The sequence below is a fragment of the Synchiropus splendidus genome, chromosome 14, assembly GCF_027744825.2.
Source record: "Synchiropus splendidus isolate RoL2022-P1 chromosome 14, RoL_Sspl_1.0, whole genome shotgun sequence".
In the NCBI taxonomy this organism is placed as follows: Eukaryota; Metazoa; Chordata; class Actinopteri; order Syngnathiformes; family Callionymidae; genus Synchiropus; species Synchiropus splendidus.
Window position 1 is genome coordinate 16,285,498 of NC_071347.1, and position 67,003 is coordinate 16,352,500.

Here is a 67,003-nt window from a genome sequence, read left to right on the forward strand (position 1 = left end):
CCCAGTCAGTTTTAGTCTTCGCTAGGTCACTGCTAGTTTCACTGTCAAAAGACACAGAACGCCTGTAACAACTCACTTGCTCTTTATTTAATGCGATTAGACTCAAGTGGGAGGTTCAGAATAGCCAAATAAGGCCAATACATGTCATTTAAAGGCAACGACGAGGCCTCAAGCATAGTAGCTTGACATGCACTTACATCTGTAAACATGACGAACACACACACACACACACACACACACACACACACACACACACACACACACACACACACACACACACACACACACACACACACACACTTGCTCACGCACTTGCTCACTCTGAATTTTTCAATTTACAAATGGACCGTGGGGTAAAATGGAGTGCCTTGGTGACACCCGCTGAAAGACAGTGGGTCACTCCAAATCCTCAGACTGGATTCGAACCCGGTGAACCACCGTCCTGCCTGTATCGGCAAAAGCTATGGCAGAGTGTAAACAATTAAATGTGTTTTGCTAAACATAAATAAGGTTTATTGAAGCCTTGCGTTTTCCACCTAAATGTTCCGTATGTGCTGCAATAAATGACCTCAGAAATGTGTCAGAATTTACACCACCAACTAGGTAACGGACCTCCAAGACTTCTTTATATATGTGGCAAGTTGTGCCTGTGGAGTCTGACCCAGTCACTGCTTCACTGGCAGGTGCTCATCTAGACTGTTCGTCACTAAAGCCGAACTTTATCTATTGCTCAATTGTCCTAATATGATGCTCAGATTCTGTTTGTTTTGATTGTCCATCGCACTGTCAATCAACATTATGTGCGTTGTTTTTCTTCCATTTATATCAGCATCAGGATGAAATTGTCCAAGTGTATATTCTTTAACCTGCATTTGTTATTTACTCAACTCATCAATGTGTACTACAATTCCTGAGTGAAGTCAATAAGTGTCTTATTTTATTCTGATTTAACATATACTCTATGTGTTGAGAAGTCGTGACGTCGTCCCTTCTGTCATCGTCTAATGTGCAGTGCAGTAAGGAGGCTGACGCTCAGAAGAAACTATCCCATCCAAAATGTCGGCAGTATGGAAACACTTCACAAATAAAACTAAATGACTAAGGAGAGATCCAACATTATTGTTAATATTATTATTATTTTTACAACTTATTTTCTTAACTTCAGAATTCCATAAATACAAGTGTGCACAACATTGTACGCATTTTTTTTCTCTTTTAATGACTATTAACAACACATCAATCGGACATGTCTGTGGGTTCGTCAACTTGCACGTCATATGCCGACTAGATGGCTATTACAATGTATTTACATGTTAATTATCACATGCGTCTTCCACTAGCACGCTGTATTTAATGGTATAGATTCATGCTTAATAGCTGTTGTGCATGCATCGTTGCCTAATAACCAGCAGATGGCGATGACACACTACAGAATCAAAGTCTCTTTTCATAAGACTGACCCAACGGCTTAACGTGTAAAATATCCTGCATAGATTCTGCGTAAATGAAACACATTCTTGAATAGACTCTCTTTAAATTTAAATTGATCAGTTATCTTCCACATCCTTTTTTTTTTCTTCTTTATTCCAAACTCGAAATGAAGATATCTCACAAAAGGTGTTAATTTACGTGCATGACATATAGTTGTTCAATTTCAGAAATAAACCATGTGCATCATCTCGTATGGCATCCTGCCTCCACATCAGGTTTTTGATCTCTGTTTGGCGAATTGTTTGGTGGCTAACTGAGTGCCAGGAGCCAGGTGAGCTCTGATCTTTTGGGTGACTGCAGCTAGACATCGACTGGCCTTTGATTTGGGCCATACAACCGTAAAGAGTGTCTTTGCAGCCTGTGTGTAGTGTAGTGTCAACCAGGATCAACAATTGTGCAGTCGACCGGACTGTGGCTCTCTGTATCTTATGATGCTCCGTGACTCTGGGGTGGCGCTCAATGGTTTCATGCTGAGAAACTACCTTCAGTCAATGTATTTTTAATACTTTCTCCCTAGATGGACTGAGTTGAAGCATACTACTTTCTATTATGCAGAGAGCTATTATAGGCTTGTGTTCGTGGCATTTTAATCTCATAACTTTTATTTCAGGATCTTGCACCTTTACACTGGTGTCTTTTAAATTATATAGTATTTCAATAAACAGAATATCGATTTAACAAAATAAAAGACATATTTCCTGACTTGTGTTTTTTGTCCTCTAGGGGTCGCCCCAGTCAAAGTACAAATGCCAGCCCTCTCCCCAACCATGGAGGAAGGAAACATAGTCAAATGGCTAAAGAAGGAAGGTAAAAAGACCTGCTTATGTTGTGTGATGTCATTTTTTCAGTACTATAATATCACCTTTGTATTTAACATTTTGCTGTCAAGAAACACACTCTGTTTGACATGGCTTTGCTCTGTGAGGGGTCCCGACCGTTGTTGCGCCCAAGGGTCTCTGGTGGCCAATTTGCTCAAAGAAACGCCAGAGTCACTATTCATTACTCCTTAGCAACTCTGCCCAGCCAAGCACCACAGCCCTACTCTCATTTATCATTAGGCAGCATGCGGAACTCCGATTGGCTGGGCTTCAGTGTTGCCATGTGCTTATGTGATCAAGAAAAGGATGCGTGTGTTTGCTAGAAAGTTAGCTAGATCTGACTGTTTTTTTTTTTTTTTTTATGTATCGAAGAAACTAATAATATTGCAACTATATCAGCAGTGTCCTCGAGCAATTATGTTCTATGTGACTAGATATTTATCAATATTTTTAATACTGGTTTAAAAAAAGTCTTGATCCTGCATAGCCCAAAAATCTGCAACGCTGTGTGAAGTACTTTAGTGCTATATCAGACACATTCTGTTCTAACAGAGGTGAAAGGCTCCGGGGTTGCCTGTTTAATCTTTAATGTTGCACATCACACCTAACCCCTGGGGTCATACGGTGTTAAAGCCTCATACAAATCCAATCTCAGCTCTAGTATGCCTTGCTCTCAGGGGCTCTCGACGTCAATACTCCCAGTGCTCTTTCAACCTTCCCTCACCCATCCTCCATGGCGTCTTCCCTTGACCTATGCTGTTTTGCTCCCACCTTGTTATATTACCGGTTTGCGACTATTGTGACTTTTCTCACTGTGCATTTTATCAACCGGATATATGAAGAAGTTGACGCACTCTCCATTAGCGTCTTCATTTCCCTGTTGATGTGGTCAGATGTCAAACATGGGCAACCTTTTGACCTTTATCACATATACCTTACCGCCCTCTTACATCCTTAGACATGCACATATGTCACTAAGAGGTTTCAATCACAGCCAGTGCTCTATGTCTATGAAACTGATTGACTGCAGAGGTCAAAGATTGAAAAAACATGGGGTTGGGTGAAACCAAAATTGGATTTTCCGTTAAGTTATTGCTGTGATTGTAAGGGAATTCAGTTTCATCTCAGCAGCCTGGTTTCTAAACTCCAGTTCTGTCATGTTTTATTATTTATTTATTTATTTTTGTAGTGAAGGCGTGTGTGAGTACAAGTATATAGTGATGTGCTAGCTCTACCTTTAATAGATTTGCTTAGCTAACATAAAATATTTTGGTGAGTCTTATGGTTTCCTGTTGCTATGATTCATTTATGTATTATAATCAATTAAATAGGACCCATCTTTAGACTACGGCTTAATACTACACTACTATGTGTTTGACTTTGTATTAAAAACATCATTTTACTTGCGTTTACATGCTTATATGAATCATTTTTTTGTGAACAATGCAAAATACAACATTTGAAATAGCCAGTGTAACTTTAGGAATAATGTACTAATCTCAAAATGTAGTCATTTCTCCAATAGTTTTATTTTCTAAATTTGAAGCAGCTGGTGAGATTCTAGTAGTATTCAAACTAGAGTCACCGCACATCTTGTGAGGAAGCTGTGTTTGCCCATAACTCAAGTTTATGCACTCAGTCTTTGTAAGTTCTCTGGTTGTCTTTGAGCAAACATGGTGGTGACTACTAATGTGTCAACCAGTCGTATGTGTCTCCGCATAATTTAAAGAAATGGGTAAGATACTCACCCAGGAATTTTACTCACTGTTTTGAAACATAAGGTTGCAATTGAATTAATGAAGCGATGCTCCTTATTGGTGTATTACGTGATAAACAGATGCTAATATATTCCCGCCCTTTCATGGTAGACTGTTGGGAATTTCCTGGGATTCTAAGGATAGGCAAAGATCTTGTCTTGTATCCGACACACTGCACTGCTATCTCGCATTCTTTCCCATGAAACATTGATTACGCTTCCCGTTGGAGATGTAGGCCAACCCTTGTGCAGCTATTTCCCACATAATGTTGTTTTGATGGAAGTAATGCACATGTCATGTAACTTGTCATTGTATACAGACCATAATGAATATGCAAATATGAGTATTTCCGTATTTCCTGTCACCCTGATGTTCCAGTTAAAGATTAAAATGTGACAAAATACAACACAAACAATTGAGATTGTGTGCTTTTGCTTATGCAGGTGAGGAAGTGGCAGCAGGGGATGCGCTCTGTGAAATTGAGACTGATAAGGCCGTTGTTACCATGGAGTCCAACGATGATGGTATTTTGGCCAAGATTTTGGTAAGTAGATGTTTTTCTTATCAGGTCATTTTTTTGTAGTGCTGTTCATGTGTTTGTTTGGTACGTGAGCTGTGCTTTAGCCACGGATGCGTTTTAGGGCTGAGTATCGATTCTAATTTCAAGAATCGATTCGATTCCGATTCTCATGACTTAGAATCGATTATCACGATTCAATTCGATTCGATTCGATTCGATCCGATCTGATCTCGATTCAGGTTAGTATTTAAACAATTTTCTGAGCTGCTGGCATGATCACATGACAAGTTACACAACGTATTAATACTAGTATCATATTGACATTCAACAGGAAATTAATGAAGGATTGATAGTAAATGATAATAAAGATCCAGACACAGAACGCCAGATGTGACTGCTCATGGGACTGGTGCATTATTAGAAATATGACATTAAAAATTCACCCAAAAGATGCTGCTGTTTAATACTAATGCGTTTTTATTTTATTACCAAAATGAAAAAATGATATCCTCAGCCATTGAAAATGTAAACAGAGTGCTGGTGACTGACTTCACAGCAACCTGACGGTCATTGGTCAGTATGTAAACAGTTCTATGTGGTCTGTAGTACGTACGACAAGAGGTCGCACTCCTCATCAATATAGTGAGTTGTCAGATTCGTGTAAGATTGCGCAGATGTCCACGCATCACTTGTAATGCCCACCCTAACTGCCGACTGAAGCTTACTTTTCACGTTTTCTTTGACTGACTGGTGCATGTTTGGGATAACAGACGTTACAGGCTCTGTTACTTTCATTAGCCGCCTGAAGCCCTCGTTTTCAAGGACGGAAGACGGGCGCATATCTTTGCAAATGAAGCCCGCAATCGCTTCAGTTACTTTGACAGAGCGTGCAGAATTACCCGCTAGTGGTAAAGTTCGCTCGAGTTTCATTTGTTGTGGCCCGGTGGATGGCTTGGACAGGAGCGCTGGGTGATGTCGCGTCACGTGACTCGTGAGGTGGGTCATATTTCCGCAATACTGCAACACTTCCAGTACCTCCATTAGGCATACGTGCTAATTGCTATGCTTTTGTCGAGCGTGTTTTTGGTTTGGTCGCGTCTGAACGTTGCTAGTGTTGCCACTGTGAGGAGGCATGTTGTTTTGACTTTGGCGTCCCAGGTGCGCGCATGCGCACTACACCCAGAGAATATGCGTTAAAACGTAAATTAATTAATCCGATCTTTGGACCTACGAATCGATTTTATGGAATTGATGTACGAATCGATTCAGAATCGGAAAATCGATTTTTTTAAACACAGCACTGATGCGTTTCTGTCATTTAGTTACGATGGCGTTTCCTTTGAGATGTTTCTGTTACAAACACACCAAAAACCACCATAATCATGTCCGCTTCCACGACGTGTTATGTGTTATCCGCTTGTTTCAGTGGTTCCACTTTGTTTTAATGCATTTGAGCACGTCAGATTTAATCTTTAACAAAGAGAATTATTCTGAAGGCATGGAACACTCATTTAAGATGAGACAGTGAACCACAATCGTGTATGGGGCAGCAATCCTGAGTGATTTGTCTTTGTGGTGTTCTGTAGGTTTGGATTTGCAAATCTACAGCTCTAAAATGTCCCTTCTGTATTTTCATCGGAAGCGCTGCTCCGGTGGTCAACTGACATGTATCTATGTTGACAAAATGTGTGAGTGATATAAAGACTTGATTAAGCATTAAGGGGTTCATTTATGTAATCCCCCAAAGTGGCATGGCAACTACCGCACAGCCCTTCTCTACTGTTGTATAACTCTGATCATGACTTGTATGTATGTTGCGTTTGTATAAACATGGTGTGGCGCGGGTATGCACCTCCTCAGCGCCTTTTTCGAATTAAGACTTGTTCCCTAAACGTACAGTCTCTATGTGGGTTTGTTCGTTGCTACTTATCCTTGTTCTGTTTGCTAATTGGCTGCCCACAGAACATATTCTTTCCTTGTTCAGTGACAGAGTAGCTGGAGCAATAGGTCTTGAGTGACAAAGATGTATTCCCTTCCCTGCCGATGGGCTGTTTGCTGTCTGAAATATTTAATAGGTTGCCGAACACTGAGCCGTCAGCTGCCTTTCATCGTCTCCCCAACACGTTTGGGGGGAAATAAAGATGACATCCGGTTTAAAAAGGTCAAAACTGTGTTTTGCTAATAGGTACCAAGGTTCAAAATTGAGTAATAACTTAATAATCTTGCATTAAACAGCATTCTTCTTCATCATATGGCTTACTAACCATCATGTATTTTAACTTCCCTCTGCTCATTTGTGGCTTAGTTGATTGTTTGTGCAAGCATGTCAACATAGCAAAACCTTTCCAACATCACTAAGTCAATGAATCTGTTTGCAGATCAGAAAATGATTAAATTGTTTGAATTTTGATGGCGTTGTAATCTTTTTTTTAATCTGTGTTCTTCCTTTTTTCCCACATTCCCTCACTCCATCTTTGTCTAAGCTACAGTGGGGATAAGGTAGTTTCCATAGCAACCCATCTAGAATTGGGGGTAGGGGCTAGAAGAGCAGACGCAGGCAAAGAACGATGGTCTGTATGAGACAAAACCCCCTTAGTAGCTCTCAAACAGACAATAAATAGCAGCTAGAAGCAATATGTTAGATTGTATCTCACCCCCTACACGTCTTCAACAGCATGACAAAGGCTTGCCTATTTTAAATCCACACTTTTCATTTTAAATATTCAGTGGTTTCTAATTCTAATTCTTCACCTCCCTGAGGCCAAATGCCTGGACAGTCCGCCATTGATGTGATGCTAGCTCAGCTTTAAGGGGTTATTTATGAGGTCAGCCACCCGTATGGCCCCCAACCAATTTCCAACTGGGAGCCTTAGTGGTGTATAAACAGGGGCTCTTATGTTGGGGAGGTTAGAATCACCAGCAGGGAGAACCCAGTGTCTTATTGCAATGTGCCAGCATGACCCATGAGTTTTAATCTTGTCGTCCATGGGGGTGGAGGGGATTGTTATAATCAATCATACAGAATCAAACGGCACACTTGTGCACCACACCCCTCTGCGCTAAGATCAATGTTGTGTGATTACTGCATGAATAACACCACCTTGCTTAAAAATCTCAGTGCTTTTTTTTTCAATAATCAGCCTGTTTTCTGTCTTCTTTTATGATGCTATCTTTGCGGTGTAGCATTATTTTTGCATTATTTTATTGATGAGTAAATGCAATATATCCCTCACATCTGTGGAAAATTCATGGTGGGCTGATGCTCATGCTGCATACTTTATAGTCCACAGTAAGAAAATATAATTTCAATGATCATGTATGACCACCATCTTCTTCAAGAGGTCTGACAGAAAATGTTTTTGATCTGATGGGAATAGTTCAGTAAGAGAGAGCATCAACACCTATTAGGTGATTAACCTTGAGACGGCATGCACTGAGAGGCTGTAAATACCTGCCTCCTCTTGTTGTTTATTATGTCTATATCCACTATGTTTGGACGCAATGCCCTTCATTTGGGAATATATGAGTCAATGAGGGATTTCCTGTGTTGCACTTTAGTCTATTCACATTCAATTAGCCCAACCTTTAAAACGCACACACACACAGGAGAAAATACAAAACATTGAAAGGCCTGAATGTGGTCGAGCTCAGGTGTCACACATTCAGCTCTTCTTTCCAGTTTGCTGGTTATGATTACAGGATCTGTTTTTTAAATGAGTCCATCTCAAAGGGATTGAGGCAGAGCTGTGAGCCCTAAATTGAGGCGACTTATGCCATGAAACATTTCAACTCTCTGTGTTAAGTAAGTGATGCATACAGTAGGTGCCAGTTTCATTTGAGAAAGGACTTCATCTGCATGGGAATAAGAACGAGTCACTGCACAATAGGACCATTAAATATGAAGAAAAACGGCTTTAACCTCCAACAGCCCACTGCCGGATTGTGTTTTTAACAAGCTATTATTTCTCCTCTTTTTAACACATCTAGAAGGCTGTTAATTAGATGGCTTATGATAAGGAATAAAGTGCGTAGCCCTTCATTTAATCATTAAAACGTAGTTACGCAGCAGTTCATATATTACAAAAAAAGAAAAAAAAGCGAGATGAACAATGGGTCATTATCAGAGTAGACCGTGTATGGCAAATCCGGTCTGCATATATGGGATTAATTGCAAGTTATTATTCAATAAAATGTCTCATATGCACTTGTGGTTTTCTTTCAGATGGAGGAGGGCAGTCGAAATGTTCCCCTTGGAACTCTCATTGCAGTCATGGTAGAAGAAGGGCAGGACTGGAAGCAGGTTGAGATCCCACCTCCAGAAGCCAGTACTCCAACAGCTACTGCCCCTAAACCTGCTGCAGCTCCAGCTGTGACCCCAGTTTCTGTGGCCCCTGCACCGAAACCTGCCACCTCTGGGCCGTAAGTACCACCACTGGGGCTAGTGAAGCTAGTCATGAGCTGTGTAAACAGCAAATAAACTGTCTCTGATGTACATCTTGTTTCAGTAGTTTGCTGGATGCTTTGAAAGTTGTATGATGCAACTAATAAAATTCATATCACAGTATTAAGTTAACCCCTCTGAGGTAGCAGTCTGTACCAGAGTGTCAATATAATGTCTATTTCACATTGAAAATTGAGATGTTTTAGCTCATGTCAGCTCAAAATGCTGATTCTTCCCATGGTCATCACCCAAAGCCCAGTCAAGTACATGACAGGGTGATTCCAAAATAATAGGGAAGACTGATTTGTCTGTGTATTTTGTGTCGCAGGTGACAAGAGATGTTCACCAACAACACACACGCTAATGAAATGTGTGTCTGTGATCATCTTAACAACATATATTTCATTGTTTTCTTGATGCCAATTCTGCTTTTGACAACTGAGAAGCTCTGCTGCACTGTATGCGTGCAGCAAAGCTCGCTTTGAAACATGTATTTATGATTTCTCATTTCTCATTTCTCAACACTTCTAAGGCAGATTCATACCATTCATCTCTAACACAGGCCAACTTATTGGGAAAAATAGTGTGGGATATGGATATGAGATTCTAGTGAAAAAGCCTTTCCTTCCGTTGGTTAATACGGAGTGAATTTATTATTTCAGAATATATATGTTTTTCTTCACTGGGAAGTGTCAATGGAATCACTGTGCAAAGAAGTGAAATAGGCTCATTTCGCATGTAGTCTGTCAACATGCTGATTTTCAAAAAATGAAAGCCTTAAACTGCCCATTTGTTTGCATAATAGATTCTCATGTGGCACTGGAAAGAGCTGCCTTAAAACAAATAGGGCAAGTTTGTTATGCAAACACGTTATGCTGAGCCAACGCACACAGTGCTACACATCATAACTCAAGCATAGTAGAAAGATAGGTGGCAGTATTGAGTTCTCAGTGGTAATGAAGATGATGGATACTATGTCTTTGTCGTTTTTTTCCATTTGCATATGAAATACATTTGATATACTATCTTTTAATATACAGACTTTACTTTGCAGCCTGAGACTCAGCCCAGCAGCTAGACATATCCTGGACACTCATGGTTTGGACCCAAAATCTGCCACACCCACCGGACCAAGAGGACTTATTACTAAAGAGTAAGTGACAATCTAAAGAAAGGGTTCGTTGAAAGCATGTAAACATAACAAACAAGTTTGCTATAGTGGTATAATGAGCCTTCAGATCAATAAAGTCGCCTGTGCTGTCAAAATAAATCAAATTATACCAAGAACATTTTGAGAAATACATTTTGGTTCAGTAGTTTCTGAGTGACGGGAATCACAAGGGACATTTTTTTTACACATTTTTTACACATATTTTTTACATATTTTAATTTGACAAGTGTATGCTGCTATTTATCACTTATCTTAAAGAGTCAACTGTGAATGTGGTCAAGGAGCATAAAACGTTTTTCTGAGCATTGCTGTGTGTTGGCAGGTGTCTCGCGTTACGATACACATCCTGACACAAGAGTGCTGATACGATACATTGCGATATAGATATAATTTTAGCAATATATTGTAATACTTGTTAACAAGAGCCATCATTTAAAGGGAGACATTCAGATAATGCAGTACAGTGTAATGTGCATGAAAACAAGTTTATTGTTATGGACTCAGTCCAGTAGGACTTTCAGTTAGATTTTGTAGTTCAAGAAAAGAATGGACTGCTCAGCAAAATGAGTCCAGTGTACTGAAAGAAAAGGTAATTTGCGTTTCACACATATCAGAAATTCAGCAGCATAGCCAAGTATCTATGTATCAAATATCAATATAGCTGACTGAAAATATCAAGACAATCTCTCACAATCATGTATTGCGATATTTCAGCAAAAATAGTGATAGAATATCACACAACCTTTTATCGCCATATTTCAGCATATGGGTATTTTCTAACACCCCTATATGTGGTTTAACCTCTTGATGCGTGTTTGTGTTAAAGCACTTTCTGGTGGGTATTTTGTTTGCCCAGGAAGGCATTTGTTCTGAGAAACTAGTGTTTTGCAATAGGGTTTCTCCGGGAACAGCAGCAGCAGATGACTGGTCAGTCCCTTTTGTAGGCAGTTCACGCCATGATTCCTGTTATAGAAATCTGCTGTCGCACATGAAATAACAGACGCCCTCTCGACTGTTCCCACTAATTAGTTGCTATACACCTAGCAACCATCTTCAGGTAATTTTGCGTCACCATGGCAACCTTGCCTCCATATTGCTGTTCATGGTGCGTGCCAATTATGAATACAGTTTATTTTCTTGTCTTTTCATACATGTTCATATCGCAGGATTTTCAGATACAAGTGAATTTCTGTAGATGATAGTTACGAAATTATCCATTAATTTATTTTTATTATTATGAATTTATTATTGTATTTCTTAGTTAAAACTTCCTTTTTAGTAGTTGTTTATTTTGTGTATGTTTTAATGCTTGAATGAACTATAAGCTTCAAAACATCAGACCCATCAGAAAACTTACAAAGGTGCTTGTACATCAGATTAATAGACTATACATTATTATATTATTATTATATTTAATAAGATGAGAACAAAAACATCTAATAGGGATAGACAAAATAATGGTAAAAAACAATAACGTTAGGTAAAATGCAAGTGTCAGATGACACAAAATACTAAAATATATATCAGTAGTTGTTTGTCCTGAGTGTGTTTTTCCCACTCTTTTTTGCTGCTGTAAACAACCTTCACCTACATCCCAGCCTCTATTACTGTCACACAAAATCTTGCTTTTCAATGATGTATTTTATGTATTTTTCAAGCCATTCTATGTCATCATATTCAATCAAATTATCGTAACATTTTAACTAAGAGAGTGGCCGCTCTCCTTCTTCTAGGTGGCAGTAGAAGATTGGTCATGTGTGTCAGTGCTCATTTAGTAGTTCTGTGAGGCTGTGTGTGGATGTTCCTGTCAGTGCTGCCTTGTTCCCTCTTTAATATTCTGCTCACTCTCTCCGAGTATTTCAGAGGGTCTTTTTCTTGGCGTCCAGTAAATGGTCTTTATGGAAATGTCAGGGTGCAGAACAAAAGTGGTGTCATCACCAAGCTGACACTGAACACAGCTGTTTACTTCCTGTTTAGTAAGTTTTATAAAGAAAATCAACCATGCATTTTCTTTTTTTTTTTTTTTTTTTTTTGCTTCCCTCTGTTAGTTTTGCTTTGTGGAAGAAAGCTCAGAAAATAATCGTCATGTGGTTTCTTTTCTTTTTTTCTGGGGAATTCCATTTCCTTTTCTCCAAACAAACACCTCCTATCTGTTTGCAAGACGTAAAGAAAGAGATCCTTGTTTCCTGTAGCAAATATAGAGATGCAGCTTGAGGAAAGAAAGCTGTGGGACCCAGACAACAATGTCGGATCAGAAGCAGCTGGTCTAGACAAAAGACTCTCATGCATGTGGAGGGGTTAGACCAGTGACATGAAGTGGAACAGGAGCTTCAAGCAAGCACACCTGATACCTGCCCCTCCCTTCGTTTCACTAACAGTGCTCGAAATGATGGGTAAAAATCCTGAGCTGCAGGACGTTTGACTTCAGTATCTGACTAGTTTACGACCAAGTTGCATTGTTTTTATATTAAAAAACGATTTTTCCATGTGTTAAATAATACAGACAAGTGTAATCTAATTGTATGTATTTCATTGAAGCTTAAAACGAGTGCCCTAAACCAGTCTGTTTCTGTTGTCAACACCTGATCCCGCTCTCACCCTGATGTTGTTTTTGTTTGACTGAGTAATTCTCATGACGCACGCCTCCTGGCCCACTGGGAATAACCAAAGGTTACCTCTCCGTCTGACTCAAAATCTGACAGAAATGAAATGTAGCACAGAGTCTCCAGCTCGCCAACGGGGAGTGTAAGAATAAAGAATTCACAAATGTTTCTCATTAATTCTGTTGTTAAACAATTCGAATTCTAATAACGACAACATCAATAAATAAGCTGCCAAATTATTAACACGGAAGCAAAGTGTTGAATTTAGTTCATTGCTCAGAGAATGAGGCTACATTCCACACTGAAAATAAATGTGATGAGACCAGCCTTTTAACAGAACTTCTGGGACACCAAAGGTTGTCTGAGGACTTGAACTGAGACAGAACGATCACAATCTCCATGTGACATTCGCTGTTACACAGTGTCACATAGGGCGTTAATATGGTTGAAATGCTTGGATCCATAACATTAGGAACGCTCTATAGTTCTGTGTTTTGCCCCAGTCATCACTTCATGAGTTAGATTTTTTTTTTTAAGTTACATTGTTAACATTGTATACAGAGAATTATGCTATTCAAATGTTTATGTCTATATATAATGCATAAAATCAGCCAAACTGATGTGCAGTTTTTTTATAGAATTAGGGGAAAAATAGTAATAATGCCTTCACGATCACCTTCTTCTGTCACTTATCCGGGGTTCGGGTCACGGAGGCAGCATTCGGAGCAAGGAAGCCCAAACTTCCCCTCCAGCTCATTCCCATAATAATAATAATAATAATAATAATAATAATTAAAATAAAACACATGCAAACAGTGTTTTGGGTTTTTTTTATTTCGACTGTGCTGGTAACATCTTTTTTCATCAAAAACAGAGATGCCTTGAATCTTTTGAAGACGTCTCCGGTCCCCAAAGCAGCACCAGCCGCCGTCGCGGGTACGACGCCTCCGACGCCTCCGACAGCTGTAGTTAGCGCTCCACCCCCACCTGGCAGCAGACCAAATATTCCTCCTCTATCTGTCCCAGGAAAGCCCGGCGCACCAGTAAGTGTTTTTTTTTTCTTATGTTCCTTCTGACTAAATTCATCATCTGACATCAACCAATAAAATAAGTAGATCCACAGTGGCATGTTAGTATTCATCGGTCAGTGAAGCCTCATGAAGCCGTGCCATCATTTTCAGAGCCCACTAAATGGCGATCTCCGCTCTGTAATAGTTGTTGTTGAAGAACTATTTTAAAGAAACTATGCATCACTTTTTAAGCTGGGATCGCCACATCTGAAAATGAAGACGCTGCTTCAACAAACTTCAGATTATTATTATTATTACTCAAATGATCTATTAACAGGTGACTCTATTTAGCTAGAATCCTTCACACTAGAATCATGTTATTAAGTTCATTCGACGTGTGTTACAGTAGTCTTTTGTGCAGATTGAATGAGTGGTTTTAAAAAGTGTGCTTGTCATTTTATTTATTTATTTGCATGTTTTTCTGTTAAATGAGTTTAACATTCGAAGTCGTATGTAAAGATTGCACATTCCCAAAAATGGGCCAAAGCGATGTATTTATTTGTCACTATTTACCCGTGTTTGTCGTCCTGTGGTTTGATGTTTTCCCTCTGTCTCTCTCCTTCTCTTCCTGCTCTCCCTGAAGGGCACCTTTACAGAGCTCCCTGCCTCGAATGTTCGTCGTGTGATCGCTGAAAGACTAACACAGTCCAAAACCACCATCCCCCATGCTTACGCATCTGTTGACTGTGACATGGCTGCTGTCATGCAGCTCCGCAAAGACTTAGCCAAAGGTAAGGACGACCCCCCCAAAAATCTAATTTTACATTCTTTCTTAACCGTCTTAACAGTACACGTGGAAAGCATGTGTTCACGTGAATGTCTGGTGGCAACATTTTGACAGAAAATTTTCCCCGGAGATGTAGATTTCAGGGTTTTCACATGATATCATTTGAACAAAGGGCACATTGGAAGAGCCACTGGTCCTCATTAGTCATGGTTGTACTATTTCAAGGACTTACACAGCCCTGGAAAACACTCTCTGATTTCCTCCTCCATCATTAAGTCGAACAGTGCATTAAAGTACGGGACATGTTGTGTCTTCCAGACAGCAAAAACAAAAGGATGGAGTCCATTAGCTGGTTTCTGAACTCACTAAAGCCTCAGTCTTCACAGTGTTAGTTCAGCCCCACCCACACAAGCTCACATCAACTCATTTCGCTAGGGAGGTCCAACATGACCCTTTACCAGCTCGGCACCAAAAGAGAGAGAGCTACTATGTTATTATAAGCCCTTGTGACTCTGGGATAATGATGGAATTATTACAGTCCTTCAGCTCGACAACTGTGACACTGCTGTTTTCACACGCGAAGACGCTCAAAGTACTTTCAACTTCTTGACTTGTGTTTCAGAACAAATTAAAGTTTCCGTCAATGACTTCATTATCAAGGCAGCTGCCGTCGCACTGAAAGTGAGTATCGTACCACAAGACCTCATTTGGCATGCTTCATTAGTGACCCACGCGCTTTATGAACTTATTTTGAAATAACTAGGCCTTGCAATGTTTCGAGTTAGTTTTGAATGTCATGAGTCTCTTTCTGCTGAAGAGGTCTTTTATTTGTCTCACAGTGGGGAAATTCAACGTGTCACAGCTGCACCGTGAAAGACATTAAAGACACACACTAAACATCAGAAAGATGTACACAAAACAACCACATACACAAAAGCACAAACCTGCTGACGTTGTATTCCAAAACAAATAAATTCAATATCAACAAATATTGTGACAAAAATACAAATAATAACAGTGACTGAAAAATATGTTTAGCAATGCACTGTGTAGTGACATATGAATGTGTTCAACTGTTGTGAACGTGATCTCTCGACACTCACCAGAACAAATCGCAATGAACTCAATGGTTGTCCGTGTAGCTTGGAAAAGCTTAACGTGGTTCAGCATTATTTTTTTCATGTCAAACAAATTCTCAATTAGTGTCATCTCCACATGCGAATCTTGAATATGTTTTTCTTCTAAGGACTTTGAAGAGTCAGTTTAAGTTCATTGTAATAAGAGAGCATCAGTGCATTCTTTGAATGGCTCTTTTATCACTTGTGTAATATTGAGTTGGCTTCATAAGATTTTGTGTTGTCAGGAAATCCCCGAAGTTAATGTCACTTGGAGTGAGGATGGACCTCGTGCACTTGATTCAATACACATCGCCATCGCCGTGGCAACGGAGAGAGGGCTGATAACCCCCATTATCAAGGATGCAGCAAACAAGGGAGTTCAGGAAATCTCATCTAATGCGAAGGTAGACCATTGAATTGATGCTTTTTTTTGTATTGTGTGTAGAAGTAATGGAGTGTAAGTGAGCATCAAAACCATTCTGTGTTTGGCTGTGTGCTACTAATATGGTCTGTATTACCAATGAGGATGAAGCACTTTTCCAGACAAATGTGGGAGGTTATGTGATGACTAAATAACTCTAGTTGTGACTAGGCTTTTCACAGAGTGAGACAACTGCTTGTATTCCAGAGTACAATCTGGATCCTGGAGGTTTGTTGTGTATGAGCACTATATAAGGCTTGGAGGTTTAATTGATTTTATCACGCACTGATAAACAAGCTGCTTGTTCTGGAATTGTTTGTATAGTTTGTGTTTCCATGACAGAAAAGGCAAACAAATTAAAAGATATGATGTAATGTCCGTCGTCTAACTTGCTATCCACATTCATATTTTGCTTTTCTCGCTGAACCAGATTTTTTTCTCAGCCAAAATTAACTACCGTAATTTCCAGACTATAAGATTTTTTTTTTCTCTCGTTCTAAGCCCTGTGGTTTATACGACAGTAGATTTTCACAGGCTAAAGAGCGCAGTGCTGTCTAAATATTGAGCCGAATCACATCAAACCGATGACCTCACAGGTGTTTTATGGAGAACCAGAGGGGTGAAGCAGCAGCTGAGACCAGCTGTGGTGGCAGAACTTTAGACACGTGGATCTGGAGAGCTTTAATGTCAACAAAAGATGTGAGAAGCTCATGATTCAAGTTCAAAACATTGCCCAGTTTGTTTTATGAGTCAGTCTCCATGCTGGACCCCGTTTTCAAAACGTAAGCCGGCTGCACCACTGACCTTTCTACAGTGCAGACAGCACCACTGCACCCGCGGCTTATAGACTGGTGCAGCTTATGTATGAACAAGATCTAGTTTCCGTCTTAGATTTAGTGGGTGCGGCTAATATTCTAGTGCACTTTGTATTCCGGAATTTGCCCTAATTGATATTACGATTATAGTATTAATAATACAAGTATACCTGGCAACAATATACTTAACAGCTTTCTTAGTCAGGATTTAAGCAACATTAGATGGTCACAGACTTTGGCTCACAAATAACCTGCTTGCTGCTTTGTGTTTCCCTGACAGATGTCTGTTCTGCCCTCTGGGTTTTTGCCAATTCCCCTTGTTCATTTTGGCGACACACACGTTTTTTTTTTTTAGAATTTTCTTTGAGCTATTTGACAACGATCCCCTGATGTGTCCCAAATTGTAACATTTTTTCTTATTGTCAGCATCCTGCTGAACCACCACTGTAGGGGGCGCAAGCTTGGCTCTTCTGTGGAAAAGCTCTGCCACTGATAACTTCAGAGCTGCTTTCCCAGACACTGAATAACTCGTGGGACTTTCCAGCCGCATCTAATCATGAACTTTTCTGACGACTGCTACCAATGATGAGACACTGTTCTCCCCCCGTTTTGATCAACAATTCAATTGAAAAAATTGCAACTGTGACTCACATTAGCAGACAAAAAAGTCGCCTCTTTAATATTTGATTTCTTCCCAGTTCTAGTGAAGAAAATCTATTGTAGTTGATTTGTCTTATCACGATTTGTTGTCAGTTGATGATTTGTTTCACAGGCTCTGGCCCAGAAGGCTCGTGATGGGAAGCTTTTGCCCGAGGAATACCAGGGCGGCTCATTCAGGTATGTTTTTTTTACTTTTTCAATATGTATTCTGAAGGAAGGAGGGTGATATTTTTTTGTTTTTTTCAATATGTATTGTGAAGGACGGGGGGTGTTTTTTTTTTTTCTTTTCAATATGTATTCTGAAGGATGGGGGATGATTTTTTGTGCTATTTTTTTCAATATGTATTGTAAAGGATGGGGGATGATTTTTTGTGCTATTTTTTTAATATGTATTGTAAAGGATGGGGGATGATTTTTTGTGCTATTTTTTTAATATGTATTGTAAAGGATGGGGGATGATTTTTTGTGTTATTTTTTTCAATATGTATTCTGATGGATGGGGGGGTGAATTTTTGTGTTTTTTCCATATGTATTCTAAAGGATGGGGGATGAATTTTTGTGTTTTTTCAATATGTATTCTGAAGGATGGGGGATGAATTTTTGTGTTTTTCTCATATGTATTCTAAAGGATGGGGGATGAATTTTTTTTTCAATATGTATTCTGAAGAACGGGGGAAGATTTTGTTTGTTTGTTTTTCAATATGTATTCTAAAGGATCGGGGATGATTTTTTTGGCTTTTTTTTCAGTATGTATTCTAAAGCACAGAGGCTGACGTTTTTTGTTTGTATTTTTTTGTTTTTCAATATGTATTATAAAGGACAGAGGGTGATTTTTTTTTCAATATTTATTCTAAAGGAAGGAGGTTGATTTTTTTTTTTTTTTTTTTTTTTTTTTTTTTTCAATTGGGGAAGGGGGGGTTATTATTATTTTATTTTTTATTTTTTCAACATGTATTATAAAGGACGGGGGGGTTATTTTTTTGTTTTGTTTTTTCAATATGAGTTCTAAAGAACAGGGGCTGATTTTTTTTTTTTTTTTTAATCTAACTTGTTCCTGAGCGACAAACACCATCAGATACTAAACTGTCCTCGGAGGAGTGAACAGAAGGTTTCTCAACTCATTAGCAATAATGGAGTCATTCAGACATAGTGGGGTTTATGTGTCGAGCAGGAGCAATAAATTCTTGCCTGAATCCTACTCCCCGCGTCCTCCTGAGGATACGTGTGGACTCTTTCTAGCTGTTATCCCCTTTATTTCTGTAAATTTCTCATTAAGGAGAGCAGTTACGGCCCTCAGGGTCACTTTCGCCCAGTTATTTGTCTGGCGTTTTACGCAATTAATTGTGTGTTTTGTACGAACGCGTGACGTTATCTTGTCCTATATTTGGAAGGTTTAGAGGAGAGGGACTCGAGCGCGTCTGTTGTGTTACCTCACATTAGATTTGCTGGATTAATACATCAGCAGTGAAGTTTCACCAGTGTGTCACCGTCCTATCATTTCTGAATGGGCTGGTTGAAAATGATGGGACAGTGTTTTTACAGTGATTTATGATCCACATGTGACTAAAATGTTTTATTTTTTGCGTTGGAGAATTTAGTTAATCCGAGACTGAAGGGGATTTCACCTTGAAATGGTCCAATGTCTGACTCCAACTTTAAGTTGTCAACTAGCAAACATGATCCTGGAAGAGATGCAACTATGTCCTTGTTTCTCAGTTTCCTCATGTCCTGAGGAACATGAGGGGCTTTCAAACTGTGTACGTTTGCTGGCAGTAGAGGCAATATTGCGAATGAAGGTCAGTTGGGATGTTCCACACAGTCTGGGCGGGACTATTGTGACATCAACTATGTGGAATCTCACATGAAGCCTTTAACTCAAGGAGGTTTTCCCTCAGCAAACCAAACACCTATAGTTTTACACTAATACACAAGGCGTTTGGATGGATACGGCTTTAGTGTGTGCCATATATTCTGCTCAGTAACAGCTGCGTACTATCCCCTCCTCCTGCAGTATATCCAACCTGGGAATGTTCGGCATCAGCGGTTTCAGCGCAGTGATCAATCCTCCGCAGGCCTGCATCCTGGCCGTCGGAACATCGAGAACAGAGCTGACTCTGTCTGAGGATGAAGAAAGCCTGCGCACCCAGCAGCTGATGACTGTTACGCTGTCGAGTGACGGGCGGCTGGTGGACGATGAGCTGGCCTCGCGGTTCCTCCATCAGTTCCGCGCCAACCTGGAGAAGCCGCAGCGCATGGTCGTCGCCTGAAGAGAGGGAACTAAAATAATGAGGAACGCTAAGCAAGCTCCAATATGGGGCAAGTGGGGGCGCTCTTTCAAGATTTTGAACTCCAGCTTGTCGTCTTCAACATTAGCTGCATCAAGCAGGTTGCTCATGATCCATGTCTGCAGGGTTCGCACTCTCACTCCTCCTTGATCACACGATCAACAAGTGTTAAACATTTGTCATATTTATTACTGAGCATCCGATCGGGCTTGAGTTTATGTCAAAAGTGCAAATTCAGTTACACATTTTTCCCCGTCATCATAATTTAACTTATTCAACAAACAAATCATATTATTACACTTTCATTACCCACATTTTTGTGACTTCAGACGCTAATAAAACCGTAACCCGCGATCACCGCCTTGTTTCTTGTGTTGAAATGCCTCGTGTGTGTGTGTGTGTGTGTGTGTAAGAGGTGACGTATGAATTATTGCTCACGATCCAATTAGGATAATTTGCCGTGTGGCGCATGCAGGTCAGCTTCTGCCAGCAGATGTATGTTTGCTGTCGGCGTGGACCAAACATCTGCTCGTGTTCACACCAGCAGCAGACCCTGAGCCTCTCCTTTCATTCACACTCCTTCAAGATAAGGTGATGTCAGGGTTTTAAAAAAGAAGTCCGTATAGTGGCACAGTATGTGAACAAAGATGTGTTTGAACTGAGTTCTGTTAAAAAATACAGATTTTCTCAAGATACAAAATGTGATTTTTTTTTTTTTTTTTTTTTTTTTTTTTTTTCTTCCAATTTTTCTCCCCCAAATAATTTGCACTCTTTCAATTTCTTCACATGTGAAGTTGACTTCATGGTCAAGTCATTCTTATGTTTATGTATTTTTTTTAGTTTTTATCTGCAACAGCATTTTATTCTATTTATCAAAATGCACAACTATTCAACACAACACCCCCACCCACCCACCCCCGCAGCCCCCCCACGCCCCCTGTAATTGACCTCTGTAATTGACTGTTTGGGTGGGTTTTATGGCCTTTCTATGAAGTCATTGTGGACATTTATCTTTTGGGGGGCGGAGGCATCCTGGATCCACAAAGATCTTCCTGACATCAGGTCAAACACAAAGTGTTTCTTCAAGTCAAGTGTTTGTGTCTACAATGTTTGGCCCATGAACGAGTGACATTTCATGATGGTGTCCACACCACTGACATCTCTTGACTATTAAAGATGGATACATCTCAAATTGCTCTATTTGCCATTTAAATTTGGGGTTGAAGTTATTCTGACAAACTAACTCACACCCTCACTGGTCCTAAATGCGAAAACACCCTGAGAACCAACCTAATATCCTCACTTTCAATTCTCACGACGGAACCAAACTGTCACCTGGAAGTCAGACTCATTCACAGAGGGAGGGGTGGAAGCAAAAGTCCAGCTGAGTTTCCTTTCACTGACCTGCAATACAGTTCTGAGTTGACAGTAACAGACTGTCTGCTGTTGCAGTGCATGGTGGGAGAACGGTAGGAGAAGGCTTTGTTGGAGGATTAGTTCTCGACTGTCTGGCAGAGCAGTCTCATCTGGGCCTTATTGGACTTTGCAGAAGCAGCTGGTGAAGGATGCTAGATTCACCAGTTCAATATTTACTGCCCCTCTCCAGGCCAGTTGAACATGTCCATCCTTGTATTATAGTCACGATTTTGTTGTGGAGGAAGTCCAGGCTGAGTTGTGGAGGTAAACGGAGGGTCTCGGTTGGGTAATGAGAAGCTGTTTTTCAGGCTTGGTCGCCACCACCTCTTATGACAAGGGGAAGGAAGGAAAACTGACAAACGCCTCTCACTGTAACAGCCATGAACTGTTCTTCCCTCCTGTTGTTGGCAATGAAATCGTTCATCTTTCTCTATCCTCAGCTTCACCCTCCCGAATATCAGCAGACGTTTCTCCGTCGCTGACGTTTCCTTGTTACGCGTGGCAGCTGGATATGAGAATGGAAGGAGGAATGGGATCAGACTAGTGCTTGCTGTGCTTTTGATGAGCTGCACATGGGGTCTTGAAGATACTGCGAGATCCCGGGCAAGAGCGGAGGTCAGACGGACGGACACGCCGCGTGGAGCAGAGGAGTCGGAGGCAGTTGCTATGGAAACTGAGCTGGGCACTGGTGCTGTAGCACAAATATTTGGATGAGGCAGCTGGTTATTGTTTTGGCTCACGACAGACGTCTGGATGAGCCCAAGTGAGGGCTGCGCATTCCTGAAATATCGTTCCTGACCTTCACCCTTCGTCGCTCATTTGTATTAATTCATAGCTTTGGTTTATACTGATGTTATTGTATTGTGTATGTTTGTGTTCTTCGTTATAAAGAGAAATACTGCTTCAACAGGATAATATTAAATAATATTTTTCTGTTTTTATTATTATTTATTGTGACAATGTAGGTATGTATGTTCTATTTTTTTAATCTGCTGTCACTAACATTTATGTGTGATATATATATATCTATCTATCTATATATCTATCTATATATATATATATATTTATATTTTTTTCCCTTCTTGTTTTTTTCCTGGATTTTGCATCATAATCAGAAATTAATAAAACAAACTTTTCCGAAACTTGAACAATAGCTTCATCAAAAATAAAGTGGATTTCTCCGATTGAGTTCCACAATATTTTTTCCCTATGGTATTGCTGAATTTACAAGGTGAAATTTTGATTTAAAAGTATGTATTGTAATGGAGATTATGGTTGAGTACTTTTTTTTTAACAATTTAAAATAATATTTTTGTTTGACCAAAGTTTCTTTCCTGATACTCATTTTTCATTGAGAGTATATATATATATATATATATATATATATATATATATATATATATATATATATATATATATATATATATGTGTGTGTGTGTGTGTGTGTGTGATGGTCTTATGAGGCTTCATGAAACATTGTCCTTATTCTCACAGCCCACTAGATGGCACTCTCCGCTCTAATTTGAACATCTGCCTCAGACAAACCTCATATTAAACCAACAGCACCATCTACTGAGCACTGAAAATGAGGGCACTGTTTCATGAAGCTTCATCATCTCATACATACACATTTTACACTTTGCTGTAAGAACTGAACAGCTAAAACCACCTTTTTATTTTACGCCATTAAATCCCAAAACAAAGGTGTGTCGTGCGTTCCTTCACTCGCTCCATACAAATGTGCGTCTGTGTGGATTCGCTCCCATTTAGAATGTGTTCCTCTCTCACACACATATTTCTCTGTCTGAGAGGGCTTTGTGAGTGATCACCGGGATGTGTGAGAGCATTACTCTCATCCACATTATCTCACGCTCAAGTTTGTTCTACCATTGTGTACAGGATTTCCTGCGGTCTCCCCTTGTTCCCGTACCACCAGCACTTCCCCATTCATTTGTCCTCTTACAGTGATGGAGTGTTGGCCTGCGGCAGGTTCATCACGTTGCACTCTTCACACTTCCTCTCTTGAATTTAGCGTGTGTCCTGAGGTTCGGAAAGTCTTTGGTGTCGGCTTGGTCACCGCCGTCATGTGCTGACAGAGAGCGTGATTCAGTCTGAGGAGTGGACATTCCTGTGGTCTGTACAGTGGGACCGTCGTTGTGCAAACATGTCGGCGTCATAGCACCAAAACACAAGCGCGACCCTTGCCATGTTGGTTTACCACAAAGCCTGCGACGCTCCTGTGAAGTCCAGAGAAGCTCCCGCCACCTACCTTCCTCCCCACACGCAACATTCAAGACTCTCAGCCTCTGCCTGCTGACACCCACAAGTGCTAAAGAACTCCATCACACCTTCCATATTTCTCATGTATGAAAGAGAAATTTCTGAAGTCATGATTGAGCCAGAACACAGGCTGTTACTCCGACCTCCAATATTCCTTCCATGACTGAGCTGCAGTGAGAAGGAAAATAAGAAGGGAGAACTTCCTCAGTGGAATGCTGGTGACGTGTCATCTGCTGCGACCACAAGGACGTCAGATGAGTGTGTATCATTACTTATGAATGTACTTCTTTTTTTATTTTTATTTTTTTAGTGTAGTGAGTCAGAAGTCTGTGCTTCAGTCATACGCCTCACACAGCTGTTTAACCTTTACACTCACCTCCCCCTTCAGCCGTAATATACCACGTATTTTACAAATAAAGTGAAGCCTTTCCACTCACAAAAGACTTTTTCTTCCCACCTGCTTTTTGGTTGATCCTGTTTGCTGCCAGCATCTTCTCATTCATGGACAAAAACAGGGAAACTTCTGAGCCAACTCCTTCCTGCGGGGAGTGATGTTTCTTCCATTTGGATTTTTGCATTTCTCTGGCCATAAATACTCATGTTGAAGTGAGACTTGCGGACGTTTGTAGCAGAGGTCTCAGACTCACTCACAGAAAACGTGCCTCAAGTCTTAAAGAGGATTCAGGTTTGATTGAATTTCCAGAATAGGACCAATTCAGAGCCAATGCAGTGGACTTGTGCCATGAATTGTATTTACTAGTGAGAAAACTGTGTGGCAACTCTTTTTCTAAGGTACATTTTCCATGCATCAGCATAGTTATCTGCTTCATAATGAGTGTTTTGTCCATGACATGCCATTGTGAGGTCGTCCGATTGTGTCATGTTCTACTGGTTTACATGCGGTAGAATTACTGAGTAATGCACGTGCGTGACCAGGGGTGGCGCCGTGAGCTCTCTAGTTCTTCCAGTTCTGCTGCCAGTAGAAGAAGAACAGGCACAGTTGACAGGTAGCGAGGAGCCGTTTCAAACTGTTGCCACGTGCTGATCGATTGACTAGTTTAACTTTTGAGGTCCAGTCGGTGCGAAGGTTCAAACAGGCTTCCTTCGGCAGGTTTGATGTCCTGTTGTGGGCTGGAGCTGGGACAGGGATGAGGCGAGTCTGGGACAGAGCGTGACTTGGTTTATGACTTTGTCACAGCCAAACTGCACAGAAGCGCACATTCAGAGCTGGACACGCACCGGGCACCTCTTCACTTCTGGAGAGACCTCACTCACTCGGCAACCCCTCCCACATGCAGCGGCCATACACATAGAGGAACAGCGCACCTGCAGCAGACTCTCTACATTCACTCCTACAAAAGACTATTTTAAGGCTTGGAACGCATTACTTCTTTTTCCATTCATTGTAATGGGAAAAATCGATTCAGATTTCCAACAAATCGCTTCTCGAACGGCCGTCTGGAACGGATTGTGGTCGAAAACCGAGGTACCACTGTATATGGATTTGAAACAGAGTCGAAGTGGCGGTGACAAAACTCACTTGCTAAAGAGTAAATCCCTTTGTTTACCCACATATTTTCTTCTGTAGAGAGCATTACACAGCTCTACTTTAATAGACCCTTCCCTGAGCGATGTCCATCTCTAACTCCTCAGTGTCAGAACATCAGATGAGAGCAAGTCCTCAGAAGCCATTTGAGGCAAACTCTCTGGCTAGTGATCGCTGCAGAGACAACAACAATGCAGATGTTTGTCCTTCGTTCTTATAAATTGCTCCACTCGTTTCTTATGACTCTCTACTCAGTAAACGTTTCGACGTCTCATCTGAGTGTTTCGGGTTCTCATCAAGTGCAACACTGCGCAGAATTTGAGTTCAGTTCATTCTAATTCTACAGAGCCATCTTTGGTCTCGACCATACCGCATATTTAGACACAGCTCCAGAGGTGTGTTGGTGACCCTTTAAAGAGGGCTAGACAAATTTGTTTAGTTGAGAGTGACATTGATGAAGAGTGTTGTGCGTTCCACGCCGACAGGATGTCAAGCAGGTCAACAGAAACAAGTGTGATAATGACTAACACTGCGGAGGAACTGGGGGGGGAGTGTCTGATGGATGTTTCACATGTGTTGTTTTGGATGCCATGACAACAACTGCTGCAAAGGAAGTGAGTCTCATTGTACATACATCCAGCTCTTTACATACTTTTTAAAATTTATAATAACTCATTTCTTGACTTGTGGACGTCAACATCCTGTATGAATGCATCATTTTTGATAGAAAAATTTAAAAAAAAATCAGAATAAAAGTGTATCATGACATTGCCATCAGCGCATCACGTTGAGTTTAATGTCATCACTTCAGGCACAAGGACTGTGTTCAGATCAATGCCATCCTTTGTGTGGCAGGATGTGTCGAGCGAACATCATTTCTGCTCCAGGCCTTGTCTAATACAATTGCGACTCATGACCTCAGCGGCCGTATATTCATGTTTTCATCGTCTTTGATTCGATCGGAACAAGTAGATATTGTAATAATTGTGTTCAGCTGAGGGTCTTGGGTCAGATCAGTTTATATCCACAGCGGTTCCCATGACTACAGTGGCCGGCACATTCCAAATTCTTGACGGTTGCTTGCTCTGGGAGTCACAGGATCACGCTCACTGGTCATGTTTGTTTGTTTGTCATGTAACATGCGAACAATTGCGGCTCAGTGTGCAACAGAATTGTCACAAGTCATTCAGCTTCTGCAATTTTTGGCTGGATATTGATCATCACGTAATAGTCCAGTCCAATTTATGATGTACGCGTGGCTCCTCAGCAGTGCTGTTGACCCTTTCATTTCTTAGTGCTGGATTTTGTGAGCGTGGGGAGACTCTATCTCACATTTATGCTCAATGTTACGTACGAATACGGATACAGATGGAGCCTTCTGTCTGTGCTGTACGTTCATTTCGTCCGTATTTCTGCATGTGTCCGCGAAGCTTATGGATACGGACCAAACACAGCAGTACCACCGGAAACCAATGGGGGTAGTGTTGCTGTTGCGATCCCATACGTAGCTCTAATGAGAAAGGAAGAAGACATAACAATGGCGGAAATTCTCCATCCTCCCGTCGCGACATAACATATCTGTTTCGTGTTTTGTGCAAGAGGTGCACTACTACTACACCACTCAATACTTCTTCCACAGTCACCATGTTTGTTTCATAGTTTGTGGGTACCATAAACACTTGACTCCAGGCTGCTCCCCCTGGTGGATATATTGGTGAGCTGCAATACCAACGCAAAGAACGCTTGCAAGTATGTGATCAGTTACGGTAATGTTTGAAATGGATGGGTACAATATTCGTACTTAAATGGAACATCATTTTCCATTCTACTGTCCAGTTTTTTCCCTCCATTTTTTTTTCAGAATCAGTTTCATAGCTTCCGAGTGATGAGGCAGCAAAAGCAAGGACAGGCAAAAGCATTTAAGTTAGTGAGATACAGGAATTAAAAAGCAGCAACGTCAAAGTCATTCACACAATGTTAAAAAAATACAAAATAAATGTTTAAAAAACCCCAAAACAAAACCCCCAAAAATATGTTTTAGACCCAATATAGATCCACAAAAAGGCTGCAGTGGGTGCGGATTCAACTTTTGTGAATGAATCTAGTGAACATGCAATATGTACAATAAATTCTCCAGGTTCATTTACTTATAACTGAATTATTATTGATAACAGAATTGTGCATAATAATTGCCCAAGCTCATTCTCCTTTGCAAAACCATCTTACCTTAGAAGACAAAGTTTAGTAATTTCTACTACTAAGTAATTCTGGTCGCAAAAAAAACAAAAAGCAAAATTCAAGACAAGCTCGGGTCTGATGAGGTCTAGCGAGTTTCTGAACACTAAAATAAACTCTCTCCGCGTGGTTCAATGGTTTGGAATTTTGACGATTGTTGCTTTTGAATAAACATCATTCATAAACATGACATTTTCAGTTTTGAGGAAGAACTTGTTGACCTCAGTACTTTGGTGTCATGTTTTAAACCTTGATAAGATCAAGATATCACCTTTTTTTCTCTCAATTTCTTCAAGTGGTTTTCCTTCACACTCGCACCGTGTGAAACTATTTAAAGTAGTAGTCAAGCAATCTGGTGACTAATAACTTGACTTTTCTGTGAGGACAAAACAGCTCCCGGATTAAATGTGATTCGCTTGTCATGACCAAACATTGACGGATGTGGATCAGAGGAAGACATTTATTATCCAGTTAGAAAGGCAATGGACAGAGTTATGGTTAGATTTATTCAAAGAGGTGAAGAGTAGAATGCTGTTTTGACGAAAACAAAAGCTTTGAAGGACAGTAGCCCGGAAGTCAAGTTGCGTATTTAGAAATAGAAGTATTGAAGGTATTGATGTTTTCATTGTGAGAGACCTAGGAAAGACCATATTAATAATGAGAAGTACAGCTCATGGGGAGAAGTTTGAAGACAAAGTTAGGGAGGCGAGATGTTTGGACACGTGGAGATGAGAGCCAGGAGATATGCTGCCAAAGAAGGGTGTGCTAGGAGGTAAAAGAGGAAGAGAAAGACAACCAGAAGGTTCTTGTCGATTGCGGTGACATGGTTCGGAGGACACGTCGGTGACAGGTGTGGCGATGGCGAACAAGCAAGGACGGTTAAGGAGCTGGAATACAATGGTACCTCGGTTCTCGACCACAATCCGTTCGAGAAGCGAATTGTTCAAAATCTGAATCGATTTTTCCCATTACAATGAATGGAAAAAGAAACAATGCGTTCCAAGCCTTAAAATAGTCTTTTGTAGGAGTGAATGTAGAGTGTCTGCTGCAGGTGCGCTGTTCCTCTATGTGTGTGGCCGCTGCATGTGGGAGGGGTTGCCGAGTGAGTGACGTCTCTCCAGAAGTGAAGAGGTGCCCGGTGCGTGTCCAGCTCTGAATGTGCGCTTCTGTGCAGTTTGGCTGTGACAAAGTCATAAACCAAGTCACGCTCTGTCCCAGACTCGCCTCATCCCTGTCCCAGCTCCAGCCCACAACAGGACATCAAACCCTGGAGTGGAGGTGTGGAGAGCGAGCACCTCCCCTGTGACATTCTACCACGGTCCAGTGTGGAGACAGGAAAGGTTTTACACCTCAATATGAAGAAAAAACAGTCAGTAAATGTAGCTAACGGGACACGTCTGCATACAGAGGCTGCGTTATACACAATAACAAAGCGTGTCGTGGGTCAGCTGATCGGTCCGCGCACGCTATGTTTTTTCCGGCTTTTTTCGGGGGCGTTCGAGTTCTGGATTTTCATTTGAAATCCGAAGCAAAAAAATCAAGAAATTTTTGTTCGAATTCCGATTGGTTCGAAGTCTGAGAAGTTCGAAAACCGAGGCACCACTGTATAAGGAGAACAAATCAGATTATCCAATCCAAAACTCCACTGCGTCTCTTCCTTAATGTGGAGTGTTAACTTTGACTGGCAGGAAGGGACACACAATGTCTGTGAAACTAAAGTAAATTTTCCACTGGCTCACTCTTATGCAGTGAATTGAAAATCCAGTGTGGACTAAACAAAAGACCAGATGGGCTCGGAGAAACTGTCGGTGTCAGGAACAAGGAAGGGGGAGAGCAAGAGACGAGGAAGGAGGGAGGGAAGCAGATCACCTTGGTGGGATCCATTAGAAACTGTGGAGTCAGTCAGAGTGGGGAGAGGTGGGGCAAGTGTGGGAGGGGCAAAAGGGTGTGTGCTCACTGGAATCACTCTTCCTTTTTTTTTCGCTGCTGGTTCTCTGTGCTTTTTTAAGGAAGAGAATACCAAAGTTGAGCAAAGTCTGCTCCACCTCCCACAGCTGCCACAGCTACCCCATCCACAGTAGCAGGTTTCATTTTTTTTTTCTCCTCCGCTCTCTCTCGCAGTCACTCTCTCACACACATTCACACCTCCCTCACTTCAGGCAGAGGACAGAAGACAGGACCAAGAGCTGACACACACCTTTCCCAATATTTACTCACCTAGCCTTCATCATGTCGCCCAACATGTGGATTCTCCTCTTGGGGTTCTCCTTTGGATATCTGGCCTCCTGCAGGTCGGAGCAACTTAAAGGTGAGCGCTTTGCCCTGCCCTTTTTTTTTTCTTGAAATATATATATTTTTTGTTTTTGTTCCGATTTCACAAGTTGTTTGATTCAATTCCTGAACGTTGGTGGGCGACCCTCGGGTTTATTTGAGGACAGAGCAGCGAGACAAAGACTGCTGCTTGTGGAATGGATGAGTGGATGCCGGCAAGAGAGCGCGTGCTACAGCAGCGCAGACAGCCTTACGTCTGGCGGTCTCAGACTCGTCATAGACACAAAGAAGCAGACTCACTATGATCCTCACACGCATCACTCACATCGTATTTGTTGCTCCCGCTGTAAAGCTGCACTTCTGAGCAGCTATCTTTCATCTGTAAAGACTCTTTGTGTGTCAGACATTCAGTTTTATTTCCCTGTACTCACAAAGGATGGTCTCCAGTTGCTCCCGCTTCTTTCTTTCTTTCTTTATTTTTTTTCCATTTCCCTGCTCACATTCGCTGCCTGTCTAGATTGGATTTGTTGCTCGGAGCTACGTATCTCTGGAGGTAAACTTGTAACTGAATCAAACAGGTCTGTCTGGTTCCCGTAGGTGGAGATGATGAGGTTATTTACAGGAGCTCTCTCAGGTCCAGAGTTGAAGTATAATCAACATTAGATGAGAAAAACACTGTTATTGAGAGAAAAAAATCCTCTGCTTTCAATAACTACCGCTGTTGTCCGTATGAAACTATTTGACGTTAAGGCAGGCTTTTAGGAGGGGAAAGGTACATTGGATTTTTTTCATAATAAAATTCAAATCGTTTTTTATTGGGAAAAAATTTTGAAACATGTTGAATTCCTAAATTTACTTACAAAGAAATCAGGTGGGCAACAAGTTCAATTTCAGCAGTTGCGCTGAGTTAACTTGTAATACACTTGTAAATACATTTACAAAGCAAGACATGAAACACGTTCACCTCAATTTACCTTATTTCACCTTCATATTCATCTCACAGGGGTCGATTTGTGTCCGCAAACACGGCTGCTGAAATGTTCATTACATCTGGTGCGCTTGTCTTTGAACCTGGAACCTGCTTCCCTGCCTTGCCTGAGGGGCATCATTAAGACGTGCTCACCTGTAGCAGAACAGGACTGGCATGACAACAAGTGCACTTGAAAGCATCCCCCAAAACCACAAGGACTTTGATCAAATGCTTTAAAAATGAGTCTTGTTTAGGGAGTCAAAAAACGACGAGGAACTACATGGTTTGTCTTCAACCTGTTTCTACTTTGAAAGTTAACTAGCATTAGCCTGTTCCAGCTCCATGGGTGGAGAGGCGGGGGACACCCTGGACAGCAAACCTTATCAGAGTTAGAGGGAGCCAGAGTGGTTCCATAATACTTGGTTATTGCGGGTCATAGTTTATGATATGAATTCATAGTTAATACCATCACTATTCCACGTGTTTTATATACAGTGTGGCATGTGGATCCAGAGGGTTCTACTGCTGTAAAATGGCCACCATCCCCTCATACTTTAACTTCCTTCTCCAACTTGACCACTGGAAAACTCCCCAGCTTCGGTATAATGACCCCTCTAGTCAGAGTGTGTATCATGTTTCAAGGTGAGGGGTGGTCTCGGGCCCCCGTGGTCTGCTACCAGGCCCTGACAAAGGAGGCCTGTGCGTCCACAAACTGCTTCTCCTGCCACCTGAGACTCCCCGACACGTGTTCACTTCCTTCACTCCTGCACACTTGTCTTCTCGAATCTCGCCCCTTTTTTTCCACGACTGGAATCCAGATTTACACTTAAAAATGAAATACTTCTCCTTGCGTTTTGTAATCTGACTAGCGCCCCATTTCCTCTTAAAGCCTGACTTGTGAGTGAAAGCTCCTCTAAGGCGTCCAGTGTCTCTCTCCATGTACACTACAGTCTTTGTGTTTCCTGATGGAAATGAGGAGTTCTCAAACGTGCAATGTCACCGCCGACCATGAGGGAAAGTACAGTCAGATTTTATTCTTCAACAGGAAGTTGTACAAGATTTCTAGCATGACATTCTCGTTCCTCGGAAGGCTGTGAAGATAAATATTGTGAAATGGCCGTCCAAAAATATACACAAATGTGAAGTTAAATTGTATCCTAAAAGTTTGCAACCAGTCTACAATGGCTAAAAAGAAATAAATAAATCTGTCTCCGGTCACGAGTTATGGTCGATTCTGAAGGGCATGTGATACATTTCTCGAATAGTTTTGCAATAATTACCCAAAATTATGTTTTAACACACTGGTGTCTGTCACAAACAACTTCATTTTCCGTATTTAAAATCCTAATCTGATACTCGATGACCTTGAGTGAATTTTAACGTCAAATCTTGTCATCAGAAATGTTACTCTAAAAGTCAGTTTGGAGATAGATTTTTCTTTTTCCTCCAGAGTCTGACACAACAAAAACACAATTTTCCTATATTTAAATTTTCAACGGTAGGAAGTGAACTCACTTCCTCCCAAATCTAAACTTGTAACCATCGGCCTCCTAACCAGCACTGAATCACTGTTCATCTGGCTGTTTACAATGTTCCAAAAGATCGTAAAGATCATTCAGAATTTGTTGAGAGTAGAGCCAATGTTTGCGACCAATGTCGCACACCATGTGGAAAACTACTCCTGCTGTAGGTGTGAAAGCATAGAAGGTGAAGAGGACAGATGGGAGGTGGGGTCGGGTAGAATAGGAGTCCTTCCATTCACCTTCAGGAAATGTTGCACACACACACACACACACACTAAACAAATGTGATCCAGATCTCACATTTCAGCGGTGCCAATGGGATGATGAACCTTTGTTGCCACCAGCCAGGGTCAAAACCTGCCCACACAGCAGCTCCACTCTGTTGCAAAAATGCCAGGAAACACTGACTTCCATGGAAGGAGAACCCTCATGATCAAAATTGGTCATGAGATTTTAATCGCTGGTTCAAGTCCAGATGTTTGTTCATACGGATCATGGAGCAGGAAAAACAAACCCTGTCAGAAGAACCCTTTTCTCTAGCTGGCTTCAATACTTCACAAGAATATTGCTGTTTCACATTAGACTGACCGTGCAGTAGTCAAGACCACCTAACTCAAGACTGAGACCAGAGCATGCAGAGACCAGGTCCAGAAGTCCAGAGGTGTGAGACCAAAGACCGGGACCAAACTCCTGAAGAAACTGTGTTGAACCCAAGTGACACCATTGGAACCAACCATTAGTTCGTCCCATGTTCAGTATAGTGGTCTCAGTCTCACCCCCTCAGTGGTCTTTGGTCTCCACTTTGGGCTTTGGTGGTTTCGACTACAAGACCTTGATATAATATTTGTCGTTGCAGTAGGTCAGATGCTCAGGGTATGTCACCAAGGAAAGGGGTCAGCAGACTACTTGAGCATCTGGAATGACCTGGTTATCCCTTTGATTTTTTTTTCCTCAGTGATGGAAAGGTCATAGTCCACGATGACTAAGCAAGTTGTTAAACATTACAGCAAATAGCAAACTTTTCACACAAGGATGACCACTACTAGAGCCAGACCTTAACCCACTTTTTTTTGGATGTGCTGGGGTTTGAAGCAGCACAAGATGTTGGTGGCCCCATGCAGTGTTGGGTGTGTGACCGTTTCCTTTTGACGTTTTCCTATAGCTGAACTACTTCCTGTTTACATTGCTCTAAAACAAAGGGTGGAAAGGAATCCACCCCTTGTCGTCCTCTACCAACCAAAATACAACGGATGAATCCTTGACATTTCTCATGGCCCCTCACTTGCAAACAAGACTCCAAGACCTTTAAACAAAATGCAAGAGATTGAACCGGAATCTTTTATTAAAACCATTAACACCTTACGATTTAAATCCAAATTCAACCAGATTCCAACTGTTCATCCAACTTTGGACGATACCTCCGAGGCATCTGTACTTTTGAGTACAAAACCTTGCCAACTTTTTGAAACTTTGTGACTTAAACTGGCCAAATAGGTTTTGAAATGTAAAGGCATTCGTGACATTCGTGACATCACAACTTTTTACTGATCACACCTAAACTCAATAAATAGAGATGAGAAAATACTGTCACGAAGACACGATCAACATATTTCGTTCCCTTTGCTGATGCCGTTATTTTATTTAACATAACTTTAAAAACGTTGGTCGTGGATGAACAGTTTCCTGGTCAGTTTGTAGTCCATTCAGGTGTATCAGCCTTCGGTGGAGGAGGGTGATTGATGACGGAGTTTCTTCTTAAAAAGCAGCTGGAGGTTTTGGCTGAACATCTTATTGGAACCCTCAGGTTCTGTCCACACAGCTTTAGCAGTCTCCCTGGTTTCAACTGGATGACAATGGAGGCTTTCGGCGAGCCGCTGCCTTGACACGGCAGCCCAGTGGACTGTATAAATACAGCCATGGGTGTCTTCGCTGCATACTAATGATTCCATTTGTGGCACGGCACTTTTTCAGATGGTTTTCACTTTGATCTTATTGGGTGCTTTCCCGAGTTCGCAGCGGTTATGTTTTCAGCCACCAATTTCGGGGTTACGTTGGGCCATATGGCAGAATGTGAGGTCCTCTCAGGTGTGTGTGTGTGTGTGTGTGTGTGTGTGTGTGTGTGTGTGAGTGTGTGTGTGTGTGTGTGTGTGTGTGTGTGTGTGTGAAAAGGGCCACAGAACTGAAACTGCCATAAAAAAAGCAGCTATTGACTCATGGTTGTGTTGCTCAACCGCCCCTTCAGGCAGAGCTTCCTGCTGCTCTCTGTTTACTCATAACGACTTTATCACTTTTTCAGCACACGTGCACTTCCCTTTCGATCCAATCTGCACTGAAACCCCCTGATAAAACCAACCGCAAATTAAGAAATGGTACTTTTTTGAATGTCCGTTGTTGACCCCCTATATGAACCATAATACTTAATGGTACAACTTTCTAAAAGCTCCTAAAAAGTGATCATACTGAAAAACACTTTTTTTGACAATTTCCTTATTGAATTAATACGATTCTTTTTGGTTTATTTTATTGTTTTGGGGGAAAAACGTCTACCCTACTCTGTACTTGTCTCCCTCTTACTGACACTTTGATTAAAAAACGGGGCCCCTGTCACCCCAAACACGTGTTTGCCAGGGTCACATTATCAGTACATGTGTTTCGCACTTAAGGAAGTTTAGAGATGTTACAAAGGAAGTCTGTCATGTACGTGTTGCACATCCTTCTGCTTTATGTAACTGGGAGGTGAAAATGTCAGATTAGATCCATTTTATTATTCCCACAGTGGGGGATTTTCACCTCCTAACATCTCTGGCTTGGATGGCCCCAGGGCCTCCTCAGTGTTGTGTGTTCACCAAAACAACATGTGGCCCTTGATGTATACGTGCTTCTCCTCTTGTGTTTTCAGCTTTTTCTCAGCACTTTCTTTCAGTTACAGAACACTTTAAAGAAATATAGTTATTGTGTTTAAACCCTTTAAAACAAATATTTTTTTCCTTTCTACCTTACGTCTTCTCCCTCCAACTGTCTAGTCCCGGGAGCCCTGTAGTGGGTGCTGGTTATTGTTTTTTTGTTTTGGAGTTTGTAGTTGTCATAAACTTTTGACTCTGGGCTGCTCCCCCTGGTGGATATATTGGTGAACAGCAACATAAAGAACACAGGTAATAATGTGACGTCAAGTTTGTGCGTAAGCAGCCCATTCAGTGCCATGCTGTTTTGATCCACTTTGCCAACATCCAGCATTTATTTCCTGTCCTTTCCTTTTCTTCAGCTCTGCCCTGCCATTGTAACGTCTTGCTCTTTGCAGTACTGAATCCTTCTTGTCTTCTCCTGCTCCACCTTTTCCTCACCTCCACCTACAGATGCTTCTGCATTCAGTAGAAACCTCATTGTTCAGCGCTCCACACGGTTCATGTGAGAAACCCATGATGATGTTGAAATGATCACACCTAGTTTTGACCCTTAATTGATCAATGCCATAAAGAGAAACAACATCACTTACTGAAGACACATGGAGCACCAATGACACACCAACTGAGGATGTGAAGTGAGGCAGAGCTACACATGGACAGCCACGACAGTATCTGGACGTCATCCCACCAACAGATGCTTATTGATCCAACTAGCTCTTAAAATAAACATAACCGACGTTTCATTTTTAATTCATTCTCACTTGAATTCTAATATTCCTTTGATGTATAAAGACGGTTGAAACTAAAAGAACCTGTTTTTGGGGTTGTTTGCTAATCCAGCGTTGTTGCCTAGTGACTTTATGTTGGCTATTTTCCACAGCTCCGTTGCCATGGCAGCACCAAAAAAACAAAGCAGCGAGCTGATATGAGTTTCCTGAGTAAATAGTGCGTTTGAACCTGACACCTGCGGTGCTATGTTTTTCCATTACTCTTATCAGCACCGATCGTTGTCGGTGAGCGCTACTTAATATTTTCAAGTTTCCGTTTGGTAGTGTTCAAAAAGACCAAATAAAGAGCTTTATTTCATCAGTCATACAGAATCCCCTGAGGTAACTTTCACCACAGTTTAAACATGCAAATGTTCAACTGCTTAAACCAGGAACCCCTTCAGGCTTGTTCACTCTGGACGTGCGTCTTCTTTTTTACATTTATGGCTCTTATTTTGGATATTTAATCTATATCTTTGGATATTTAATAACTTTTTTTTTTGGTCTGTAATGTTTTCTGGTGTCGTCCCTTGAACTCATATGACCTTCAATGCACAGCTTTGTTTGCTTGTAAAAGGTGACTAGAGTTTTAGTGACAAATCACTTTCTTTAAATAGTAGGCTGCACCTTTTGAAATCCTATTTTCTTTACAGCAGGCATATCAAACACAAGGCTGGGGGCCAAGAGTAGAGTGTAGTTTTTTTCATTCTATTATTTCCTTTAGCAGAATTGTAATTGTCTAAAACAGATTTATATGGATTCTTTTTTTGTTTTTGTGGAATTGTTCATTTTGAGACTGGACACAGACAATTCCATTTCAGTGGTGTACTGAATAAACAGTGATGGACTGGTGACGCTTCATGAAACAGCGTCCTCATTTTCAGTGGTCAGCAGATGGCTCTGTTGGTTTAAAAATAATGTGAGGTTTCATTGCTGTGGTTGTTAAAAACTGAACATTTTAGAGCACAGTGCCATCTAGTGGTCTCTGAAAATTTGGACACTGTTTCATGAAGCCCATCACTAGCTTGTATGTTCATTCTGCCATCTCTTCTGTATGAGGAACCCCCCCAAAAATGCAACAGAAAAACAGATTCAGTTGAAAAGCCCACTGAAACAACTTCATCTTCAGCATTCTCACTTTGTAAATGATCCATCCAGTGAATAGTGGGGTAAAAAATAGGTAGATGAGGTATCATGAAACAGTATTGCAGGGTTGATGAAACAGTGTCCAAATTTTCAGAGGCAACTAGATGGCGCTTCTGTTTTAGAAATGATGTGCGTTTAAATAAGTACTTCAAGAGGAAACATTTCACAGCAGAGAGTGCCATCTGGTGGCCTCTGGAACTCAGGACACTGTTTCATGAAACCTCATCTACCCCTCAGTCCAGTGTCATGAAGCATCTAGCTATGACCAGCAGTTCACAGGCAGCGCCATCTACTGAGCACTGAAACTGATCACACCGTTTTATGAGGCCTCACCCCATTGCCAGGCCTGGGTTCAACTCCTGGGTGACACAGCAGAATTACTAAAGCTATAAAATGAACACACTTTAGCTTCAGACTTCAGGAGTACTAACCAAGCATTTTTTTCTGTGGTGATTTTGAACTACATGTACAGCCTTCTGTCTGACTTCTGCTTGAAAGTGAACATTGCATGAATTTTGTAGACATCTTGTAGACAGATTAAAAGTTGCTTATATGTATCGCTACTGATATTCAGGTCAGTTTCTCAAGGATGAGGAGCGTTGCTCATTGTTTATAAGCTCAAGTACAAATTTAAACACCTACATCAGATATTTACGAACTTCTCTAAGTCTGAGAAAACTTGGAGTGAGACGAGTTTTAAAAAAGTGGGGCAGCTCCGATTGTTCAGAACTCCTTCGAAACAAGTCCGTCCTCTCAGTGGATGTTTGCTTCAGCCGTGAATGTGGGCCATGTAGTTCATGTGGATGTCATGATGTTTCAGTTTTCCTTGCTCATAAAAGTTGATGGTCTTGAACGGAGCCCGAGGACACATCATATTTGTGCAAATCATGTTTAATGGTTCTAAAATAAGTCATGTGATGGGACACAGGCGGGTCGGAATAACGCGGCACATCGAAATGCGATATACAGTTGTAGTTAGAAGTGTAGCACGGGCAGCGACCACCTCCGCCCAAAGTTTGCCGCTGGTTGGTAACTGAACGCAGTTCTGTGTGTAAAACTACGTCAGAGAAAATATGGTCAGGGCCGAGTTCTGCGAAATCCTGAGAATCTTTTTGCTTCACTTTACTCTGCAGTGAATTCCCGCAGCTGCAGCTTTGCCGGCGTATTCTTGGCGGAGGGAAGAAGCCGTCACACTCTCACCCAAGCGATGGCCCAAGCGTTATGTGAGCAGCTCGGCACCACGCTTGCTACTGAGGCACAAGTCTACGCGGCCCATAATAAGAGCATGGAGACCTGCAGGTCAGACCAGACTCCTTTGTCGGTTTACCTCTCAATAGGACGCATTTTGAAAGTTGCCTTTCTCCACTAAGGAACGGCTGGATCAGCAACGGGAGCATCGCCATCCTCAGACAAATAGAGCACGAGAACTGTGCGATGAACAAGACGGGGGTCATAATTCATCAACGGCATAATCCAGATGAACTGTGTGATGCCCTGTGTTACGATGACGCAGGTGAGTCCTGCAGTTTCCGTGTGGATGGATCTTGTGTTCTGTCAGTGCTAAAAGTTCATGTTCTTAACTCCAGCTGGACCAGAGAAGAACTGCACGCAGGTTATCCTCGCTCAAGACGACAGTGCAGGTCAGCCAAAACATTTCGTCCCCTTGATTTTTACCCAGCTCATACTATTAGTGTATAAATATGTGTATTACAGCTGCCAGACGTGATGCTTTTTCTGACGTTTTTTTGTCGGCATTTGGGAATGACTTTCTCGCTCAGTTTCAGCAGGGTTGTGCAAGTGAAGTCCGGAACGCTACTGCCACCTGCTGGCACATTGAGCTCATTTGAATTTGACTATAATGCTGTTTTAAAGGATTAAAACAGAAATTATATGGATGGATACGTTTGACTTTATTTATGAATTTATTTGTATTAAAACGTCATTGTTGCCATGGTTAATAGTTCTAAAGTCAAACTTATTCAGGATGGATCATATATGTCTGCACTGCAACATGTGACGCTCTTATTACACTTTGATTTCATATTCCAGAGTGCAAAAAATGCATCCATCCGTGGCGCTTTGTTTTATTCTTTCTATGAAGAACCAATGGGCTCAGAGATAGATTTGCAACTCAGACAGTCAACATTCAGATCTTTCTTTTTTAAGCCTAAAAAGACAGCAAAGATCATTACAAAAGTCAATTCCATTCATTGTTCACTGCTTAGCCAAAGCTTGAGCAAAGAGGCCCAGGCTTCCCTTGTCTTCCTAGCTATGCCCCAGGGCCTCCTAAGTTTGAGAGCCCACCGTCGGAAGAGCAGCACTTCTACTCCGTGTTCCCCCAGATGACCTTCCCAACAGCCATACACTGAGGAGGTTATGTTTTTGACAGCGTTTGTTTGTCTGTGCTCAAAATGCCTTGACAAGTTATGGACAGTTATGAGTTCATTTTCGGCATTTGCATCCAGGAGGGTTATTTTTTTGAGGATCATTTGTAGGGGTGGGACTTCGATTAAAAAAATTCTCTTTTCAAATAGATAATTTGTGAAAAATTAATCTCAATTAATCGCAGTTTAATGGTATAAGAATATTTGCCACAAAAAGCCACATTTTTCAATTTGAATTTGGTATATTACTGAATCAAATGATGGACCCACCCAAACGTTTAAACAACAAAATATTGGGTTTTTTTTTTGCATCAGTTTGACAATAGAACGATAAATCACGATGGTGGCTATATTCAAGTTTTCATATCGCCATATTTAAACAAAAGCTCTTTTAATGTCTTGAAAGTATTTGCATAAGAATTTCAATTGTATAAGAATTTTAAGTACATTCAGAGCAGTGGAAACACTGGCCATTGTGTAGCGAAAAACATCCCTGAACAAAAGAAAACAGATGCTTTTGTTTGCTTTTGTTCAGGGATTCCTCCATGTTTGTTGTTGTTGTTCTCATCCTAGCGGCCACGTGTCTTGTGCATCAGTGGGATCAGTGGAGCAGGAACTCCTGCACTTACAAAGGTTCCCTGTTGTCGGTTGGAGAGCATTGGACCGAAGCTGCTTGGCAGAGATTTGCGCTCTGGGTGCTTTCTTACTTTTGGATATCTAGTCTTGTTCTGGTTCAGTATAGTATAGGTATATGTTCACAGACCTGATATCAACCCATGAAGAAACAAGACAGCAAGTGCTGAAGAGGATGGTTACACGGACTGTATTCATTTTGTATAACAGAAAACAACATGTTTCTGTCTCCCCTTCAGATTTAGAGCTCTATCAGAACAACCAAACAGATGCCACTGAAGACCCCACTCTCATCCCCGGAGAGGACTCGGCCACCCCTTCAGTCACCCCCTCCGATTCTGACCCAACTAGCAAGAAGCCAGAGGGTGTGTTCACTGGAAACCCTGCCAATGCGACTTTGATGCCGGATGTCTTCGATCAGCCTGCTGGATCTGGGATGCAGCCTGCAGGCTCTGAGGAGGACACCCACGACCTCACGACCCTCACCACGAAGATCCATCCGACGCAGTCGGCGTCAGACAAGACAGCGGTGGATGACAATGTGATGCTTGACACAAATGAAAATGCAGGTGAGATCAGCAACAGGTCTGTTATGTGGGCCTCACTGAGCTGAAACAAACTGATTCACCTGTTCAAAGCAGTGAAGTTACTTCTCAAACGCAGGATGCCCCCTTGTGTTGGGTGCCATGAATCTCACACAACTATTTTCGCTTGATATTACAAATTATATAATTGTAAATTGAAGGTTTTCCTTTACTGTTTACAGCACTCATTCCCAATGGCCGTAAGACTGTTGAGCCAAAACCTGAGGAGCGCGAGAGCAGTCAGTCATCGAGTAAGTCCTTTTTGAGGGGTGGAAAATGAATTTGGATCAATCCAGTGCAGCAATTGAAAGAATTGTTTTTTTACCCTCTTGTCTACAACTGGAGATATAAATGTTATGCTCTCGTACCGGTCAGTAACTCCCCTTATAAAGTGGTGCAATTCCCCTTATAAATTGAGAAGAAACCTTACAAACACAATCGCGGCGCATTTTATTATTTTATTATTACTATTCACATCACAGCAAGACAGACAATGTACTGGAAAATGATAACAAAGATAACATATATAAAAGCTTGCATTACATTTACCATGTGCAGCATGTTTTAAAATAAAAAAAATTTCCATAGTGTCTTTCAATCTTTCAGAAAAATCGGATTCTTCCATGCTTACAATTCAAAACAACGGATGTGGGCCGCAGTGCAACGCGCATGCGCACACAACACTCTCATCGTGAAAGCCGAAAGCAACAAGAAAAATAAATACGCGACCGAGGATACGTTTTGCTAGTATGATGCGCCGACCGTCGCCAGTTACCGGCAAGACGAGACAATCCGTTTGGGATCCGAAATTGGCGAGTCGATATCGGCCTGGCGTGAATTATTTTTTCTAATGTATTTTCCCCGTACAAAAATCGTTATACGGCGTGAAATTGTAAAAAAAATAAACGTATAAGTTGACAGGTCTGTGTTGCTATACTAATTTCACACCTTCTCTCCTGTAGACTGGCTGGTCATCTTTCTGACTATCATTGGAGTCGCGGCAGTTCTGCTGGTCTGTGTCGCTGTCGCCAAAAGAAAAAGGTCCGCGTCTCATCTTCTTCGCTCAGTTGTCACTCTGTCTGCAGGCAAGTGATATCCTCTTGTTTCCACAGCTGGTTTGGAAGGAAGCAAACGCTCATGATCACCAAGGAAGGCGGCGAGGGGAACGGAGCGGCCGCTTTGGCGTCTAGCTCCAACGCTCAGGAGAGGGAGCAGGAGATGGTCACCCTGATGAACAAGGAGAAAATCCAGGAGAACGGCAACACGGAGGAGTTCACCGTGATCACGCTAGAGGAGTCGCCGGACAAAGAGCCGGTGGCGTGAGAGCGAATAAGTCAAGCTGAGGATGGGAGGCGGGGTGGCACCTTCAGATATTGTTGGTCAACACTGGATGTATATTTAGAGAACGTTTTTAACACGCACGTATTCGGGCTATTGAAGATCAGTACATTTCGGGGGCATTCCAGCGACAACAACGGAAGAATGTAAGGCGGATTTATGATAAGCAAAACAACTTTTCATTTCTATACCAAATGGTTTCCTTGTTAAAACATCGGATCTTCACTCGCCCCAATATGCTGTTGCGTGCCTTTGACTGTAGGAGCATCTCGGATGGTCTTGAGAGGGGACCGGGGAGGGGGCTGGTATATGCATGCGTACATTGGCGGGTGTGAATATTTTGTGTGCCAGTTGCATTGTGTTGTGTACATTGTTGAGGAAAGATGGGTCTAATTTAATCAGAAAACAAAGACGCCGACAAGGCTGATAATCATTCTGTGAAAATGAAATAGACTGAATAGTTGTGGGCCTTTTTTTTTTTTTTCTTTGCTTTGTTTTCAAATTTCTAAAGTGTCATGTGCTTTTATTTTGGCAACATGTCAGCCGTTACCTGTGGACTGCAGCTTTTGTTTGGCGAGAAAACTGGGAATTAATTTATGTAGCTTCAGCTCCCGTTTTTCTTGGCGTGTGTGTATGTATATATATATATATATATTAAATCATGTTTTGCAGATGCCTTAGCAATAGCTGCCAGTGATTGTTTTTTTGATAGCTTTGAAACCCCTTTTTTAAGAAAGGACTGTGCCAATTTTTGGGGTGGGGGAGGTGTTCATAATGATGTCCCTGACGTTATCCTGAGGATAAGTAGGCTGAGAATTATAATATTAACTTGCTATATACACAGTGTGTACAGAATTTGGAGATTTAAAAGTAAATAATTGAAAAGGATCTATTGTAGATTTCAAAAACCGGACTGGTGAAATCAAAATATTCCTCCTAAATATTCAACCACATGCTGCAGTTTTCTACTTTCTAAACCATCATTTCCACATTCCTTGTGCAACAGTGCTTTTCCTTTTTTTCAGGTAAACTTTGAATAGTCCAAATACATTTCTTACTGTTTTTCCAGTTTCCGCTTTTGCTCTTTATATGATTCATAGACAAGATAAGTAGCGAAACTTCTCGTGTAGTTTTATTAGAAATTTACAACCGTTGAACAAGTTTGTAAAGCTCCCTGTTGAATTTAATAAATGTATATTGCAACCAATGTGTTGTCTTCCTTTTTTCTATTTCCACTCCATGAGAACTTTGTCTTCTAGTTCTTTTGGTTTCTCCCATCTTCCTCCATCTCCCCCTGTCCTCTGCTTCCTCTTCTCTCAAACCTACAAACCTCATGTCCTCCTTCACCACCTCCATCAATCTCCTCTTTGGCCTTCCTCTCCACCTTCTGCCTGGCAGTTCCACCCTCAACATCTTCCTACCAATGTACTGTCTCTCCTCTGTACATGTCCAAACCATCTCCATCTCGCCTCTCTGACTTGGTCTCCTAAACACCTGAGCCCATGCGCTGTCCCTCTGATCTACTGCTTCCTGATCCTATCCATCCTGTTCACTCCCAGAGAGAAGCTCAGCATCTTCATCTCTGCCACCTCCAGCTCTGCCTCCTGTCTTTTCCTCAGTGCCACTGTTTCCAAACCATACAACATTGCTGGCCTCGCCACCGTTCCATTCCATGAGTACTTACTGAACATTTACCTGAGGGAAAGAAGGTAAGTTTCACCTCTGACTAAAAGTAAAGTACAGTATCTGGCATGTCTCAGGTGGAGAAAACCTCTTTCTATAACACACTGATGCAATGATGAAGTGGACTCAGCCTTGCACGGCCTTGCACCAAACCAGCAATACTGTTTCATGATGCCTCATCTACCCATCACTACTGAAACCCTTCGGCTGGCTATTTCTCGCTGCAAAAATCCAGTTTAACAGTCTTAGTCGATATGTGTAACCCCACATCCTTTCTAAACCAAAAGCGCCATCTAGTGGCCTCTGAAAATTGGGACAGTGTTTCATCAACCATGCAATACTGTTTCATGGTATCTCATCTACCCATCACTAGCGTAAGGACTTAAACCTGACATGTACAATATACGGTAGGCTGCATGGAAAGGTAGAGTATTCCTACCATACTATCATACTTACGATACAAGACAACAGAAGCAGTCGAAACTTTATTGCATCTTGACTCAGCATACTTCTAACTAACAGAGACTAAAACGTGAGAACCCAAACTGTTTACACTTTCATTTTGAGTTGACAGTGGAGACAGATGTCAGTGTAAGAAACTAGTCTTCTTCAATAAATTCCAGAATTTATTTCAGAGTCTGGTCGTGTCTTGTAGCTGCTCTGTACAGGTCAGCAGGACAGTGGGGTCTGTGACAGCTGCAGGGGGACAGTTGTTTAGTAGCGGACACGGATTTGTTAGCACTGAAACAAAGGTCAGGTCGCCAGAGTGACTTGGTTGTGACTTTGGCTAGGTGTTGCCCGAAGTGCTATCGGTGCTTTCCAATTACCTCGGAAGTCGGAACAAGCTGCAAAGTGATCATAAGCGGAGCAGCCTAGCGATAGCCATTGTTAGCACGGTCCACACTGCAGCTTGTATATACAGCATGAACATTTAAAATTATACTAGAGACACATTTCTACAGGATTATGCGGTAGACCGATTTCTTGAAAAAAAGGTGGGCGGAATATACATTAGCATTACAGAAGCTCTACTCACTGAGTAGCCATCTTGGATTCGTGAGACTTCTCCCACCATCTGGGAAATCGGGTACATCATCCGGGTGGGGGGAGGAGCTGGGAATTTCTCAGTCCCAGTTGTGTGCCACAACGTTTATATCTGCGATGGACGCAGTGCAGTGTTTCAAACATTAGCCAACTTTAGTGACCATTCCTTGCACAGTTTTGTCAATGAGGCTCCTGGTCAGTGGACAAGTTTAACCAATGGGCTACACGTGGCATCAGTAGTGGGATAGTCACACAAGTGCCCTGGACAATGACCTGCTGTGATTCAAGGCACCTTTAGGCATGAGTGAATGTAGGAAATTGGAGCGGTGAAGGAAGGGTCATTGAGAGATGCTAAAGGTTTACGGGGATCGAGGGTCAAAAGATGGCGGTGTTGGGATCCTATCCTTCTCTCATTGAACAGTATTTCATTGGTCTGTTTCGCTTTTCAGAGTTCAAGTCAGTGAACGAATCACAAACAACAAGAAACAGCAGGTTTTAGTTATGAATGAACATTTATTAGTTATATTTGTATATGTACACCAAAGGTACAACACATTGATATGTAGAAACAGATTTCTTATGTATACCATCGACCGAAGATAGAATTCATGTATTTTTTTGTCTTTTCTTTTCCTCTCAAATTTGTTTTGTTGTTCCCCAACACATACGCTTTGCCTTTACATCAAAATTACAACAACAGCTTTACAAAGAGGGAAGGCAGGGGACAACCGGAGACCATGTTGGGGGGTGATTTATGAGACACATCAGTAGAAAAAGGACAAGCTTTGAGGAAATACTGGCCTTTCGTTCAAATACTGTGCCGATCTCTTTCATGTGTTTTGCTGCAGAGACTGTGCGTTGTTTTGTCGAAAAAGGCAAGAGGGGATCAAGGCAGTTTATCTTTGATGCGATGTGGATGGTCTGAATGAGTCTCCGTCATGCGTGGACTGTTCTGCAGTCACTGACCCACATGACTGAGCAACAACAAGCTGTCGAGATTGAGGACGAAAAGATGATCCAGATGAGTCACCTGAGAAATTTTGCTTGGTAGTGATACCACTGTTGTTTGTCCCTTCACTCTAGCGTACAGGGCAGATTTCACCCTTCGACTCACTCCCCTCCGACTTCTTTTCCACGGTAACTTCCACCTAAATAACTTATGTAGGGCCCTTTGATCAAACCAGAAACTTCCCTTTCTCTCACTCTTTCTCTTTCGCTACCATTATTCTTTGATTTCCTTCATAATGCAAACGCCGTTTGCGTGACTGTAATAACCAGAATATCTTGCGTCGCCATTGAACAGAACAGTTATATATTTATTTATGTACAATGAATATGAATGCACACGGCTTATATCTTCATGGAACAAACATTCAAATGCTTACATTGGATAAAAAAAAAAAAGATTCATATATAGGTGTGTGACAAGTAAGTAAAACGACTAGTTAACAGCTAGTACAGAATAAAAAAAAAAGAAAAAAACAGGCAATTTAATTCACGATTTCCTCTCTCATTTCGTCTACTCTAATTTTACTCAGGACATAGATGATAGATTTCTAGAGGATTACATTTAAAATGTCACTATATTCCTACTTTTTACTCCCGCACCCGCAAAAAAAAAAAAAAAAAAAAAGAAAAATAATGAAAAAAAGAAAATCTGTTACCTACAATATATACACAAAGTGCAAGGAGGCACTTCAAAAATATCATGCTTTTAAGATAGTGGTGCAATAGAAATAATAACATTTTACTGTATCCATGCTTCTTAAAACACTCAATCCCCAACTGTAGTCATCGTGACCCGGACTGCTCGAAGGGTCCGTGTAGATGTTTGTGCTCTACTGTACATGTCGTGACCTTGATGTTGAAGGATGGTTGTGTGTGTGTGTTTGAAAATATCTATAGGCGCATGCTCGCTCTAATGTGTATTTAAACGTGCATCAGTGTGTGTGTGACCTTCTGCTGTGAGGACCGAGCGCTAAGTGTTTTGTTTAGTTTTTCTAGCGTTACTTGAAAATGTATTCGTCCTCGAGGTCAATCTGAGTGAACATCTCCAAGGCATTTAGCACAAGAAACAAGACAGGAGACACAGACATTTCTTACACACACCAAACACACACTAGCAAAGCAGGTTTTGAGGATGTTTTTTTTTTTCTTTTTGGCTTAGTGGGAGGAATGTGTACCTGACGATGCAGCACCAAGCATATGGCAGAAACAGTCTTGAGCTCTAGAGGTTAACACGGATGCAGGTATTTATCTTCAAGGAAGAAGGAAACGCTTCCTATACTGCATGTTCATCACATTTGTGCTTCTTCAGAGTGGAAATTATTGGAATGTGTGCGTGCTACATGCAGTTCCGATCATCCCTTTCTTTTTAAGTTTGTGCTGTTCAGCAGTAGAAAAAAAAACCAAACTATTTATCGCAAATTTGCCACCGTACTACTGGCTTTTTGTGCTCTTTGTTTGTGCTCCAAATAACACATTGTTCACTCTGAATTTCATCATTTGAATAGCAATACACAGGGCAGTACTAGCTTTGTTCTTTAGGCTTGTGCTTTGCTAAAGGAAGGAAATATAGATTCTGATATGATTGATATCCTGCCAGTTTGGTCCCATAAACTCGCGATCGTCCACTCACACAGACATACAGGGATTAAACCTCCACTAACTCATAAAATAAAGTCCCTTTTCTCAACATAAGCATTAATGGAAAACAAGATGGAGGGATAGAAATGTGTGCTTTGTCACTTCACGGTGAAGCAATAGCCTCCGCGCTATTATTTGCTGGACAAGAAGGAAAGAATGATGTGAAAGCAAGCGAGATCATATGGCACTTTAAAGTCTGCGTGTTTGCATGTCGGAACTTCTAAGTCTCCCTCCGTGCATGGCGGTAGGATGCCGTGCGCTCATCTCTTCTCTGCCACCCTTCTCTCCCGAAGCCTGGAAGTGTGATGTGCAATTGTCTGCTATAGAGAAAATAGTTGTGCTCTAACAGTATATAGCTCTCATATCACGGTTCGGTAGTAAATTAGTATTTATATCAGTCAGGTAGACAGTTACAAAAACTTGTAAAAGGGACTAATATAAAAGAAAGGAAACTAGATTACATAGTAAACAATTAGTAGTTCTGTTCATGTGACTTTTTTTCGTTTTTTTTTTTTTCCTCCAGATTGGAAAGCTTGAGGAGCCCAGGAGCAGGGGATCTCCGCGCCGCCATTATTCATGTTTCCACGGTTCTTCCTCAACAAGCGTGCACTCCGCAGCAGAGCCGTTTGTGGCTGAGGTTACCTGGAAACAGTTAGCAGGAAGAGCTGAACAGCCGGACAAAGGCACTGCATCCTCGCTGCGCTCTTTGGTGGGAGACTAGCTGAGTCATGTGCGTCTCGACATATTAGGAAAACTCACAATCTATTACAATAAAAGTCATTTACACCAATATAGTGGATGCTATTTGAAAAATATAGTCACACAGAATGAACATAGTGTTTCCTGGGAACAGTGCAAAAGTACAAAAACACAATACAGATGAGAAACATTCAGTGCAAAATTTGTTGGATATATATTTGATTCTTGCTCCAAATTTTGAAAAGTAAATATAATAATATTAATAATAACACACTTGAGTAACGCTAGTAAATGCCATGATCTCGGATTAAATCTGGCATTCAAATATTAAAACCATTCATAACCAACATCTTTGCACAGTGGCTTAACTTATTTTTAGCTTCCTCATGCTCCTCACAGTAAAACATGGGAAACTAAGGCAAATGTAAGGCCATAATCTGATTTACATTTAAAGTTTATTCAAAGTAAACTAATAATAATAACAATAACAATAACAACAACAACAATAATAATAAATAATAATAATAATAATAATAATAATAATAATAATAATAATAATAATAATAATAATAATAATAATAATAAATGTCATTATTATATTATTACTAGTAGTAGTAGTGATACTTAGTACTTGTAGTATTGTAGTGGTCTGATTTTATGCCATATAAATGCCAACTGAAGATACCACAAAAAAATAAAAATAAAACAATAATAATATAAACAATTATTCATAGCTCCTCAATTACCCAATATTCATTCATTTTTCGGTAGTACTAGTATTTTTACAAGTAGTTTTTGTGTGGAACAAAAAAGTCAACATCTAGCTTATCGCCATAACCAGAATTGCATTGTCAGAACTAGAGGCGTTATTGTACATGCATAGACTGGTTTCTCTCTGAAAATGTGGATGCAATATTTTACATTTTTATTTGGTAGCTGCTGTAGAACTCTACTGGTTGTATTCACACCATCCATTTTTCTCGGACATGGATGACTGTGTTTTTATTTTAAGTATAATGGAGCTGAAAGTCAGTAATGTAAGGAAGATTAAAATCCGTTCCCTCAAACAACAGTGAAAAATGATACAGTACAGTCCAAAAAAAAAAAAAAAAAATTGGACAAAAACAAACTGAAAATGAACACAAACTACATAGCGAGTGCGATGTTAGCTACTACGCAGGGTTAGAAATGCGAGTCATGCTAATAGATGAGCTAAGAAAAGATGGCTGATACATGAAATAGCAAGCCTTTGTGTCACATTCATATGCAAATCTCAGGAAGGGGGACATAACTTTTAACTATGGACAGATTGCTGGTGTGACAGGTTGCCAGCGTTGCTAGGCAACACCACCCATTCTGTAATAAATGAATAGGCCCATCAGTAGACCTCTTTCACGGAGACGAACGCCGTGGAGCCGCTGTTCGGAAATATATACAGGCCATTACAGTAAAGTATGGGCGCTGGCACGCCAGCTTCATCCGTGTTTTATGGCCATATTCTATTTTCCTACATCTCAGGGAAGCGTCAGAAATAGCTGGTGTGAACCCTGGGAATGGGTGAATCACTGTCTCTGTGGGAAGTGTATGAGCTGCTAATTATATTTGACACACCCGCAAATGTATTTCTACGCAGACTGTACATTTAAATTGAATAAAAGAAAGAAAAAAAATATATATATATAATGTTAGGTATGGTACGATTTATTTTTCTGATAGCATTCGGAGTCTAAGTCTTATGTTAAACACTTGTTTTATAAATTCGATGAATGAATTTTTGTTTCACAAAAGCTGCTGTTCCCTCAAAAAACAAATAGAAACATACAACAAACATGCGTTCTATTTTCATGCACAACAAACAAAAGCTGGTGAATACCATGAAGACGGACCAGTCTCATGCAACGGCGGTGCAGGCTTAGATTGAAGTCTCTATGTCAGCAAGTGTTAATAGTACCTTGCATTCATCTACTACGACAGAATTGTTAGCAGTAGAGGCAGACGATAAGACGCACTGGTTGGAATTGTTTTCGTGGTGGTTCTTCATGTCATCGTAATAGGACTGGGTCTTTGTCATCATCTCAATGTCATCTGACTTAGCCATGTGAGCATCCAGCTCGTCCAGTTCCGCCTTGGACATGTGGTAAACGATGCCCGCACCGTAGGAGTCGCCCACCACGTTAACAGAGGTCCTGAATCGATCCCTGCGGAGATCATTTTTATTGGAAATGCCGTAAAATTCCCGACATAAAAAGGAGACGGAAGGCATGGAGGAATAGCATGAAACTCACAGCAGCCAGTCAACAGCAACCAGCAGGCTGATGTCCTGAGTTGGCAGGCCCACAGCAGTTAGGATCAGCAGCATGGTTACCAGGCCGGCACTCGGAATACTAGCGGCTCCGACACTGGCCAGGGTGGCGGTGAGACTGTACAAAGAAAAGAAACTAAATGACAAACTCTTCACTCGCTCCTCAGACGGCCTTCAGGCGCCGCCATTGAAATCGGTTTAATTCAGTCTGTCTAAGTGATGCTTGTCTGGAGAGCTGCACCGTAAGTGGACCAGTGGGAGTCCTTCATCGAGCGCGAAGAGCTACAGATACCCGAGGAGTGATGATTGATACGAGGGCCGGCGCGAGTGCTGGTGCAGACCAAAGGTCGACCGCGCTTTACTTTCCAGCTCAAGGTGATTACAGTATTTCATGCTCATCACTTGAACACTGATTGAACAAAGACGCCAGATTTCGGGGGGGCGTGACTCCAGCCTTTTCTTAAGGGACTCTTGCCACGCAATTGAATGCAAAGTGGATATGATTGTATCCACTTCAAGCTCATGTGCAGACACAACAAATAAAGGCCTTTCCTCGTGACTTATGAAACGTATATGCACATGTCTAAAACATCGAGTACAAAGACAAAAATGGTTGGTTACAGACATGAAGCTTCTTCAGAAAAGGCATTTCTTATCCAGATTCCAAAGTCCAAACCAAAACGGACTCTGTTTCAGTGACTTTGGCGTCATAGAGTGACACCTTCCGTCCTACATGTTGAGGCTTCAGGCATTCCATTGAAGCACGTTTAGCTTTGCAAAGCATATCCTGAATCTGTGCGCTGCACATTATCTAAAAGGAAGATGGTGTTACAGTTGCCAGTGGGTGGGGCTTGTTTCGTTCTGAGAACCGCATTGCATCACTTGGTATAGAACGTGCCTTATGCCCTTGTGCTACATTTCTACGGCACTGACTGAAGCAGGGGTGGGGGACATAAGCTGCTATATACCAAGTGACTACAGTGAAGTCTTAACTCCCTCTTTGGTACGTCCCATGGGAGCAAAAAGATTGTACCCCATTGGAACAACTATGCCTCAGCATATAGCGCTAAAGGCCGATTTGAGAGTTAGAATGTGTTGTGAAAGGAAGATACGGTGCAAAGAGGCCAAAAATGTCCTCTCACCAGAGACCGTGTTCAACACTTCTACAGGAATATCAAGCCTTTCTCTGGCTAGTGTGGAGACATTCCAAAAAAAAAAAAAAAAGGGTTCTTGAGCCTTCCCCGGCTCATGTTTGCCCTCAGGTCCTAACTAGGCAGATGTCCAAGGGGCATCCTAAAAAGCTACTTCAATAGGCAATGGTTCTACTTTGTGTCTCTCCCACATAACTCAGGTCCTCATCCAATGTCTGAGGAAGAGTCCAGCCACCCTGTTCTTTGGTCATCTCCAAAAGGTCATGTAGTAGGAACACAGATTGATTGGAATATCGAGAGCTTTGCCCTTTTCTTCACCACGACATACCCACACAGCCTGCCCTTGACTGAGCGAATATGCACTTTATATGCAACTTCATAAAACCAACACCAATGTTGTGATCTAAGAAGGCAAAGTCTCTGACCTGACAGTGACGATTTGACCGGGGTCAAGGTTGATGCCATTCATCTGAGCGATGAAGATGGCAGCGACGGCCTCATACAAAGCAGTTCCGTCCATGTTGATGGTGGCGCCGACGGGAAGCACAAAGCGGGTGACTCTTTTGTCAATGCCCAAGTTCTCCTCCAGGCAACGGAACGTGACGGGAAGCGTGCCGGCGCTGTTGAGGTATCATCCCATGTTTAATCGAACATTTTTCAAATGAATCCTACCGGTGCTTGTCGCCACTGACCTGGAGGCGGTTCCCAGGGCAGTGATCCAGGCTTGGAAGATGCCCAAAAAGAAGGTGAAGGGGTTTTTCCTGACAATAACGAAGTAGATGCTGGGCAAGAAGATGGCTCCGTGAATGATCAGGCCGATGATGACGGTGATCATATACATTCCCAGCTGCCTGGCCACCACCTCCAGGTCCTTGATGGAGATGATCTTACCACAGATGAGGCAAGCGATACCGAAGGGCGAGTACCTAGTGACAGGGCATGGGAAAGGAAGTCTTGAATGAAGAGAACCACCCAACGCCGGAGGCATGAAGCGCCGCAAGCAACCTGGATGCATTCCTGCTACCATCCAAGTATCATACATGATGACTTGACAGATCATTGACTGGCAGCAAAATGGGTTTCAAATGAGCCGATAGTATCGTATGTGATACTGACCACATGATCATGATGACAAGTTTCATCACAATCTCGTTTAGGATGTTGAAGAAGTCAATCATGAGTCTGGCCTTCTCTCCCATCTTGCCCATGCAAATTCCAAATGCAATGAAGAAACCAATCAGACCTGTGGAAAGCAGTCAGTTTTCGGAGATCACATTAGACAGGCGGGATGACTCGGCAGCAGCAAGACCAAAGCAAACCAACAGGTGATGGGACAGTCTCGGTCCGCAGCAGTGACACCTACCCAGGACGTTCATGCCGCTCTTGAACTGCAAGGACTTCTTGATGACAAACTGGGGCTCCTTGGTGATGTTAGCCACCAGGCCATCCATGACCGTGGCGTTGACATTCTCCTCTACGACCACCTCCACTTTTTTAGTGACCGTCTGAATCTAAAGCCATCATGGAAACGTTAGAAATGTCTGAAGAAACATCAAAAACTGTTGTCATTTTTTCTTCTGAGAATGTGGTTGTTTATTTTCCTTTATTTTACCATAGCTGTACACTGACTCCTCACCATGTTGCTGCTTACTTTTTGGGGACTCTATTTTGGGATTCTGCTGCCGGTATTTACATTTTTTTTTGTATACAACCGATATGGCTGTTCAGTCGTGCTCAACGAATTAGCATCAACCGAGGCACTTACTATCGTAGAGTCAGAGAAACTCCTAAATACGTTAAGCCCCAGTTGTTGTTGTTTGTTTATTTTACTTTTTTTCTTATGTTTATTTGTACTATTGTTTTTTACTTGCTCTTGTGTTTCCACCTGTCATGCTGCTGGAAATGGGAATTTCTCTTCGGAGATTAATAAAGTATCTGTCTATCCATCCATCCATCCATCCATCCATCTATCTATCTATCTATCTATCTATCTATCTATCTATCTATCTATCTATCTATCTATCTATCTATCTATCTATCTATCTATCTATCTATCATCTATCTATCTATCTATCTATCTATCTATCTGTCATCTATCTTTCTATCTATCTATCTATCTATCTATCTATCATCTATCTATCTATCATCTATCTATCTATCTATCATCTATCTATCTATCTATCTATCTATCTATCTATCTATTATCTGTCCATCTATCTATCTATCTATCTATCTATCTATCATCTATCTATCTATCTATCTATCTATCTATCTATCTATCTATTATCTATCTATCTATCTATCTATCTATCTATCTATCTATCTATCTATCATCTATCTATCTATCTATCTATCTATCTATCTATCTATCTATCTAAAGCAGTCTTTCTCAAATACGTTTCATTTTTATTTCAAGCAAATTGATGCACTTAAAGTCTTTTGTATTACAGACAAAAACAATTTGATAAAGTTATTCTTTATTGTAAGTTGATCTATATTACTTTCTTATGTCTTTTCTTTAATGTTAATAAGGATACAAGGTTATGCAGAGGTGTGTAAATATACTATTTACAGAGGCAGTGGATAGTTGGGGCGCAAAAATGTTTATGCAGCAGAATACAATTGAGAAGCATTGCATTAAAGAAACAACCATATAAGAGCTGTGTGAATGTTTTTAAATATAAAAATACTTAAAAGAAATAGGGTAAACATAGTTTCTACTTCACTCTTACCCCTACTAACAAAATAATAAATAAAATTGGAGGATAAATAGAGTTACTGAATGACCAGAAATTGACCATCTTTATTAGGAATTCAAGATTGACTGCAACTTTTAGTCAGCTGTTGCAGTGCACTTTGGGACATGTCATGTTGCTGGTGGTTGTAGTTTTGACAGAAAGGAAAGATGGCATTTCTCTCAAAAACATTACAACTCAACATTACTGCGATCTGACCCAGAGGCCCTACATTTCAAAAGCTAACAGCCGGATAAAGGTCAGAAATGTGATCCTTTTGGATCTGCGTACCTGCTGGAAACAAGCCTGCACCAGGTTCTCCGGGAACAAGTTCCGGATCAGATCAAAGAAGGCATCCAAGCTTGACACGTCGTCATTCTTCTCCCCCTCGCCCAGATTTTCCTTCAGTTTGGGGTTGCCGGGGTGGATCACCAAAACCAGGATGACCCCCAAAACAGCAGCAATGATGGTAGTGGACATGTAGTAGACCATGGCTCTGGTGCCGAGACGTCCACTAGATTTGGCGTCCAAACCAGCCAGACCTGCAGGAAGATATGATCAAATATTTTTTTGAAATTGATCAGGTCTTTATCGAGATGCAGGTTCACACTTCACCTGTGATTAAACTGGAGATGATGAGAGGAAGGATCAACATTTTCAGCATCCTCATCAGGATGTCTCCGGGAAAGGCAATCACCATGACGATATCCGGGTGGATCGGGGAGGCCACGCGGAGCAGCATCCCTGCTACAGCTCCCAGAATCACACCTGAAGCAGCCATCGGGAATGTCAGTCAAGCAAAGCGGAACATTCAGGGATACAGAGGAAAGATAACAAGCGACAAAAGTCACTTTGTCTGAGAAATGGGGGGGGGGTTAACGGAAACCTGCGCGGAAAGGATGAAGATCACAGCTCTTAGAAGCTGTCAGGATGAGGCAGCGAGTCAGGTTTTGGGGTGGAGCAACTCTAATGACTACTGTTTCCAACTGTTCCAACTGAATTATATTTTGACACCTCTCGCAGGGCACATGAAACACCAGCTTTATACAGCTCAGGGAATCAGACCTTTAACTTCCTGTCTTATATGTGTATTCCACTGTTTTTACGATTATTTTTACAAGTATATCTCTATATTTCAGTCATTATTTGTTTTTAAATTCATATTACTGATATCCTTAGCTTGTGTTGGGCCCAAATTCTTTTTATGGTTTTATTTTTTTCCAGTCATTTTAGCTTTATTAAACTTATATCACGACATGAAACATATTAAGTGAAAGAAGGAAGAGGAAGAGCTTGTATCTCCATTCACAAAAGAGAGTCCCGTGACACATGGGGAAGCATCCTCTTCATCGACACACAAGAGGCAAGGGTGACCTTTGTTTTTCTGTCTCCCAGGCCCAAGGGTTTCGCCTCGGCCTCTGTCTGTCTCAGGCCAGACAAGCCACCCTCCTCCCAGACTGAACATCTCGTGCCTCTCCCAGTTTGTAAAATCTTATTTATTACGGCATAAATTCTAGTGAGGCACAGCCACATCCTGTTTGCTCTGAATAGCTGTGGATGCCACTTTATTTCCTGTAAATCCTCAGTGGCCTGTTTGCAGGCTTCCATTCAGGCTCCTGCAGACCAAGTGACAGATGATCAATGAAGCTGCTGGCTCATTTGCTCGGTGAGACTCCTGCCAAGTGAAGTGTGGTGAACACACTCTCAGACAAGCATCAATTCTGCACCGCACATTGATTGTCTCGCCACTTCCCAAAGGTCTGGACATTCAATTACAAGATAGCCAGTTAAATTAATACATTGAGAATCTGGTGACGTTCAAGTCAAATAATAATAATGATAGAAATTAAAAATAATTGCAAAATGTGATAAATGGAAAAACAAGTATCTCTTCCTCCTTTTTCACATTGTTTTTTGTTTTGGGAAAAGTAATTATCTCCATGTGCCCCATGAAAATTATTATTATATTCGTAATGAGCAACATTTATAACAAGTAATAAGTAAGAAAAATGCAAGAGTTAAGTTCTAAGAACATTTTTTTTCTTGAGAAACAAGGTGTTTCAATGAAAACTGTAAAATTATGGCAGAAGTTTTGAGTGTTTAAATCAAAATAAAGAAAAACATAAATATTAATATGTAATCAGACGTCATTCAAAACATTTTTATTCATTTATTTTTACTTTTTAGGCATTTCCCCCACCCCAAAAAAAAACAAAGAAATTATTGTTTCTAAACAAAAAATGTGTGCGATATTAGCGTTACACTGAGCTCTTTATTGAGGAGAACTTGGGGAGCGCACTGGGACAGTGCATACCTCTGCCAAACTATTCGCTTTCACAGAAACTGACATTTTGATATTATTGCTACACATTAATTTTAGCAATAGACTTTATGTTGTCTACATACTGTACGTCGAATGCAATGTGCTCATCCGGGAAACAGGTTAACCAGCTCCGTCACCACACTCTGACAGCGACTTTAGCATAAGTAGAAGGTGAACAGGCTTCACCTTCAAAAATCATAACCTGGACAATGCAACACCCGTTTCATACGACCTCACGGTTTTAAATGTTTTTGTCGTAACGTGACTCTCACACACTTTCTATCTCCTTGTTTTGCTAAGATCCTTTGAATGCTAGTTGCATTCATGATACGTTCTTGTCACGTGATATGAGGTCCAAAATTATGACCTTACCACTGCAATAGCAACGCTAGTTTCAAAGCAACAGGAGATCTACTGTTACAGCTTTGCTACAACTCTGCGTTGATGCATCGTGGCGCAGGAATATCAGACCTGCTCTGTGCAGAGTAACGTGAGATATTGAAGCACAATGGAGAGCAACTGTAGTAAACAGTAATTCAAGGAGCAAAAAATATTGTTTCCCCATTCCTTTAAGTGAGGGATCAAACAGGAATGTGGCCCTGTGTGAAGAAATTAAGATTTGTTCTAAGCTACTTCTCTGGTTGTCATGGCAGTGTGGAAGGGGTCAAGAGAAATATGATCTTTATGAGGTGTTGCATAACACCATCACTGCCCTTTCCTCTGTTCATTAAAGGCAGCCGCCCCCCGCGGGGCCCTGAGCCACAGCAATAATTTTAATTTGCTGCCGAAGTGACCAGTGCTGCAAAAAGCTTTTGATGCCAACAGGTGGCGCAGACATGAGGAAGGTCAGGACTCCCACTCATCTCTCGCTGGTACGTCGAAAAACCACAGATGGCGTCTCCTCCTTCTGAAGCTCCAGATGGGTGCTTCACCATCTTCAACACACACAGTTTTGTGAATTCAGTGGAAAGGTGGGATACTGACCGAGGACGGTGAGGGTCAGCAGGAGGTTCTTGAACATCTTGGAGCAGATTTTGGCACATTTGGACTGAGGCCTGGCCTCGATGGGCTCCAGGTGACTCTCATGCATCCTCACTTCCACTTGTTTAGGCATACTGTTTGTGCTGCGGACACAGATGGAGAGAAGCATTATTGAATCATATATGCGTGCAAAAAAACTTTCTTTTTTTTTTTCCCAGTGAGTCATCAATGTGTCAGTTTATGATCCGCTAACAGATGGACTGTCAGGCTGCCACGTCCCAAACTTTACTTTCCAATTTCTGACAGTGACAACGAGTGTTTCACTCCCGCCTCAGACCCTTGCTAAAAAATACACTCACTAAAATACATGAATTCATTCAAGCTCAAGTTCCTGAGGTATAAATATTAATGGAGCCATCTTTGAAACTGAATTTGTTATGCAACATTTCTCCAAAACACAACTCTTCTGAGTATTTATCAAACTGTAATCTTCACTCACACTATGAGTCTCATAATGCACTGCAACTGCAAACACCAACAACAGTTCATGTTGTGAATCAAAGGTTTGAATCCCACATATCAAACTCACGGCCCAAATCTACCATTCGTTTCATGCTGAGCTAAACATCAGTGTTCGCCAAGCTGTTTTCTGAGAGTGATATTTAAGTCAGTAATGATTCTCTCAACATAAACGTTGCTGCCAATGGGAGGCAATTTGACCAAATGAAGACGCTTCAGGTGTTTTGGTGGTGAAGGAAGGCACAAGTTAACAAGCTCACTCACATACATTCTAGATTTAGCATCCAATAATGGAAAGAAAGAGGGGTATTGCCTGCTTTTTTGACTTGTACTACTTATAGACAAAAAAAAAAAAATCTGTCCCGTGACAATGTCATTAAGTTCTAGCTCTTTGTGTTGTTGAGTTTAACACCGCTAGTTTAAACCAGATATTGATGTTAACACCAGTGAATTCCACCTTCATTCAGCAACAAATGCACACCCTCCGAAAGACGTTCAACTCTGTTGTCGCATGAGAGCAATTGGTCACGCAGTGGCGTGAACAGAGCGTGGAGGATATATTGAAAAAGTGGGCGTCGGAAAGCTACTTCCTCTTATCCTATAGAAGGGAAAAGAAAGCCAGCTGTGGGCGCCACAAAGCCAACGCTTCAACTGAGGAGCCTTTACATCACGTCGCCGTCAGGACTGAGAGTTTAATCCATCAAACCTTCTTTTTTGTGTTTGACATCTTCATCCTTCAGATGAAAAGTGCCCCAAAAATGAATTGTGCAGGGAAGAAAGGATAAAATGACGAAACTCACCACAGGGGATCAAAGCCGAAAGTGAAAGCCGTCAATGGCAGTGTTATATATTTTTCGATTCTCTGCACCCTCTTTGCAGATGACACCCTGAACTTTTTGGATATCAATCATTGTGGCTGTCGAGGGTTTTCATGAGATAAATCAATTAGAAAACAAAAAGGGCATTTTTTCCATTTTTGCCTCCCCCCCTTTTTTTTTTTTTAAAGGGTGCATTGTAGCAAATAATTGTGTATCACTGCGCACACATGCTACCACTCCCCAGAAATACACACAATTCCTCAAGCTTTCATGTTCCAAAGAAAGACCACCTGGTCGGCTCGCAGGCACACAGATGGGCCGGTCCCGTCTCCTCTTGTTAACCTCACTCTCAAGTGTGAACCACATGCAAAAAGCACATTTCAGCTCTGAGTCAGTAACGCCTCATGTGATCTTCCATTCTTCATTACCTTCCTCTCTAATATGAGCTATGATCCCCGTTAATAGAATGGTCCCCGCTTTTTTTAGCCGAGAGAGGAAGTTGGATATTATTCTGTCAGGACTCTCTCAGAAGACGAGAGCGAAGGTGAGAATGATGAAGCGAACTGAATATTTAAAGGACTTTATCAATTATGTACAAAACCGTTGCGCATAAATGGTCTTCTTAGTATCTCTCCCTTGACTTAATGCTACACTTTTTTATTATTATAGAACATTTTGGAGTGGGATATAAGTCTGACTATATAATATCTAATGCAGTATATAATAATGAAAATACATGAATAATAATTTCAGTGAAAAATGTCATTCAAAATTGATGTCATTTAGTTTTCTTCCATATAAATTGTTAAAGTCAATTGATAAGTTCTTGTTATATGTCGTCCAAAATGGTTTAAACCAGTTAATCTGGTCTGTCAGATTAGACCTGGATTAACTACACCAGCGTGTAGATTAACCCTGATGAGATTTTGACAAAGTAAAAGAAGTCGAGAGCATCAGAGCGGCACTTACTTCATCCCTGTTGTACTTGAGGTACGTGCTATCACCAGGTTTACCACTCCGAACTTTGGCGTTTAAAACTGCAGAATCACTATCGTTCCATCAAAAAAAAAAAAATGGCCGGATGCCAGCACATAGAATCCAAGGGGAGATCAATCAATCCCAGCAGACGGATCCACGCTCTCAGCTTAGTGTTTCAATATCGTCCAGGGAGCGTGAACCCAGTCCAGATGACAGACTGACTCACCGCCAGAGGAGTCTACTTTGCCCCATCCTGATGTCTGCACCCCACAATTCCCACCCCTCCAACACCAAGCCACACACATACACTGACTAGAACCCTGGAAATAAAACAAAGAGGAAGACATGGAGGAGGGAGGAGTCAGTCTATATATGAGCTTAAGTGTCAAATCCCTTAGGGTCCGTCCATTCTCTGGACAGTAATCCCCCCCAATACAGAGCAGCTCCTGCAATAGAGACCACTGGACATGAGAGCCGCTAATGGCACAGCAAGGACAGTGCAGCTTTGCCTCAATAATGAGAATAAAATGAAGTAAAACGGTATATAAAGGCTCAGTATTAACATCCGCGGGCGGCAGATTACGGTTTAATCTCGTGTGCTATGTAGCCTGTAATATACAATACCATTTACGTAGCACAAGAAACACAATCTTCTCATTAAAAGTGAATGTCGCAGATTGACTATTTTCACACTTTATAAAAGCATAGATAGAATTGAGTGAATTTTAAAACACCTGATTCAATGACTCATCATTTTTTTTATTTCTAAAATCAAGATGAAACTTTTTACTTGTTTATTTTTCACTTCCCGCATTTTTACGGAAGAGGATTTGGACCAGTGAAGAAAAACAATAATTGGCAGAATTCCGACTTTACAGTGAGAATTCTGACTTTTTTCTCAAAATAATTTTATCTTTTTTTACTTACCTCTTCCATACATTTTGAACTCAAATGGAAATGTGTTAAAAATTGACCGAAACAAAGAGTAAAATAAGAAGCTTCAAAAGTGAGTCAGACCCTGCTATGCCATGTGATGTCAGTTTTTACCGGTTTTCCTTCAACATTGACTAACTAAACCCCATATTTGAACCCTACGAATGGCGTCCGTGATTCATGCGAGGATGCCGTCACGCTGGTTTCCCTCCAGTCTCCCAGCAGCATGGGACTTCGCATGCTATTGAACTTTTTAACATTATTCTAATTAGGGAAATGTGTTGGAAAGCTATTTCCTCTTCAGACAAATGGCCGAGCGCGCAACAAAAGACTGGGGAATGCCGCGTCGGTCAGCGAAGGTTATGTCACCAGAAATCACTCATCCCGAATTCCTTGACGTGTCACTCAAAAGCTCGGATTAATGTAGCATTTCTCTTGTCAGGATGGCAATGAAAGAGTTAAAGAAGAAAGTGAAAGAGGTGGCATGACGGGAGAAGGGTGTACCGGGGTCACGCAGCCAGAGAGGGGGCCGGTGATGGGAAGGCAGTGGCTACCATCGCTGCTTTTGGCTGGTGCCATGTGAAGCTCTCTGTTTCCTCTCTCTTCCCTCTGAGGGTCTTTGTTTCACACGCAAACAGTGGCAGTGGCCCCAACTTGCCCGGCCAAGCGCCGCATCCAAACTGGCATCGATGAGAAAACAAGGGAGGAGGGGGGCGCAGCAAGAGGGGAGGCCGGTGAGCATGTCCATTCAGGCCACTGATGTCATGCTTGCGCCCACCGTGGGAGAGCGGCGGAGTGACCAAGACACCCCTCTTTTCTCCCCCTCCTCCCCCGCGGGATGAATGTATCTTTCAGAAGCCGCGGGCCATTGTGCGCTATAATCGACGGCGATTATCCCGATTTTCTGCTGCCTTCCTAGTGCGAGGAGGTTCCCTGAGTGCTGGCATTGAGGGGTAGTTGCGATGCAAAGAGGACCACGAGGGGTTGCCCTAGCAACACTTCAAAGCTTTAAGAGAAAGGGATGAAGGCAAAAGAGGAAGCTCTCAGACACACAAACATGGGTCCAACACACTAACTTTCCAACTGAGCTCATGTGTGATCATGAAAAAAAAAGACAGTTTCACTCGGGAACAAACTAATAAGCCAAGAGAACAGGCGAACGGCACGCTCGGTAATCTCCACTCCCGAAGTCAGTGTCATGAACCAGCACAGTTATACATTTAAATTCGGATGGGTTGTGTTGTCATGTTGTCACACATGCTTCTTGGGATTCCTTTGATGCCTCCGAGTGGGTATGTAAATGAGAATACAAGTTTCCCATTCTCAAGGGGCCCGAAAGCTGGTTCTCATGACTGGAGCATCACAATATACTGCGAGGTAAAGACAACTGGAGCAGGGCCAGGCTCCCGGATATATCTGGCCCCTCGGGGCCTCACAGCCACTTGCCATGCAGTGGGAACAAATGGACTCACACATACTGGCTGCCTGGGAGCTGTGAAAAAAAAAAAAACTGAACCTCTCAGCAAACACTTCAGGTTGCGTGGCGCATGGGAAGTGAGAGATAAATTCCAACATGTTAAGAAACGGAGCTTTGTTGCTCTTAGTTAATAATTATTTCTCCCAAAACGGGAGATGCAGGGGGCTGAGCATTCGATATTTGAAAAGTGTTTCCACTATGTTTAGGGGGTTTGCATCGCCATGCGTTTCAAATAAAGTTGAAGAACTACAATAAATAAAAAAGTTTTTAAGATATTTTCTCACCAGTCAGCTCTTATTTCTATACATATTACTTGAATTTTATTTCAGTTTATGAATCAGCATTGTTTTATTCTGAAATATGATTTGTTATTAATTTGTTTAAACATTTTCACTCGCAGTGGATGACACAGAAATTCTGAACCATTTTGAAAAAAATATTTATTTATTTATTTATTTTTATCTTCTGTCTGTGTGTCTTACTTTTGACATTTGTGCCTCAACAGCGTAGAGCTACACCAGCTTTCAGTCAGCAGACAAGAAGCCAGCACTTCAGGACCATGGTCAGTGTCTTTTTCAGCTCAGTGAAAACATACAGCTCTTCAGTGCTGAAGTTTATTTTACTGTCCCCACATTAAAAATCAGCGAGAAAGCAGAGATTAAAAGGCTTCCTGGCTGTTGTAGGAACCTTCACTTGTCGGTTGAGGCGGCCAAATGAAATGAATTTTTCTTGCACAGCATCATCACCGCAGCTGTTATTATGCCTTTGCTGTGGCGTCCATTTCTACCACTTTCCAGTCAGGCTCCATGAGCATCCAGGCAACGCATGACTGAACAGTATGTGCCTGTCTTTCTGCACTAAACTTTCCCTTTGTTGGGCACGACTCTTTGTGTTCGTAATGAGGCATTAGAGGGAGCCTCTGGGATTCCTGAGGCGAGTGTTGGAGTCCACATTGGTCTCTGCAATGTGACCAGTTCCTCTGTAATTATGCGCTAACAGCCTATTATCCTCTGGCGTGGTCGTCGTAGTATGAATTGGATCTTTCCTCATTCATCTGGATTATGTTTAGAGAGACCAGCTGCATTATATACAGCTGAGCACGGAGCTGCTGAAGGTATTCCGACAAACACAAGGGCGAGCGCTTCATAAGTTCTAGCTGCTGATGTAAAACTGCTATCAAGAGTCCGTGGTTGCCAGGTCCAGAGAATGTGACGCTGAGAACGAACAGCAGGGTCACAGGCAGCGCTGATGCACGTGCGGAGGGGAGGGCTGTCCTGTGTGGTCCTGTCTAACAGAAGAACTACTGTAGCTCAAATTGGTTCAACACATTACTGCAGGTTCTTGAGCAGCAGAACCGGACCAGCAAGGGAAGGCGGCCGGTCCGATGAATTGTGCTTTCTTTTACCTCACATGCCCACTGGGTTTAACTTCAGCCGTAGTCTGTAGCGGCTCGGAAATCAGTTTTGAGGTACACCCCACATGCATCAATTCAGACGTTTGAATAGTACATATCGCCCAGTCAAATGGGTCGGTTTGCCTCCGTATAGAACCCTAACCTGAACTCTCTCATCTTTCAAACTTCTAGACCTTACCTCCTACATTGCTCAAAGTCAAGCAAGCCGTGACATCAGAGTGCTCTTACATTATGTCATGTTAAAATCAAAGGCACATGATGGACATACGAGCCCATATGGCTGATATGGACTATGAAAGCGGCCATGAAAACATCCAGATGATTTTCCCTTTTCCATACCACCTTTAAAAAGTAATATAAATTTCAACGCTATAAATTCAGAGAATTCTTGTAACATGAAAACCATGGCTTCCCTACTATTTTATTGATGACACGCCCCTTCATCATTCAGCACCTCATAAAGGCATCAGAATGAACTATACTTCAAATGCAGAGTAGGATTTCTGCATAACTCAAATATACCCCCATCAGTCACATAAAACAGATGAAAGGTCAGCTGGGAAGAGCAGATCATCCATAGTCATGTAAGATTTTCACTGTTGCACCTCCCCTCCTTCACCTTCAGCAGACACGCGCATCACTCATTCCTCAGCACTTACGGCCGGTCGGACGCCTACTGCTGCTGCTATCATTAGCAGCGGCACATCTGTTTAACAGAGCAAGCTATATGGCAGCTTTTTTTGATGGCTTGGGTCCGATCCCCACAGGAGCTCATTAAATCAGCCAGTAAGGCAGGACCACCCCACCCCCTACTACAATACCCGCTCCGCTGCTGAGAGGGGAATGACAGCATCGGAGAGAGAGTTGTTTCGTAGACAGAGCGAACGAAGGGAGGAATGCGATATAAAGATGGATGCGTAGCAATGTATGGGGGAGGGGAGCGGGGAAAATAAAGGTGTGGTTGAGGACGGTGACTGGAACATAAGGAGAGTGAGACACTCTCCAGCCTCTTTCTACGTTTACTGTTTATTAAGGAACATATCCGGCTGGATACATGAGAGCTGACATCTGCGCCGGGCAGCTGGCACAGAAAAAAAAACGGGATTACTGCGCAAATCATGTTTCATACTTCACTAGACTCACCTGCCACACTCAAAAATTTCAACAGACGGATGCTATCTCACTCACGTTTGTGTAGTTAGTCGCCCGTAGACACAACTGCTCACCACGATCAATATTGTATTTGTGTCTGAGGGTCATAAATCTCAGGCGGTTCGGTCTCGCGCCGACGCAGGGTGAGGGGTTCCACTCTCGCTCAGGGTTTGCCAATAAGACGACGAGAGGAGGATGGATGTTCTCGCACTAATTAAACAGTGGAGTCTGTTGGGAGCGAGCGGAGCCCGCAGTGCTAGCAGCTTGGTGTGGTCTCCTCACACCACCCCACAGTGTTCTCAGAAAGGGCAACCTGACCGGCACACTGCTCTGAGATAGCACGGCTTTAATTCGTGTGAACTTTGCCCTCTTCCAACATCAAATACAGACGAATCCTCCAACAGTTACTTCTCAAACCAGAGTTTTAAATCACATTGAAAGCTCAATATTTCATCGCTATTTGCAACACCAGAAAAGTGATCCTTTGTGGCGGACAGCAATATGTTCACACCCCAGGTCAATTTGAAGTCCCCCAAAAACAAATGACCTTTTTCAGTGCTTGCTGCCTGAGTGCTGGACTTCCTTATTCAGGGAAAATACAAGCCTGAGGCGCTGGTCATCAGCACAGGGAAGCATGGAACAGTCCTGGCTCTGTGCCATTTCACCCTTTACATTGACAACTTGACGCACCAGAAAGCTATGTTTACAAGTCTGGTGATGATGCTGCAGCTACCAACCTGAGCCCAATGGTGAAGAAGGAGAGTTGAGCAAAGTAAACCCCGAGTTTATCATCTGATTTCACTTCGGATGATGGTCAAAAAGAAAAAAAAAAAAGCACTGTTGAGTCAACATGTCAACCATCGGTTGGGATCACCGTGGAATCACCCCTTGAAAAAGGCTGGGAGAAACTTGCGCAATGTGGGTGGGTGGCGCAGGAACAGCCTCTATGATGGTCGGCCATCTATTTTTGGTCTATTTTGGCAGCGCATCACAACAGCTGACAGGAAGATGTAGAATCGCCTGATCAAAAGATTCGCTCCAGGGACGCTCGCTGAGAAATGCTGGGAGACGGGAGCGTTTAAAGGAAGCTCTCGTCCATGTTGAGGGACGCGTCTCGAGCCTTTCATCAAGCATTAATATCGCCAAGCGGCTGACAGAATGAAACTTGGAGTACGTTTGATAGCAAAGACATATTGAGATGAGTGTTTCCCATTTGCTGTGTTTCACAGCCCTGTTTGTGAGTCACTATTAACGCTTTACACACGACGACATGTGCAATACAAATGAAGCATTTTGTTGTGCATGAGATTTAAGTTTGAGACCCAGATATAGGCAGAATCTCATGACATCATGCAACATTTTACAGTCATTGCAATAAAATCATCAGATTGTTTCATGTACACTTATTTTCAAGGAGGGTCGTAGCAATCTTTCAATAATGTGATTTTCAGAATATAAAACTGCATTTGTTTGTATTTGTACTTGAGCTATATAAGCTACATTGAATACTGGCATATTTAAATGATGCATGTTGATGTTGGATTTTACTTAGTATTATGCCGGTCTTCATATTACGCTGAAAGCAGAAAGCAGCAGATCAGGTCATTATGAAAAAAGCTATTTTTTTAACCACAATATTTGACACGATGACTTGTGAATTCCTGAGTCCCATAGTTGGTCAAAATCTCTTCATTTAAATAGTGTTTTGATTTATATTCGACACAATTATAGTGAAAAAATGTACAATAATTAGTTTGCTTCAAACGACACATGAAAAATGCATGAAACACAAATGCAGAATTTCTGTAGAAGAGTCCGACCTCAACAAACAATAGTCCCCATTTAATGTCAGTTTCATGGACGAAATAAGGTCAACGATACATATGATTTCATTCAGTGCTAGTTAGATGGTGCTGTTGGTTAAAAAATGATGTGAAGTTTCATAGAAGTGGTTGTTAAAAATCCAATAATTTTAGAGCAGAGAGTGCCATCTAGTGGAGTGTGAAAATGAGCACCGTTTCATGAAGCCTCATCAGCCCATCATGAGTCATAACCTTCTCTATTGACAGAGTTGAGTGTCCTTGAAGATCCACTATGATACACACTGTAGTGCATGAAGGAATGACCACCATATCCCTGAAAAGACAAGATGGCATGTACCTTCCAACTTGTCCAAATCAGACACCTGGGTCTGGTGGCTCTTTCAAGACATACATCAACCACCTGTCAGTGGTGATGGGCTGATGAGGCTTCAT

General features: G+C 41.7%; 3 protein-coding genes across 3 annotated transcripts in view; 2 read left to right on the forward strand and 1 right to left on the reverse strand.

The window, feature by feature from the left end:
• The window catches only part of pdhx (pyruvate dehydrogenase complex component X), a 20,451-nt gene extending 200 nt beyond the window's left edge, over nt 1–20,251 (forward strand). Inside the window, exons 2-11 of the mRNA XM_053886645.1 lie at nt 2,215–2,298; nt 4,510–4,610; nt 8,809–9,005; nt 10,082–10,180; nt 13,676–13,844; nt 14,455–14,602; nt 15,221–15,279; nt 15,962–16,120; nt 17,725–17,789; nt 19,624–20,251. Of these exons, the coding sequence (XP_053742620.1) occupies nt 2,215–2,298; nt 4,510–4,610; nt 8,809–9,005; nt 10,082–10,180; nt 13,676–13,844; nt 14,455–14,602; nt 15,221–15,279; nt 15,962–16,120; nt 17,725–17,789; nt 19,624–19,879 (1,337 nt within the window). The 3' untranslated portion in view covers nt 19,880–20,251. The remainder of the gene's footprint in view (nt 1–2,214; nt 2,299–4,509; nt 4,611–8,808; nt 9,006–10,081; nt 10,181–13,675; nt 13,845–14,454; nt 14,603–15,220; nt 15,280–15,961; nt 16,121–17,724; nt 17,790–19,623) is intronic.
• A 9,125-nt stretch (nt 20,252–29,376) lies between these two features.
• On the forward strand, nt 29,377–43,090 carry cd44b (CD44 molecule (Indian blood group) b). The gene is made up of 8 exons (XM_053885741.1): nt 29,377–29,682; nt 38,088–38,253; nt 38,325–38,467; nt 38,541–38,594; nt 40,211–40,540; nt 40,738–40,806; nt 41,518–41,596; nt 41,668–43,090. The coding sequence occupies exons 1-8, from the start codon at nt 29,604–29,606 to the stop codon at nt 41,876–41,878; spliced, it is 1,131 nt and encodes a 376-aa protein (XP_053741716.1). The 5' UTR covers nt 29,377–29,603; the 3' UTR covers nt 41,879–43,090.
• A 2,825-nt stretch (nt 43,091–45,915) lies between these two features.
• Nucleotides 45,916–60,023, reverse strand: slc1a2b (solute carrier family 1 member 2b). The gene is made up of 11 exons (XM_053884917.1): nt 59,764–60,023; nt 57,461–57,600; nt 54,769–54,921; nt 54,445–54,695; nt 52,782–52,929; nt 52,535–52,661; nt 52,111–52,344; nt 51,844–52,038; nt 50,251–50,385; nt 49,917–50,163; nt 45,916–47,908 (listed from the first exon to the last, which is right to left on the reverse strand). Exons 1-11 carry the CDS (start codon nt 59,766–59,768, stop codon nt 47,837–47,839), a joined length of 1,707 nt encoding a protein of 568 aa, XP_053740892.1. The 5' UTR covers nt 59,769–60,023; the 3' UTR covers nt 45,916–47,836.
• Nucleotides 60,024–67,003: the final 6,980 nt, after the last annotated feature.

What these genes read in the sequence shown, in the direction of transcription:
- cd44b (XM_053885741.1), top strand. Translation starts at nt 29,604, where the DNA reads ATGTCGCCCAACATGTGGATTCTCCTCTTGGGGTTCTCCTTTGGATAT. An exon ending in AAGAGCATGGAGACCTGCAG is followed by an intron (nt 38,254 to 38,324) that starts GTCAGACCAGAC and finishes TTCTCCACTAAG; the next exon opens with GAACGGCTGGATCAGCAACG. An exon ending in CCTGTGTTACGATGACGCAG is followed by an intron (nt 38,468 to 38,540) that starts GTGAGTCCTGCA and finishes TCTTAACTCCAG; the next exon opens with CTGGACCAGAGAAGAACTGC.
- slc1a2b (XM_053884917.1), bottom strand. An exon ending in CTTGTCATCATGATCATGTG is followed by an intron (nt 52,345 to 52,534) that starts GTCAGTATCACA and finishes CCCTGTCACTAG; the next exon opens with GTACTCGCCCTTCGGTATCG. An exon ending in GTTGCTGTTGACTGGCTGCT is followed by an intron (nt 50,164 to 50,250) that starts GTGAGTTTCATG and finishes TGATCTCCGCAG; the next exon opens with GGATCGATTCAGGACCTCTG.